The sequence below is a fragment of the Silene latifolia genome, chromosome 7 (genome assembly GCF_048544455.1).
Source record: "Silene latifolia isolate original U9 population chromosome 7, ASM4854445v1, whole genome shotgun sequence".
Classification (NCBI taxonomy): domain Eukaryota; kingdom Viridiplantae; phylum Streptophyta; class Magnoliopsida; order Caryophyllales; family Caryophyllaceae; genus Silene; species Silene latifolia.
In genome coordinates this window covers 5,384,602-5,455,621 of record NC_133532.1, presented here as the reverse complement: position 1 = coordinate 5,455,621, position 71,020 = coordinate 5,384,602, and the positions used below count along the sequence as shown (strand labels likewise).

The 71,020-nt window shown below is 35.5% G+C and overlaps 11 protein-coding genes, 2 long non-coding RNA genes and 1 other non-coding gene across 14 annotated transcripts in view; 11 read left to right on the top strand and 3 right to left on the bottom strand.

The window, feature by feature from the left end:
- LOC141590836 (RHOMBOID-like protein 1) overlaps positions 1-2,468 on the top strand; it is a 2,536-nt gene extending 68 nt beyond the window's left edge. Inside the window, exons 1-6 of the mRNA XM_074411376.1 lie at positions 1-321; positions 975-1,138; positions 1,219-1,382; positions 1,561-1,820; positions 1,909-2,035; positions 2,113-2,468. The exon at positions 1-321 is cut by the window's left edge and continues 68 nt beyond it. Of these exons, the coding sequence (XP_074267477.1) occupies positions 89-321; positions 975-1,138; positions 1,219-1,382; positions 1,561-1,820; positions 1,909-2,035; positions 2,113-2,235 (1,071 nt within the window). The 5' untranslated portion in view covers positions 1-88 and the 3' untranslated portion in view covers positions 2,236-2,468. The remainder of the gene's footprint in view (positions 322-974; positions 1,139-1,218; positions 1,383-1,560; positions 1,821-1,908; positions 2,036-2,112) is intronic.
- A 1,707-nt stretch (positions 2,469-4,175) lies between these two features.
- On the top strand, positions 4,176-6,056 carry LOC141593174 (putative xyloglucan galactosyltransferase GT11). Its single transcript, XM_074414126.1, has one exon. It carries the CDS (start codon positions 4,176-4,178, stop codon positions 5,871-5,873), a length of 1,698 nt encoding a protein of 565 aa, XP_074270227.1. The 3' UTR covers positions 5,874-6,056.
- Positions 6,057-6,909: 853 nt separating this feature from the next.
- Positions 6,910-9,011, top strand: LOC141590835 (putative xyloglucan galactosyltransferase GT12). Its single transcript, XM_074411375.1, has one exon. The coding sequence runs from the start codon at positions 7,054-7,056 to the stop codon at positions 8,809-8,811; it is 1,758 nt and encodes a 585-aa protein (XP_074267476.1). The 5' UTR covers positions 6,910-7,053; the 3' UTR covers positions 8,812-9,011.
- Positions 9,012-11,565: 2,554 nt separating this feature from the next.
- On the top strand, positions 11,566-12,651 carry LOC141593173 (putative xyloglucan galactosyltransferase GT11). Its single transcript, XM_074414125.1, has one exon. The coding sequence runs from the start codon at positions 11,566-11,568 to the stop codon at positions 12,649-12,651; it is 1,086 nt and encodes a 361-aa protein (XP_074270226.1).
- Positions 12,652-31,614: 18,963 nt separating this feature from the next.
- Positions 31,615-32,495, bottom strand: LOC141590834 (uncharacterized). The gene is made up of 2 exons (XR_012520511.1): positions 32,418-32,495; positions 31,615-32,328 (listed from the first exon to the last, which is right to left on the bottom strand). It is a non-coding gene; the product is annotated as an uncharacterized LOC141590834 (long non-coding RNA).
- Positions 32,496-39,158: 6,663 nt separating this feature from the next.
- On the top strand, positions 39,159-40,676 carry LOC141593172 (putative xyloglucan galactosyltransferase GT11). The gene has a single exon (XM_074414124.1). The coding sequence runs from the start codon at positions 39,159-39,161 to the stop codon at positions 40,674-40,676; it is 1,518 nt and encodes a 505-aa protein (XP_074270225.1).
- A 1,116-nt stretch (positions 40,677-41,792) lies between these two features.
- LOC141593171 (putative xyloglucan galactosyltransferase GT11) lies at positions 41,793-42,305 on the top strand. The gene has a single exon (XM_074414123.1). It carries the CDS (start codon positions 41,793-41,795, stop codon positions 42,303-42,305), a length of 513 nt encoding a protein of 170 aa, XP_074270224.1.
- A 2,674-nt stretch (positions 42,306-44,979) lies between these two features.
- Positions 44,980-46,182, top strand: LOC141593170 (putative xyloglucan galactosyltransferase GT11). The gene has a single exon (XM_074414122.1). The coding sequence runs from the start codon at positions 44,980-44,982 to the stop codon at positions 46,180-46,182; it is 1,203 nt and encodes a 400-aa protein (XP_074270223.1).
- A 3,949-nt stretch (positions 46,183-50,131) lies between these two features.
- LOC141593169 (putative xyloglucan galactosyltransferase GT11) lies at positions 50,132-51,466 on the top strand. The gene has a single exon (XM_074414120.1). The coding sequence runs from the start codon at positions 50,132-50,134 to the stop codon at positions 51,464-51,466; it is 1,335 nt and encodes a 444-aa protein (XP_074270221.1).
- A 2,750-nt stretch (positions 51,467-54,216) lies between these two features.
- LOC141590833 (putative xyloglucan galactosyltransferase GT11) lies at positions 54,217-56,104 on the top strand. The gene is made up of 2 exons (XM_074411373.1): positions 54,217-55,156; positions 55,344-56,104. Exons 1-2 carry the CDS (start codon positions 54,262-54,264, stop codon positions 55,985-55,987), a joined length of 1,539 nt encoding a protein of 512 aa, XP_074267474.1. The 5' UTR covers positions 54,217-54,261; the 3' UTR covers positions 55,988-56,104.
- Positions 56,105-56,308: 204 nt separating this feature from the next.
- Positions 56,309-56,380, top strand: TRNAG-UCC (transfer RNA glycine (anticodon UCC)). The gene has a single exon. It is a non-coding gene; the product is annotated as a tRNA-Gly (tRNA).
- Positions 56,381-56,932: 552 nt separating this feature from the next.
- LOC141591476 (uncharacterized) lies at positions 56,933-60,060 on the bottom strand. The gene is made up of 4 exons (XM_074411821.1): positions 59,504-60,060; positions 58,253-58,356; positions 57,410-57,539; positions 56,933-57,286 (listed from the first exon to the last, which is right to left on the bottom strand). The coding sequence occupies exons 1-4, from the start codon at positions 59,606-59,608 to the stop codon at positions 57,248-57,250; spliced, it is 378 nt and encodes a 125-aa protein (XP_074267922.1). The 5' UTR covers positions 59,609-60,060; the 3' UTR covers positions 56,933-57,247.
- Positions 60,061-61,473: 1,413 nt separating this feature from the next.
- LOC141590832 (uncharacterized) lies at positions 61,474-61,947 on the bottom strand. Its single transcript, XR_012520510.1, has 3 exons — positions 61,868-61,947; positions 61,603-61,760; positions 61,474-61,492 (listed from the first exon to the last, which is right to left on the bottom strand). It is a non-coding gene; the product is annotated as an uncharacterized LOC141590832 (long non-coding RNA).
- Positions 61,948-69,833: 7,886 nt separating this feature from the next.
- Positions 69,834-71,020, top strand: part of LOC141591475 (oxysterol-binding protein-related protein 3A-like) — a 7,095-nt gene continuing 5,908 nt past the window's right edge. Inside the window, exon 1 of the mRNA XM_074411820.1 lies at positions 69,834-70,131. Within this exon, the coding sequence (XP_074267921.1) occupies positions 70,031-70,131 (101 nt within the window). The 5' untranslated portion in view covers positions 69,834-70,030. The remainder of the gene's footprint in view (positions 70,132-71,020) is intronic.

The window sequence follows — 71,020 nt, the reverse complement described above, 5'->3', positions numbered from 1 at the left end:
CTCACTCACATTGTCATAAATCCCATGTTTTTTGATGGGTTACGTACTTTGATCGATAGTATTTGTGCATGAGACGGAGAGGACGCAGATGAGCGGCATTTCGACGTCGAGGACGACAAGGGGCATGGAAACGAGGCCGTTTAAGAAGTGGGTTCCATGGATAGTACCCATGATTGTTGTGGCTAATGTTGTTCTATTTGTTATAACAATGTACGTTAATGATTGTCCAAAGTATTCGTTTTCTTGTTTTCCTGAGTTTTTAGGAAGGTTTTCTTTTCAACCTCTTAAGGAAAATCCTCTCTTTGGGCCGTCATCCGCCACGTAAGTATCCCTTCTTTGTTTTTGGTATAAAATCGCGCAAATTTTTGTCTAAGATAACTTTTTACGTAATAATTGTTAGGTGAAAGGACGTGTTTTTACGTAATTTTAGTGTAAAATTGCGTTACATGAGTCTGATAGTTGGAATTGGGTATTGTGTATTAGTTTACTTTTATTATATTCTTTGCAATACTACGTATTAGTGTAAAACGGCCTTACATGATTCTGATAGTTGTAATTACATATTGTGTATTAGTTTACTTTTATTGTGTTGGGTGGAATTGAGTTTGGTTTGTTCAATTTTAGTATGGCTTAATATGCGAATTGCTTGATTTCGCGTTTTTTATTTTTTGAATTTTTATGTAAATTGGTGAAATGGTATGTCATTCTATTATTGTCCTTCTATGTAAGTAATGTTTTAAGTGGGCTAACTCTGAAACACGGAAAAAAGGAACATGCATCTGAACTGCTTGATTTCGCAGTTTTTTTAAGTAATTTTTATGTAAATTGGTGGAAATGGCATATCAATCTATGATTGTGCTTTATAGGATTGCAATGTAGGTAAAAGGCGATTACTTTATGATTTGTCGCATACTATTTGATCGCTTACACGAGATTTTTCAAATTAATCGACAATGCTGAACTTGTCTGTTCAGATTAGAAAAAATGGGGGCTCTGGAAATCAATATGGTGGTACACGAACATCAAGTATGGCGGTTGTTCTCTAGCATGTGGCTTCATGCCGGGGTAGTACATGTGCTTGCGAATATGATAAGCCTTGTATTTATAGGCCTTCGGTTAGAACAAGAATTTGGCTTTGGTACGCTTTTTTAAGTTTTTCTCACTTTACTTCTCGAGTTCACATCATGTCTTATGAGTTATAATGCTGTCGATTTTCAGTGAAGATTGGCTTGTTATATATAATCTCTGGTTTCGGCGCAAGCATACTGTCAGCTCTATTTCTTCAATCAACAATATCTGTCGGCGCTTCTGGTGCATTATTTGGACTACTAGGGGCCATGCTCTCTGAACTGCTTACTAACTGGACAATTTACGCCAACAAGGTAGTTATTTATTAATAGGAATAAATATAATAGTTGAGCCTCAACCATCACCTTAAGGTTTTGGTTGGGATGGTTCATCTATCATGGTATCAGAGCCGCCGTGACCAAGAGGTCACGGGTTCAAATCCTGGCAGCCTCCAGTTCTGGCGTTCTGACAATTTCAATTTTCGTTGTTCAGATTGCAGCATTGCTGACACTGGTACTGATAATCATTATAAATCTCGCGGTGGGAATTCTTCCTCATGTGGACAACTTTGCTCATATAGGCGGGTTCATTACCGGGTTTCTTCTTGGGTTTGTGCTTCTGATACGCCCTCAATTTGGATGGGTTAACCGAAAAGACTTTCTTCCTGGCAATGGTTCTCATTCCGTAAAACCTAAGCACAAGCCTTATCAGTATTTACTCTGGGTTGTTGCTGCTCTTCTCTTGACTGCTGGGTAAATTGAACACTCATAGACTGTCGTTACTGAAGCGGTCTCAGAAACAATACTGTTCTGAAACCGTCTGTTTGTATCTTCTGTACAGAATAACGGCTGGACTGGTGCTGGTTTTAAGAGGAGCTAGCGGAAATGAGTATTGTTCATGGTGCCATTACTTGACCTGTTTCCCTACTTCTAAATGGAGCTGCAAGCCTAAGCAAGTTTTCTGTGAGGTAATGTCCTCGTCCATCGTCTTTTAAATTGAGTTGTGATTTAAATTGCTGAATAGAGCGCGTTATAATTATTGCAGTCATCTGAGATAGGAAACAAGTTAAACTTAACATGCATCAACAATGGAAGAAGTCAGCTCTACCCGGTGATCAATGACGACTCTTACAGGGTTCAACAGCTTTGCTCCCAGCTTTGTACGTGAGCTACCGCCTTTTTCATACATTCTGAGATGCCAATGTGTATTGCTTTAGTTGCAGGCTGTACTGTGTTGCCTGTGTACATCATTCATCTCATTCTTAAAATGCAAACTTCTGTTTTTAAACTAGTTTAATCTTAGAATCAGTAATTTTTTAGAAAAAATTAGCCTCTCTTTACCTTTCTTCTCTGTATCTCATTCTTCATGTCTTGGCTGACAGTTTATTTGTAAATTTCTCTTTAATTTGCTATGCACTCGGGTCGGATTAGGTCATTTTAGGTTAAGCTTTGCTTTGCTTTGCTTTGACAGTGTTGTTAATTTGGGTCATCTGGTTATGAGTCAGCTCGTGATTATTTCACTTTTTTGTTAAAATCGTAGTCTACCTAAATTCAAACACGATTTCAAGTTAGTTATCAGGACTGAATTTCTTTTACTCGGAAAATGATCATTACAGTACTGGTGGTTTTGAATTAGGTCCTTTTGTGACGGGTCAAAAGATGAAAATAGAGATGGAAGTGGGTCCTGCCGGCTGTCGAGCCATGCCTCGTGCCGGCCCACCGTACTTGGAGGAGAAAATGGCACGGCCCACGCCCATGGCGTGCCCAAACAATTTCTTCCCTTTAGCCTTATTATTTCTTTGTATTTTCGGCGTGCTCAAGCGTGCCGTATTCAAGTTGGTCGTGCCATGCATGGGTTAGACACATTTTTTTTTTCTCAAATTCCAGCCCATAGCGTGCCGAACCGTGTTTGGTCGTGCCAATTCTGTGTCATGTTAAAATGGGCCATAAACTCTGCTGAAGTATGTCAGCTTAATGATCCGCGTGCCCACTTTCATCTCTAATTGAAAGCTTCTCAAGCCCATAAGAGGCCAAAACAAGCCTTTGGAATTGGATCCCAACTACCCGTCCATGTTGACTAGTAGTCAACCACTAGCAAGTTTGGCTTTAGCCCCAAAATCCTAGACTACCCATGTTCATCACATTTTCACATGTAGAGTTTAATGATTAAGCTTTTTTTGTTCTTCCAACATCTTAGCATGATACATGGCCCTACTTGTCTTATATTACCCTTAATCATATACTATTAATCTCTTATTTTAATGGTTTATTCCCACTTTAATTACACTTTAACCATTTGCTTAGGTCAAAAGATAAATGAAATGGAGGAGTAAAGTAGATGATTTACTTAATTACTCTCTCCGTCCCACTAGATAGTTTACTGTTGCTTTATACACGATTATTAAGGAAAGAAATGTAATGATCCTCACCTACACGGGTTGATTTATTTAGTAGCAAAAAAAAATGTAAATTATTGACTAAAACACCCAAAAAAAGGAAAATGTAAACTATTAATTTCTTTGTTTACTACTCCTTCCTATCCATCAGAACCATTCATGAAATCCCGTCTTCCTTATAAAAAAACCCTTGTAGTGCTCTTTATTTTTAAAAGAAAACTATAAATAAATACGCTTCATCTCGTTATGGAGTAGTTCTCTAGTAAAGATATTGATATACGACATTTAAGCCAATGTCGAAAATTCGTCTTTTTCAAAACTGTCCTTGTGACTCTCTTTAATCTCTATGTCAAAATAACTATTGAATAAATTTGTTTAAATGATGAAACTTGAAAGTTGACATGTTGAAAAGATATTTTAAACACCACTTGCAAACATTTTTATGATGTTATCCCTAATATGACCTGTACCAAAGTAAATAAAAAAAAAAAAACATGCTTATATGTTAGTTGAGGTCATGTTGTTTAAACTTTAGACCCTCATTGTTCTATGCTACTAGCAACACAACCCCTTTTTCAAAACTTGGTTAAAAACCGTCTCTCAGAAGACCTACTGTATAATTTATTCGTAGTTTTCTCAGCAAAAAAAGGTCTATGAATGTGCATTTCCTTGCCATTTCTTGCTCAGTTCATTATTTCTTATGAATGTAATGATGAATTCTTCAAGATTTGCACCAAAACATAGTTCTAATACTTCTAATCCAAAGTTACAAGACCCAAAAATGTCTACCAAGAAGGTTTCTTATGCAAATAAATATCTAGGATGCAATGAAATATCATTTCCTGCAGGAAAATATTGCAGTATATTCTGGTATGTCATCATACTTTTCTCTGTTCTTGGACTATTATTAGTCTATCTCAATCCTTCAATGTTTTTTCCCAATGATACAATTCTTACTTTAGATGTTTCGAATAATGTTCAAATGAGTCGAAACAATCTAGTCGTCAACGTGACAACGACAACCTCGAATGTAGAAAGTTTGGCTAAAAAACCTGCAGAAAAACCAGATGAATGTGCAGGAAAATACATTCATGTCCTGGATCTTCCTAGCCAGTTCAATAGCGATTTACTCGCACAATGTGGGGTTCTTAGCCCATGGACAGACATGTGTAAGCTTCTTATTAACTCAGGTCTTGGCCCTAGGCTAAGTTTTGCTGATGAGACCGTCTTTTCTGGGTCTGATTGGTTTTCGACAGACCAGTTTTCATTAGAAGTAATATTTCATAATAGAATGAAGCAATATAAATGCTTAACAAACGATTTATCCAAAGCGTCTGCTATATTTGTGCCGTATTATGCTGGTTTAGATGTTGGGAGGTATTTATGGAATTTAAATGCTACCCTGAGAGACGAGACTTCCGTTAATTTTGCCAAGTATATTAGAGAAAAACCCGAGTGGAAAAGATTTGGAGGTCGAGACCATTTTCTAATAGTTGGTAGAATAACTTGGGATTTTCGAAGGTTATCAGAAAATACTTCTCATTATAATGGTTGGGGAAACAAGCTATTGCAACTACCCGAGATTAAGAACATGACAAGCTTACTGCTCGAGTCAAGCCCTTCGAGCAAGTCCGAGATTTCCATACCTTACCCGACTTTTTTCCACCCTGCAAGCGGAAATGAAGTCCGTAACTTGCAGGGTAAAATGAGAAAGAAAAAGCGAACTTTCTTATTCTCATTTGCCGGGGCTCCAAGGCCTAACCTTAAAGAATCGATAAGGAATGTTATTATTAAGGAATGCCTTGCAGCGAAAGGAAACCGCTGCAAGTTTGTACATTGTAAACCAGAAGTAACAGACTGTAGTAAACCCGAGACTGTAATGAGATTGTTTCAAAGTTCGGATTTTTGTTTACAGCCTCCCGGGGATTCATACACTAGAAAATCGATATTTGACACGATCTTAGCTGGGTGTATACCGATTTTCTTACATCCTGCTTCGGCTTATGTTCAATATATATGGCATTTGCCTAAGGATTATTCGCGGTATTCTGTGTTTATTCCTATGGATGAATTGAAACAGGGAAATGTAAGCATTGAGAAGAGGCTGTTACAGATTCCGAGGAAGAAAGTCTTGGCTATGAGAGAAGAGGTGATTAAGTTAATCCCAAGTATTATTTACGCGAATCCTAATGATAAAGTCGACAACTTGGAAGATGCATTTGATGTAACAGTGAAAGGAGTTTTGAGTCGAGTCGAGAGGCTTAAAATGGAAATGCAGGGACTCCAGGGAGGAAAGATTGGATCGTCTGAGAGCGTTCCTGATGATCTCGCTTGGAAGTATAATTTTTTCGGGAATTTGGAAAATAATGAGTGGGATAAGTACTTTGGCGACTCATTTGGTATCCAGTAACGAAAAATTCTTAGGTACACGCTTAAATATAGTATCGTTCACCCTAACCAACGAGGAATGGTGTTATGTTATTGGTTAGGTTGTATGATGACATGGTATCGAGATGGAATACTGTATGTAATTTCAACTTGCAGTATAGTTTATATTTTTACTGCAACACTGTAAAAAAAGCAACAGCATCAAAGAAAGGTGAAATTTTTTCATTTTTTTCAATTTGAAGGCACTTTTTCTGTATTCAGAAAGGTTCGGGTCAGTTCAGTTCATCTACGGGTTAATTCAAGTCGTTCTGCACTACTTCTGCTTCTGCTTCAGAACATTTCAGATCGAGATTATTATTATTTTTTCAAATTATTTGTTCAGAAAACTCGGATCAAGTCTGGTTTAGGGGGTTTATGTAGCGCGGTATATTTAACTTACAGTTCAGATGATGCATAAAAAGATCCTGTTTTTTTTAACTAACAGTTCAACAACTCTGTGTTGTTCAATAGAAATAGCGGGATAAAGCAAAATGACTCACTCAACTGTCTGTACGAAGTAGTACTCAAAAAAATACATAAGAAATAATGTTTGTTTCTTAAAAGAATGGCTCTGTACATACATCTGAGTATCTGACCTCCTTCTTTGTCCATGAATACGAGTCCGTCCTCATGTTATTAATATAATGTTGTTGTCGTAGTCGTGGTCGTTGTCTCGTCTTACCATTCCTTCATGGACTTGGCAACCCATAAATTATTGCTTGCGATTACTTCCTTGTTTATACATAATTGATTGATTTATTCTGTCTCTTCATACACATATATTGATTTTTCTGTGTTTGAATAAGTAGTTGCGAATAATATTCTCTCATTTATATAAAAATTAATGAAACGTAACTCTCGTCTTCAAAATAATGCTTAAAAAAATTATTTCTTCTTCAATGAAAACGACATTTCGACCCTAGCTGTGACTTCTTATGATTATTTTTAATGTATAATACTCCGTATTTATTTTGAAGTTTCTTCTCGATTATTATAGTCCGAGCACATCTATTTAAGAATCTCTAGTATCAAATATTTACATGTATATATATAGACATTGTCAAATCATCATTTTTTCAGTCGATAAACGTCTATAAAATCGTCTTTCCCTCGATTATCATCAACTCTCGAGATTGGATTTCGTTGTCAAATCATCATTTTTCATGATGGTTTCTTCGAGATTTTCTCAAACTAGTCCGAACTCAAAACCGTCTAATAAATTTTATCAAATTGTCGGAAGCAATGAAAGACAAGGTCTTATCAATTATTGCTCTACACTGTCATGTTTTATCATCATAACATGTTCAATTCTCAGCCTATTTTTGGCATATCAAAATTCTTCCATGTTTTTTCCGAATAATAAAATTTTAACTCTCGATGTTGTAAGAAATGAACGAGTTATTACACCGTCTGTAGATATATCAGTCAACCCATTTGTCGAAAATTCAGTAGAAAAACCGTCAACAGATGATGCAGAAACCAGGTTTGCAGAAAAACCAGTTGAAAACCCGTCAACAGATGATGCAGAAACCAGGTTTGCAGAAAAACCAGTCAAAAAACCGTCAAAAGATGATGCAGCAGAAAAACCAGGCGAAAAATCATCAGAAGATGATGCAAAAACCAGGTTTGCAGGAAAACCAGCAGAAAAACCGTCAAAAGATGATGCAGAAACCAGGTTTGCAGGAAAACCAGACGAGTGTGCAGGAAAGTATATATACGTCCTTGATGTTCCAGGCGAATTCAATAGCGAATTGCTCAACAATTGTGAAAAACTCAACCCGTGGACTAATGCATGTAAGCTCCTCGAAAACTTTGGTTTAGGTCCTCGACTTAATTTTCCTGATGAGACCGTCTTTTCTGGGTCTAATTGGTTTAACACCGATCAATGGTCATTAGAAGTCATATTTCACGGTCGATTAAAGCAATATAAATGCTTAACAAATGATTATTCCAAGTCATCGGCTGTATACGTGCCTTACTACCCCGGCCTAGACGTAGGGAGGTACCTATGGATCGAAAATGTTACCCTAAGAGATGAAACGTCGACTAAATTGGTTAAATATATTAGTCAAAAACCCGAGTGGAAAAGATTTGGTGGACGAGATCATTTCTTAGTCGCTGGAAGAATGACATGGGATTTTAGCCGAGGTTCTGATACCATGTCTGAAGTTAACGCGTGGGGAAACAGATTACTCCATTTACCCGAGATCAAGAATATGACTACTTTGTTACTTGAGACGAGATACATGGTCAGATCCGAGCTTGCTATACCATACCCGACTTATTTCCACCCGTCAAGCGGGTTTGAAGTCTATAATTGGCAAGAGAAGATGAGACACAAGGAAAGGATTTACTTATTCTCGTTCGCAGGCGCTCCAAGGCCTAACGATAAGGAATCAATAAGGAATATTCTTATCGCGCAGTGCTTAGCTAGCACTGCGCGAGACAAGAATTATTGCAAGCATGTACATACAAATCCGGATGTTAAACCCGAGACTGTAATGGGTTTGTTTCAAAGTTCTGATTTTTGCTTACAGCCTCCAGGGGATTCATTAACTAGAAAATCAATATTCGACACGATTATAGCCGGGTGTATACCGGTTTTGTTTCATCCTGGTTCGGCTTATGGACAATATTTATGGCATTTGCCTAAGGATTATTCGAGTTATTCCGTGTTTATACCGATGGATGAGTTGATACAGGGGAATGTAAGCATTGAGAAGAGGTTGTTAATGATTCCAAAGGAGAAGATTAGGGCAATGAGAGAAGAGGTTATTAAGCTAATCCCGAGGATCGTTTACGCGAATCCTAATTCGAATGTCGAAAATTTGGAAGATGCATTTGAGGTTGCAGTGAAGGGTGTTTTGGAAAGAGTAGAGAAGATCAAAATGGAAATGGAGGGAGGGAAGAAGATTCAATAAGTCAAGACCGTCTTACGTTAAGACCTCTTATAAATTATAACCCTTGTTGCATTTTATCTTTATTTAAATTGGTTGTAAGTACGTCTTAAGTTAAGATGGTATTCAGGAAGAATTTGTGGGGAAGTTTACATCATCTAGGATTAATCCTCATCATGAGTGTGGGATATTACTATATAAGTATTCTTCTATTTCACTCGATTAGTTTCATTTGACTTTTTTTTATTAAAATGCTACTTGAGTTGCGTATATACAAAGCTTTAACTTGGTAAAGTCGCGAAGTGATTTTCATGACTGGATTAAACCCAGTAAAAATCATATTCGCCCTTGTAATATTTAAATTATTTATACATAAAATGTTCCTCTAGTCTTCCCTTCTCCCTAAATAAAACCTTTGTAGCTTCTTTTATTGTTTTCGTTTGTTTCATTACAATATTACACCGATTGGTTTGTATTGTAACGATAATGAAAATAAACATATAATATTCCCGTTATAGTTTAGCTATATATGTATAAGACGATCCCATTTGATATACAATGTACCTTAATTATAAGACCGATAATTTAAGTCAAAATCGACAACTTTTTCAATGATTTAATTACAAAACTTGCTCAATTTGTCTAAGGGCTTGTATTTGATGGTATTGTACTTATTTTTCTCCAAATTTGTTAAGAGAAAAATCAAAGTATTGACAATTTCAACTATTCATTTTGTTTCTTGTTTCTTTGAATGACTTGCTAACCATAAAATTAGGGTGGTGCTCATTCATGGACGGGTTTTACTCTTTTATGGACGTCAATGACCATTTTACCCCTTTTATTTCAATTCTCCCATTTTCAATTTTCTCTCTCTATATTCAATTCTCCTCTTGAATTCCATCACCTCCCTCTCTTCCAATTCATGTCAAATAGGTTTCTGTTTGAATAATTTAAAGTAAATCTTAGGCAAATTAATAGCAGGTAGATCGTCTAATACTCCGTATTCAATGATACCACACACCACAACATGCAAACATCAATTAACTGATAATAAATCAGACTAACTTTGTTCATATTGGGAACAATTAAAAGCAATAAAAATATCAAAGTGTATAATGATTTTGATAGTTGTCGAATACAACATGACGTTAGACTCCGACCGCGGACCTCAGTATGTCACAACCACCATCTCAACTGCCCCCTCTTGCCTATCACTGCAGCCGGCCGTCACATGACGTCAGACACCGACGCACATACTTTTTATTGAAAATAATTTATTCAAACCCTAATTTCATTAGTCTAAATTAATTGAATCTTCCTAATAAGATACGGATTATAGTATAGTTAACAACTTAATAAATTAGAATTATTATGTGATCCGACATGAGAATTAGCGTCCATAATTGAGTAATTTGATGATTTTGATAAATTTTTTGAGAGAGAGTTTGTCTATTTGGTTTTTGGGGGAAGGGTAAGATATGGAAAACTAATGACAAAAAGTACATAAGAAAGTAATGTTTGTCCATGAAAGAGCAACTACGTAAAATTATTGATTGTGATTAACAATGCAACTTTGATTATTCTTTTGTGTGACTCATCATTTCTCATTTCGCCGGCTACAAACTTACGTTTTCTATACTCTTCTTATATAAATCAATGAAAAAAATATTCTATGATAACAACATTGGCTCAAATATTGACTTCACTTCCATTTTGGGTATACGCAATTAGACCCGATGAACGGGTTAATCGGGTAGGGTCAATTTGGGCCGGCTCATTTTGAATGTGCGAGAACTAGGGTCTTATTGAGTCGAGATTGGGTCATTTTCAGGTATATTATAATCAAGTTATTATTTTAGTACAATGGTTAATATATAACAATAAACATTCCGATCGAGTCATAATGGATCGAGTCAATTCGGGTTCAGGTCAAACTCGGCTCTTCCATTCGGGGTGTTTGGTTTGCCAAGTCTTTATGACTATTTTTTCCATGAAAATTTTACTTATGCTAATAGTACACTCACATAGTTACATATATTGCATGTCGCGATTAATTTTCAAGCAGCGTTATCGCTATCCTTTATATTCCGTATGAAATATGCTCAATTATCCAATATTCTCATTAGTTTGATATACGATGACGTGGTACACAGCCATCGAGTGTACCTAAAAATTCCTTAAATTTCTATTTGTAGTCAATGTGCACATAGTTTATGAATTTTCAACCTTTTCTTTTCTATAAACGTCCATGAAATCATCTTTTTCTACTTACCAACTTCCTATATACTATCATTTTTCTTCCTCATAATACTACTATTCCAAATTCCAAAAATGCCCTTCAAAAAAGATTATCAATTAATACTACAAAACAATGAAAACCATGCTCATGTTGCAAAATATTATTCTAATATCTCATGGTTTTTCATCATAAATTGTTCTATTTTTACCTTCTTATTACTTATATTAATCCCTCCTTTATTTTTTCCTAATGAAATACCTCCAACTCTAGATGTTCTGCTCATCAAACCCGAATTCACCGAGGAATCGGACAAATGTGTCGGAAAATACATTTATATCCAAGAACTTCCTACACAATTCAATCGCAATTTCCTCGAAAATTGTACTACACTCAACATATTTACTAATGCATGTAGATTGCTTGAAAACTCGGGTCTCGGTCCTCGACTAAATACTTCAAACGAAACCGTGACCGTGTTCTCGGGTTCTAACTGGTTTGCAACTGATCAATTTTCATTAGAAGTCATATTCCATAACAGAATGAAACAATATAAATGCTTAACAAATGATTCTTCGAAAGCAAATGCAATATTTGTACCATTTTATTCGGGTTTAGACGTAGGAAGGTATCTTTGGGATCCGAATGCTACTCGTACGGACGAAACTTCCATGCAATTAACGGAGTACGTAAGTAAAAAACCCGAGTGGGAATTGTTGGGAGGACGAGATCATTTCTTAGTCGCTGGTAGAATTACTTGGGATTTCAGTCGAAAATTCGACAATTCAACTGATGGTAATTGGGGAAACCATCTACTTAATTTACCCGAGATCAAGAACATGACTAGTTTACTCCTTGAGTCAAACCCTACGAGTAAATCCGAGATTGCGATACCATATCCGACTTATTTCCACCCGTCAAGCGGAATTCAAGTCGAAAATTGGCAAGAAAAGATGAGGAAAAGCAAAAGGGAATATTTATTCTCATTTGCTGGTGCACCAAGGCCTAACATTAAGGAATCGATAAGAAATATTCTTATCGCGCAGTGTTTAGCTGCGCGAGGCAAGAATAATTGCAAGTACGTTCACACTAAACCCGATGTTAAACCCGAGACTGTAATGGGTTTATTACAAAAGTCGGATTTTTGCTTACAACCTCCAGGGGATTCGTTTACTAGAAAATCTGTTTTCGACACTATCTTAGCCGGGTGTATACCGGTTTTATTCCATCCAGGGTCGGCTTACGTTCAATATGTATGGCATTTGCCTAAGGATTATTCGAGTTATTCCGTGTTTATACCCATGGATGAATTGATACAGGGGAATGTAAGCATTGAGAAGATATTGTTAGATATTCCTAAGGAGAAAGTTAGGGAAATGAGAGAAGAGGTGATTAAGTTAATTCCGAGGATTGTTTACGCTAATACTGAATCGAAAGTCGACAGCTTTGAAGATGCATTTGATGTAGCTGTGAAGGGGGTTTTGAGTCGAGTCGATAGGGTTAAAATGGAAATGAAAGGTGGGATGAATGTAACAGCCGATAGGGTTATTGTTCCTGATGAACTTGCTTGGAAGTACAATTATTTTGGGAATTTGGATAACCATGATTGGGATAAGTACTTTGGTTAGTTTTATATGAGGGAAATAAAAGGTGGGATGAATCTTCACCATTTTCGTATGAATTGTATCTAGTTACACGTCCAAATATTATTGATTAATTGTAAAGTTACTACAAAGTAGTATTTGTCGGGAAAACCTCGTATTTCTCTCTTTATGTAATTACGGGAAAAATAAATAAAGTGATTAAATTAAATTGAGACAAAGACACAATAGAATTTTTGGTTACGCGGAAAAACCCAAATAAGTAAACAACCGCGAGACGAGTAGTCCAATTCTTCCACTATAATAATTGTAGTAGGATTACAAGTCGTCACCTTAATAAGGTGGATTTCTCTCACTATTAATAGTGGCTTTCTTCTGTCACAAAACTCTCACAATAATAATACTAATTATTGTGGATTAATAATATATGTTTTGTATTTGTGATTGATGAAATGAGCTCTCTAATCTCACGTATTTATAGGTGATCATAGAGAGAGTAACATATGCTTCCTTAAAAGCTTAAGATGAATGTTTCTCATACATTCATTCAAGAAGGCGTTTGTGTGCATTTGTATAATCAACGCATCTTACAAACTCATTCAATAGATGAGTTACATAGCATTGAAGCCATGAAACATCTTGAGATCACTTAATGTGGAAATTCCCTCAATAGAATAGAGAATAACCCAACAAATCTCCTCCTTCTCAACTTAATTGGGGAATATTAGCACACCAGAACCATCGCAACAATCATCGAATTTCTTAGTTGCAATGGCCTTGGTCATCATGTCCGACCAATTATCATCAGTGTGAACTTTATCAAGTTGAAGTTTCTTTTTTTCTAACACATCGCGAATCCAATGATATCGAACATCGATGTGTTTGGATCTTGAATGGTAGGCTGGATTTTTAGCTAAGTGAATAGCGCTTTGATTATCACAAAGTAGAATATATTTTTCTTGCTTTTGACCAAGTTTTAGCAAGAAATTTTTCAGCCATAACATTTCCTTACAAGCTTCGGCGGTTGCAATATACTCGGCCTCGGTAGTTGACAATGCAACACATTTTTGTAGTTTAGACTGCCAAGATCCCCCCCTGCAAAAGTAGTCAAATAACCCTATGTCGATTTTCTGGAGTCGACATCACCTGCCATGTCTGCATCACAATACTATGTTAGCAAAGGTTCGCCTTTTCCAAAACATAAGCATATATTGCTTGTTCCCCGGAGATATCTAAATATCAATTTCACAGCGGACTAATGTTCCTTTCCAGGATTAGATAAATGGCGACTAACTACTCCGGCTGCATAAGCAATGTCGGGTCTTGTACATATCATGGCATACATCAGACTGCCAACAGCGGAAGAATAAGGGACATTATGCATCTCGAGTCTTTCATTCTCACTAACTGGACTTTGCTTCTTACTGAGTTTGATATGTCCAGGAAGTGGCATACTAACCGGCTTGGCATTGTTCATCTTGAATTTCCCAAGGACTATCGCAATATATCTCTCTTGGGATAACCATAAAAGTTTCTTCTCTCGGTCACGAATAAATGTTATCCCAAGGATCTGTATCGCCAGTCCCAAATCTTTCATAGCAAATGATTTGCTTAGAGCTTTCTTGAGCGATGCAATTTTCTGCTTATCTTGCCCAACAATTAACATATCATCAACATATAACAATAGTATGATGAAATCACTACTTGCATACCTCTTCATGAAAACACAATGATCAGTCCGTGTTTTGTTAAAACTGTGCTCGGTCATAAAGAAATCAAATTTCTTATACCACTGACGTGGTGCTTGCTTTAAGCCATAGAGACTTTTGTTAAGACGGCATACGATATTTTCTTGATCTGACTCTTCGAATCCCTCGGGTTGCTCCATATAAATCTCCTCGTCAAGATCTCCATGTAAGAATGCAGTTTTCACATCGAGTTGCTCAATCTCCAAATCTAGACTAGCAGCTACACCCATTACAACTCGGATAGATGACATCTTCACAACGGGAAAATATTTTATCAAAATCAATCTCCTTTTTCTGATTGCAACCCTTAACAACAATTCGAGCTTTGTATCGAGGTTTTGGTTTGTTCTCTTCATTCTTGAGCTTGAACACCCATTTGCATCTAAATGCTCGTTTTCCTTTAGGCAACTCCACTAGATCATAAGTGTTATTCTCATGCAAGGATTGCTTTTCTTCTTGCATAGCTTTCTCCCATTCTTTTTTATGATCGTTGGTTAGTACTTATCGATAATTCTGAGGCTCCCCTGCATCAGCGATAAGTTCATACTCTTCTTCACTATATCTAGTGGATGGACGCCATTCTCTACTTCCACGACGTGGTTCAAGTTGAACTTGGGCATTTATTTTATCTGCTTCAAACTGTTCAACATTATGATCATGAAATTTGTTCTCTTTCTTCTCTCCCTACATCATCGGTACCCATTGAGGATGGTGAAAAATTATCACGAACAATAATATGAGGCTGAGATTTCTCAGACTCCTTGAGGTCTTCTATTGTTTGATCCTCGAAAAATACAATATCTCGGCTGCTCACGACCTTTCTTTTGGCTGGATCCCATAATCTATAGCCAAATTCATCTTTGGGTGAGCCAAGGTAAATACATTGCCTGGTTTTTGAATCAAGTTTGGCTCGCTCGTCCTTCGGAGTGTGGACGTATGCGCGACAACCAAATACCTTCAGGTGATCATAAGATATCTTCTTTCCCGACCATACTTTATTTGGAATGCCTCTATTTAAAGAGTTTGATGGCAAGAGATTGATAATATCAATATCAGTCTTCACAGGTTCTCCCCAATATGATTTTAGGAGTTTTGCGTGAGATAACATACATCAAACTCTTTCACAAATAGTCCAGTTCATTCTTTCAGCTATGCCATTTAGCTGAGGTGTCTTCGGAGGAGTATTTATGCCAAAAGACTTGCAATAATTTTCAAATGGACCACGATATTCACCACCATTATCAACACGGAGGCACTTTAACTTCTTACCCATATAACGTTCAACCATGGCATGAAATTCCTTAAAGGATTGGAGTACCTGGTCTTTGGTTTTCAACAAATATAACCAAATGTTTCTCGAATGATCATCAATAAAGGTGACGAAAATATGATGCACCTCCTTGAGATTTTTCAGTCATAGAGCAAACGTCAGTATGAACCAAATCAAGGAAATATTTTCTTCTAGATGGCGAACTGGATCTTTTAAATGAGACTCTATGCTGCTTTCCTGCTAAGCAGTACGTGTGTACATGGATCAAGAGATTTCCTTTCACCTTTGGTAGTAGGTCTTTTTTGTGAGAGAATTTGTAATCCTTTCTCACTCATATGTCCTAACCTTTTATGCCATAGTTCTAAGGAAGAATTATTATGAGCAATATTTGCCTCCCCCTTGAATAGGCGTCCATGGGTGAAATATAAGGTACCTTCTTTCTTTCCTCGAGCGACAATCATATTACCATTGGTGAGCTTCCACTTTCCATCACCAAAGTAATTCATATACCCAGCAACGTCAAGTCTACCAGCTGACATAAGATTAAGCCGCATATCGGGTACATGTCTCACATCCTTCAACATAAGCTTACAACCGATACTAGTCACCAGTTGAATATCTCCTAAGCCAACAATTTTGCCTGTGACTTGATTTCCCATTTTCACCGTACCGAAATCACCTTTCTTGTAGGATGAAAATAACCATTCATGTGGGGTGATGCGAAATGATGCACCTGAATCGACAATCCATAGGCTTTCATCAGAAGCTAAATTGGGATAATTGTCTTCTCCGATTATAAATATATCTGTTTCTTCCTCAATTGCGATTTCGCCGCTTGCCTCTTCTTTCTTCTTTGGGTCAATTTGATGTGGCTTGGCCGTACCATTTTTCTGGTCTCTCTTCAGATTTCGACATTCGGGTTTTCTATGACCCGGTTTACCACAAAAATAACAAGTGACGCTTGCTCTAGAACGAGATTTGGATCGTCCTCTCGACTTGTCACGCCCCTTGTTTCTAGAATTGTCACGATTTTCACTTTTGCCTCTATTTTCAACAACATTAACGTCAGAATGTGTTGAAATTCCACGCTCCTTTCTCCTTGCTTCTTCATTCAGAAGACTGTCAGCAACGACATCCATGGTGAGCTTACCTTCAAGGGATGAGTTACTGAGTGTAACAACTAAAGTGTCCCAACTCTCACGAAGAGAGCTTAAAAGCAATAGTGCTTGTAGCTCATCGTCAATCTTCATATCCACCTTGGTTAACTGGTTTACAAGACCCGTGAAATTGTTCAAGTGTTCAATCATGCCTTGACCATCTTTATAATCTAAATTCACCAATCGTCTTACGAGAGGAGCTTTATTTCTAGGAGTTTTCTTTTGAATCATAGATTCAAGTTTTGTCCATAATTCATGGGCATTAGTGAAAGTAGCCACATGCTGAAATAAACTTCGGTCGATATATTTACGTATCATAGCGACCGCTTTCCGATTAAGGAGATCCCAATCTTTATCTGATTTTCCTTCCGGCTTGTCTTCACTAATGATAGGCTCATACAAATCTTTACAATATAAATGATCCTCCATCATTGGTTTCCAATAAGAATAATTATTAGCCGTATTAAGTTCTTATAGTGGTTGGTGTACTCAGTTTTTAAAAAACTTACGTGCCTCATCTCTACGGTTTTCATATCAGTTGTTGCATGGTGGATAAAATGTCAAAGCAACTAACAAGTTCTCAATTCTAACTACTCCTATTACTTTATTCAAATGATACAACTACGGTAATTTTCCGTAAAAAAATGCATCTAAAATTTCCTTTGGAGTCAAAGACTCTCATTATTCTTTGGTTTTCGATTTGATGGAATATAGTAAAATGACTCACTAAACTGGTTACTCTTCTTTTTATCGTGAAGTGACAGTCATTCAATATAATAATCGACGAAATTTTCGTTCCAGTTCATGGAAAAGCCTATTTGTGTTCTTAGTTTAAAGTTATCACCATGAGTCAATAATAATAAGACAACAAACACTGTAGAAAAGCACCAGCATTGTATAGCTACACTGGTGGACTACTACTCTTTGCAGCTTTGCAGGAACTATTAAGTCAGCCTCTCAGTTTGCATTGCATTGCATTGCATTTCAGGAACATATTTGTCATAATAATTCGTCTTTCTCGACAACAATTATGTATATTTTAATCTCTCGATTTTAAATTTAGCTTATATTTCATATGAATTTTGAATCATGTTCCGCATATTTATTTATTCTCTCGATTTTAAATTTAGCTTAGATTTCGTATAAATTTTGAGCAGGTTTAACAAATTAATCTATCAAATTTAAATAAATGGCCCCTGATTAACGATATAGGAATATCTTAAACATAATATCTGCTAGGCTAGTGTATATTTCATTATATCCTTTCGGATATCTTCCCGCATAATATCGTGTATACTGTTAGCACATAATATCTGTATTTTCTTTTTATTAGTCATATAATCTAAGTTTTCATACTTATATTCTTTGTATAAATATGGTTTCCATATGTTTATAATACTTAAACATTTTACCAAACTGTGTTCTTATTATCCTTACATAAACTAGTATTAAAGTCTAATGTTATAACCAATCCGCGTTTTATATGGCAAAGAATCCGATTTTCGTTATCATAATTAGAAATAGACTTCTAAGTTAAACTTAATTGAAACCCGAGTAAATTTCCCAAAAAAAGTAAGTAAATTATTTTATAGACACTCAAATCTCATTCATAATGATGGCATGTAACATTTTACATTTCTTAACCTCCAAGGTTAACAAACCACGAGTCACTCACTAATAAGACAAATTATTAGGACATCTAAGATAGTATAATAACATCACCATTTGATACTGGTGCACTCCTTCTACTCTTTGCAACCATATGCAACCTCTTATTTTGCATTTCAGGAACATCTACTTGTTTTCCATAATTCTTCTTTCTCTCCAACAATTACGTATTTTTCAAACTCGTCTCTATTATATTTACTCGCCACAAAAAAAATAAAAACTTGACTGTTTTGCCACGATTTATGCCACGGGAATTTATAATTTGTGGCGAAAATTTACCTGACCATAGGAAAAATTTCATTCAATGGCTTCAAAAGTTTATGCCACTGGACAACGTTTCCCGTTGCCAAAATTCTCTTGCGCCACGAATTAGGTTACAACCATGGCTAATAATCATTCTCGCCACAAACAATGTCACACCCGTGGCAAAATATGTTTTGCCACAATTTTATTTCGTGGCTAAGATCTTTTTAAAATTGTGTGTTACTGCTTGTATAACATTTGCTTTAAGTTAACAAAATATCTCTATAACAGGGCAAAATTAAGGAGATTCGAGATATGAAATCACACACTACATTACTCCGCCTAAATAGTAAGTTATTTGAATTGCTCATTCGAGGATTCAAATGGGACAAACGATTAAGATCAGTGCCACTTTCGAGTGCTTGGACAGAATTTGCAGACTTGAAAAAAGGGAACGAGTGGCTACGCAAAATATGAGTTTTGGAAGAGAAATATTGCATTTCTATGATATTAAAGGCGTCCAAAACCCAGCTAGGAGGGTCGGAAGAAAGGGGAAGGATGAAGATGTGTTAGATGTCAACTTTGTTGTAGATATGAAAAGCGATCCCTTAATCATCACAGAGCAACCTATCCCCCTTCTCGATGATTTGCCTGAGTGTTACAGATTGATTTTCGAGGAAAGATCGAGAATTCATATACCATTTGAGCGGTAATGATTACCTCGTATCCGATTTCAGAGATGACATAGGGAGTTTGCTAGCATGCAATTTATCTCTACTAGGATACTATAGTCCTCAATCATTAGATCTGGAATATGGCACTCTGAAACAGTTAGGGATTGTACCTATAGAGCATTTTCCGACGGATATGGATGATAGACAACGTCACCCTGAAATCAATCTTTGGGACTAGAATTCCCACAAGGGGAAATGCTCCATAAGAGTTCTCTTTAACAACGAGTTCAATGCACTCAGGAAAAGTTATTATGAGTCAGAAGAAGAGTATATTGCATCCTTAAGCTATTGTGTGAAATGGGAAGCAGGGGGAGGGAAGAGCGGTTCTTTCTTTTCGAAAACCCTTGATGATAGTCTTATCATCAAGGAGTTATAGAGAGTTGAGGTGGATTGGTTCCTGGAGGAGTTTGGGCCAGCTTATTTCCAGCACATGAGTAACCAACCAACAAGTAGCCTTGCCAAGATATTTGGCATATATGAGGTAATTTCTGAACTTTTCATTCCTTCCCCTCTGGATTTGGATTGTTGCTTCTCTGTTTCTGGTTTTATCTTTATTTATCTTGGCACATAAAAAAATGAGTATGATGTATGTTTGGCTTGGGTAGGTTACTATCAAACCAAAGGATTCGAGAGATACAAAACAATGTGTGATGGTCATGCAAAATCTGAGTTTTGGAAAAGACATGTGGAGATTCTATGATATTAAAGGCGTCCAAAACCCAGCTAGGAAGGTCGAAAGAAAAGGGAAAGGTGAAGTTGTCTTAGACGTCAACTTTGTTGAAGACATGAAAATGGATCCCTTAATCATCAAAGATCATTCCTTGGAGATGTTAAGACAAGCAGTTGAAAAGGATACTACCTTTCTCATGGTAAGTCACCTACTAATCTGATTGATATTGATTCTTGCATTTTTTAGACTATCCCCAAGCAGTGGTCGCGCTAATTAGGTCGCGACCCGATTTTACTCTTAATCCCACCTTATTAACCTTGACCCATTTTTACCTCTCAAGCAGAAGGTTGCGACCTATGTCATCAAACCAATTATTTTTCACCTTCCAACCCTTTTTGTTTTGTTTATAACCAATGATAATGTGACACCTATTGGGTCACCAATTGACCTAATAAGGTCAAAGCAACCAAAGAGGTCACAAATTGACCTCTTTCACCAAAAGGTCACAAAGAGGTCACGTTAATCTCGTGCTTAATTGTTGATTAAGGCGACCCAACAAGGTCACGACCTCCCTCGTGACCTTGCTTGGGGATGGTAATATCAAGCTCATATTGATTCTTGCATTTTAATATCAAGCTTTAGTTGTAGTAATATTGAAATGTATATGCCTGTGTGTGTCAGGACATGAGTGTGATGGATTACTCGCTTTTGATGTGTGTTGACAAGAACAACAGAAAATTGTATTACGGAGTGATAGACTACGTCAGAAGATATACATGGGAAAAAAATTGGAGACCTGATGAGTTCCCATTTTTGGTTAATTTCACCACTCTTCTCTATGCATATTTCCCGACTATACTCGGTTTTTGACCCCTTTTAGCCCCATTTTGTATCTTTAGCCCCGTACTATGAACCATATGTTCCTCACTGCAGGTTTTGCAGAAGGAAGAGGGCTAAGGGAGCTAGCTATGGATTTTTAAAGGCATGCATAGAGAAGAAGAGTGAAGAGAAGAGAAGCAGGACTCCCGGCCGATCGGCCGGCAGCCGGTCCACCGGCTGAGAGTCCCACTATACTTGCATTGAAGATTGAAGAGCTGAAGGAAGACTCCAAGCCGGCCTGGCGGCAGCCGGTCAACCGGCTGGAAGTCCCTCTCTGGAGCCGGTCCAGAGCCGGCGGCCGGTCCACCGGCTCACCACACCTGACGATTTAATTTGCACCAAAAAGTTTCAGCGGGTTTTGCGCCGGTGGTCAGCCGGCGGCCGGTCGACTGGCTCGGACTCCTTTTCCCCGCATTTTGAACTTCCTTGTAATTTTTGACCTAAAGGATTATAAACTATAAATACCCATCCTTAATTCATTTACCACACACAACCCTAGATCTGAAAACTTTCCTTAATTATTGTAATCTTTCCTTAATCAAGCTTTAATCTTTCCATAATTATTATTAATTACTTAGTAAAATGAGTTAGTATTAGTAATTATCAATTGTTTACACTTGGTTTTTGGGGATTGTATTGAGAGATTTTGGAGGATTTCCTTCATTTATTCAATCAAAGCAATCATCTTTACTCTTGTTGGTACATCTCTTCTCTTATTTACTTGCTTAATCAATTGTTTACATTTTATTTTGCCTTTTATAATTGTTGAATCTTTACCATGTCTTCTCTTTTTGTTATTGGTTCTTCTCTATTTGTTTGTTTGAACAATTTTGATATGAGTGAATAGTAATCCTTCTAGGGTTTAGGGGGAGTCTAAATGGGATTATTGGGCATGATACTTTGATTATTTTGAGTCTTTGGTGAAATATTTGTCTTTCTTAGTATTGCATACAAGGTGTTTGATGAATTGTGTGAGTGAGAACTTGTGCTTTTTGTCTTAGTTGCTTAATTCCTCCATTAAATGAGAGTTTGTGGTGGTCTTGTTGCATGCTTAGGACTTGTTGCATGCTTAGGATGGTGTGTTGCTCAATGAGAGTTGGTAATCACCTTTAGGATAATCAAAAGATTGATTTGCATCCTAGGATAAATCCTCACCATTGACTCCTTTAATCGACTTGTTTGCCTCTTAAACCCATTTGGATAAACCCGAAAACCCTAGCCTTTAATCAATCGTATACATTTCCTCTTAATTGCTTGCATTAGTTTCGACTAGTAGTTTAAACCAACTCACTTCATCTCATCTTTGACTAGACTAGACTCCTATTTAGACTAAGTAGAAACCCCTCCATCCTTGTGGTTCGACCCCGATTTACGCACAAAATTGGGTTATATTTTGTTGATGGTAAGAGACTTGACCCTACCGACTAATCTTACTCATCAAGACCCATTTTAAGACAAATAAGAATGTGGTGATTATGGTGAGTCCGACAGTGGTTTCGCCTGCTGATTACAAGAAAGGAATGAAGGATTTCATAGAATCCCAATTTTATGCTTTTATTTGGTAGTTGGTATTATGATGAGTACTTGGTATGGTAGTATGGTCGTTGGTTCATACTTGATATTAGTTGGGATTTATTTGGTATTTTTGTTGTATTTGACATTTCATTTTCGAACACAAGTTTTAATTTCAGGATTTAACTTATTCGATTTCAGCCTCAAATAACGAGTATTTAGCCCTTTTTTAATGATTATCCGAGATTCGAATAATGCTGGTTTATCGCATACCGACAACCCCAAATACCCTCATTTTCTTCTCAAATTTTGCGTGATCGCTTGAAACTTCTGTGTGATTTTAGGACAATTTTGTTCCGTGACCCTCTAATCTCGAAAAACCATGTTTTATACACTTCAAATTTAGCCGTACGGGAGGCCGTATGGGACACCTTTTCTTTTTCTCTTGAGTTTTCTATCAGGTGTCCGAGGTTATTTCAGGATTTAACTTATTCGATTTCAGCCTCAAATAACGAGTATTAATCCCTTTTTCATGATTAACCGAGGTTCGACGAATGTTTGTTTATCACATACCGACATTCCCAAATGTTTTTCGTTTCTCCTAAAATTATGTGTGGCCGCTTTATCTGACCCGAGGAACTTTCTGGGTGATTTCCGGAGAATTTTGTTCCGAGACCCCGGAATATCGAAAAACTGAGTATTATACACTTTAAATTAAGCCGTTCTGGAGGTCGTACGGGATCCTGTTTATTTTTCTCCTTGTTTTTCTATCAGGTGTCCCAGGTCATTTAAGGATTTAACTTATTATTTTAGCCTCAAATAACGAGTAATAATAAATTTTTCATGATTATCCGACATTCGAAGATTGTTGGTTTATCGCATACCGGCAACCACAAAAATCATCCGTTTCATCTCAAATTTTTTATGGCCGCTTTATATGACCAGAGGAGTTTTCTATGTTATTTCCATAGAATTTTGTTCCGAGACCCTAAAACCCCGAGAAATCGTGTACTATACACTTCAAAGTGAGCCATTCGGGAGGTCGCACCAGCCCCTATTTATTTTCACCTTATTTTTGTATCAGGTGTCGAGGTCATTTCTGGATTGAACTTATTCGATTTCAGCCTCAAATATCGAGTACTAAACAATTTTCACGATTATCCAAGATTCGATAAATGTTGGTTTATCACATACTGCACCCCAAAATGGCCTATGTTTCTCCTCAAATTTTTTGTGGCCGCTTTATATGACCCGAGGAACTTTATGTGTGATTTTCATAAAATTTAGTTCCGAGAACTTAAAATCCCAAAAAATCGTGTACTATACATTTCAAATTGAGTCGTTCAGGAGGTCCTACCGGACCCTATTTCTTTTTCTCTTGGTTTTATATCAGGTATCCGAGGTCATCTCAAGATTTAACATATTCGATTTCAGCCTCAAATAACGAGTATTAATCCCTTTTTCACGATTATTCGAGGTTCAATGAATGATGGTTTATCGCATACCGACATCCCGAAAAGATCTTCGTTTCTTCTCAAATTTTGTGTGGCCGCTTTATCTTACCTGAGGAATTTCTTGGGTGATTTCAGGAGAGAATTTTGTTCTGAGACCCCAGAATCTCGAAAAACCGTGTATTATACACTTCAAATTATGCCGCTCGGGAGGTTGTACCGGATCCTGTTTTTTCTCTCCTTGTTTTTCTATCAGGTGTCCCAGGTCATTTAAGGATTTAAATTATTCGATTTTAGCCTCAAATAACGAGTATTAAATAATTTTCATGATTATCCGAGGTTCGACAATTTCTGGTTTATCGCACACCGACACCCACAAATGTCCTTAGTTTTCCTCAAATTTATTATGGCCGATTTCTATGACCGGAGGAACTTTCTGTGTTATTTCCGGAGAATTTTGTTCTAAGACCCTGAAATGCCGAAAAACCATGTATTATACACTTTTGAGCCGTTCGGGAGGTCGTACCGGCCTCTGTTTAATTTTCACCTTATTTTTCTATCAGGTGTCTGAGGTCTTTTCAAGATTTAACTTATTCGATTTCAGCCTCAAATACAGAGTAGTAATCAATTTTCACAAATATCTGAGATTCGATGAATGCTTGTTTATCCCATACTGCCCCCCCTCAATGGCCTCTGTTTTTCTCAAATTTTGTGTGGCCGCTTTATCTGACCCGAGGAACTTTATGTGTGATTTTCGAAAAATTTTGTTCCGAGACCTTAGAATCTCAAAAAACCGAGTATAATAACTTTCAAATTGATCTGTTCACTCGTTCGGGAGGTTATACCAGACCTATTTCTTTTTCTCTTGGTTTTTCTATCAGGTGTCCGAGGTCATCTCAGGATTTAACTTATTCGATTTTCAGCCTCAAAACGAGTATTAATCCTTTCTTCACGATTATCTGTGGTTCCATGGATGCTGGTTTATTGCAACTGACACACCCTGATGTCCTCCGTTTATCTTCAAATTTTGTGTGGCCGCATTATCTGACCCGAGGAACTTTCGTTGTGGTTTTCCGGAGAGTTTCGTTCTAAGACCCTATAAACCCAAAAAACCCTGTATTATAAACTTCAAATTAAGTCGTTCAGGAAGTCGTACCGGACCCTGTTTTTTTTTCTCCTGGTTTTTTATCAGGTGTCCGAGGACATTTCAGGATTTAACTTATTCGATTACAACCTCAAATAACGAGTATTAATCCATTTTTCACGATAATCCGAGGTTCGACGATTGCTGGTTTATCACATACCGGCACCCAAATGTCCTCCGTTTCTAGTCAGATTTTGTATGGCCGCTATATCTGACTCGAGGAACTTTCTGTCTTATTTCCAGAGAATTTTTTTCCAAGACCCTGAAATCCCGAAAAACCGTGTATTATAAATTTCAAATTGAGTCATTCGGAAGGTCGTACCGGAACCTGTTTCTTTTTCTCCTGGTTTTTCAATCAGGTGTCTGAGGTCATTACAATAATGAAGTTATCGATGTCAACCTCAAATAATAAGTATTAATCCTTTTTTCACGATTATCCGAGATTCCACGAACGCTCTGGTTTATCGCGTACCGACGCCCACAAATGTACTCCGTTTCTCCTCAAATTTTGTGTGGCCACTTTATCTGACCCGATGAACTTTATCTGTGATTTAAGAAGAATTTTGTTCCGTGACTCTGGAATCTCGAAAAACCGTGTATTATACACTTCAATTGAGCCGTTCGAGAGGCCGTACCAGACCCTGTTTCTTTTTCTCTTGGTTTTTCTATCAGGTGTCCGACGTCATTTAAGGATTTAACTTATTTGATTTCAGCCTCAATTAACGAGTATTTATTCCTTTTTCACGATTATCCAAGGTTCCAAGAATGCTGGTTTATTGCATACCGACACCCTCAAATATCCTTCGTTTTGTCCTCCAATTTTGTGTGACCTATTTATTTGATCTAAGAAACATTGTGTGTGATTTCCGGACAATTATGTTCCGAGACCCAGTAATCTCGAAAAACCGTGTATTATATACTTCAAATTGAGTCGTACGAGACCCTGTTTTTTTTCTCTTGGTTTTTCTATCAGTTGTCTGAGGTCATTTCAGAATTTAACTTATTCGATTTTAGTCTCAAATAACGAGTATTTATCCCTTTTTCACGAGTATCCAAGGTTCCAAGAATGCTGGTTTATTGCATACCGACACCTCTAAATATCCTCCGTTTCTCCTCCAATTTTGTGTGGCCGATTTATCTGACCCGAGAAACTTTCGGTGTGATTTTTGGACAATTTTGTTCCGAGACCCAGTAATCTCGAAAAAACGAGTATTATATACTTCAAATTGAGTCGTACGGGACCCTGTTTCTTTTTCTCTTGATTTTTTTATTAGTTCTCCGAGGTCATCTCAGGATTTAACTTATTCGATTTCAGCCTGAAATAACGAGTATTAATCCCTATTTCACGATTATCCGAGGTTCCACGAATGCTGGTTTATCGCGTACCGACAACCCCAAATGCCCTCCGTTTCTTCTCAAATTTTGTGTGGCTGCTTTATCTGACCCGAGGAACTTTCTCTTTAATTTCCGGAGAATTTTATTCCGTGACCCAGGAATCTTGAAAAACCGTGTATTATACACTTCAAATTGAGCCGTTCGGGAGGTCGTACCTGACCCTGTTTATTTTTCTCTTTGTTTTTCTATCAGGTGTCCGACGTCACTTTAGGATTTAACTTATTCGATTTCAGCCTCAAATAACGAGTATTTATCACTTTTTCACGATTATCCGAGGTTCCAAGAATGTTGGTTTATTGCATAGCGACACCTCCAAATATAATCCTTTTATCCTCAAATTTGGTGTGGCCGCTTTATCTGACCCGAGAAACATTCTGTGTGATTTCCCGACAATTTTGTTCCAAGACCCAGTAATCTCGAAAAACCGTGTATTATATACTTCAAATTGAGCCGTATGGGAGGTCGTACGGGACCCTGTTTCTTTTTCTCTTGGTTTTTCTATCAGGTGTCCGAGCTCATTTATGGATTTAACTTATTCGATTTCAGCCTCAAATAACGAGTATTAATCTCTTTTTCACGATTATACGAGGTTCCACGAATGCTGGTTTATTGCATGCCGACACCCTCAAATTTTGTGTGGCCGCTTTGTGTGACCAGGAGAACTTTCGATGTGGTTTCTAGCAAGTTTCACTCCAAGAACCTATAAACCCAAAAAACCGTGTATTATACACTTCAAATTAAGCCGTTCAGGAGGTCGTACCGGACCATGTTTCTTTTTTTCCCGGTTTTTCTATAACGTGTCCGAGGTAATTCATGGATTTAACATAATAGATTTCAGCGTCAAATAACGAGTATTAATCCATTTTTCACGATAATCCACGGTTCGACAAATGCTGGTTTGTCGCTTACCGACACCCCCAAATGTCCTTCGTTTTCCCTCAAATTTTGTGCCGCCGCTCTATCTGACCCGATGAACCTTGTATTATAAATTTCAAAGAGTCGTTCGGGAGGTCGTACACTCGTACCGGACCTTGTTTCTTTTTCTCCTAGTTTTTCTATTAGGTGTCCGAGGTCATTTAAGAATTTAAGTTATTCGATTTCAGCCTCAAATAACGAGTATTAATCCTTTTTTCAAAATAATCCGAGATTCCACGAATGCTGGTTTATCGCGTACCGACACCCCCAAATGTCCTCCGTTTCTCCTCAAATTTTGTGTGGCTGCTTTATCTGACACGAGGAACTTTCTTTGTGATTTCCGGAGAATTTCGTTTCGTGACCCTACAATCTCGAAAAACCGTGTATTATACACTTTAAATTGAGCCGTTCGGGAGGTCGTACAAGACCCTGTTTCTTTTTCTCTTGGTTTTCTATAAGATGTCTGAGGTCATTTTAGGATTTAACTTATTCGATTTCAACCTGAAATAACGAGTATTAATCACTTTTTCACGATTATCCGAGGTTCCACGAATGCTGGTTTATCGCGTATCGACACCCCCCAAATGTCCTCTGTTTCTCCTCAAATTTTGTGTGGCCGCTTTATCTGACCCATGCAACTTTCTCTGTGATTTTCGGAGAATTTCGTTCCAAGTCCCTGGATTCTCGAAAAACCGTGTATTATACAATTCAAATTGAGCCGTTCAGGAGGTCGTACCGGGCCCTGTTTATTTTTCTCATTGTTTTTATATCAGGTGTCCGAGGTCATTTCTGGATTTACCTTATTCGATTTCAGCCTCAAATAACGAGTATCAATCAATTTTTCATGATTATCCGAGATTAGATGATTGTTTGTTTATCGCATACTAGCACCCCCAAATGACCTCCATTTATCCTCAAATTTTGTGTGGCCGCTTTATCTGAGCCGAGAAACTTTATGTGTGATTTTCGGAGACTTTTGTTCCGAGATCTTGGAATCCCGAAAAACTGTGTATTATACATTTCAAATTGAGACGTTCGGGAGGTCGTACCGGACCCTATTTCATTTTATCTTGGTTTTTCTATTAGTGTCCGAGGTCATTTCAGGATTTAACTTATTCAATTTCAGCCTTAAATAACGAGTGTTAATCCATTTTTCACGATTATCCGAGGTTCCAAGGATGTTGGTTTATTTCATACAGACACACCCAAATGTCCTCCGTTTGTCCTCATATTTTGTGTGTCCGCTTTATCTAACTTGAGAAACTTTCGTTGTAGTTTCCGGAGAGTTTTGTTCCGAGACCCTATAAACCCAAAAAAAAACGGATATTATATACACTTCAAATTAAGCCGTTCGGGAGGTCGTACCTGACCCTGTTTTTTTTCTCCTGGTTTTTTATTAGGTGTCCGAGGACGTTTCAGGATTTAACTTATTCGATTACAGCTTCAATTAACGAGTACTAATCAATTTTTCACGATTATCTGAGGTTCGACGATTGCTGGTTTATTGCATATCGGCACCCCTAAATGTTCTTCGTTTCTCGTCAAATTTTGTATGACCGCTTTATCTGACCCAATGAACTTTCTGTCTTATTTCCGGAGAATTTTGTTCCGAAACCCTGAAATCCCGAAAAAATCGTGTATTATAAATTTCAAATTGAGTCGTTCATGAGGTCGTACCAGACCTTTTTTTTCTCCTGGTTTTTCTATCAGGTGTCCAAGGTCATTTTAGAATTTAACTTATTCGATTTCAACCTCAAATAATGAGTATGTATCCCTTCTTCACCATTATCCGAGGTTCCAAGAATGTTGTTTTATCGCATACCAACACCCCCAAATATCCTCCGTTTCTTCTCAAATTTTTTGTGGCCGCTTAATCTGACACGGGAAACTTTCTATGTGATTTCTGGACTATTTTTTCCTATACTCTGTTATCTCGAAAAACGTGTATTATACACGTCAAATTGAGCCGTACGGGAGGTCGTACGGGACCCTATTTCTTTTTGACTAAATTTAACTAAATTGTAGAATCTTCTATAAAACCATTTTGACTAAATTTAACAAAACATTTTACCAAGTTCTCACGTTCTATCCCGTGGTATAATACGTACTTACATAGTACTCCCTCCGTCCCGGTTAAATATTTGTGCGCTAGACCTGTGAAACGGGTCAAACAGGCGGGTTACGGGTTCAGTTATTTCGGTTTCGGGTAAAATACGGGTCGGGTCTATTTCGGATTTGAAAAATACGGGTTTATACGGGTTTTGGGTCGGGATTTAGGGTCAGATTGACGCCTTTTTTAAAAAAATCATTTTCTTCAATTTTACCTATAAACACATAATTATTCATAAATTTTTATTATTATCTAATTTAACATATGATATTAGTAAGATAAAACATTTTTGCTTAATATTTTTAATATCACACCGTTATACGAACGGGTCGATATGGGTTTTGGGTCGTGTTCGGGTAAAAAAACGGGTCGATCAACATCTCTGTTTTATCATTTTTTAAAACTTCTTTTAAATCGTAATTCCGACTACTTATACATTTTTTTCTCCTCTTGCTCGTCTTAGTCAACTTAACTGTCACCATCCTCGCCATCACCACCTTGAATTGTCATCATCATCATTACCCTCACTAACTCGCTAAGTACGGCAGTGAGACTCAAATAAGATGACAATGATGACGTGAAATGTGATCCGAGGTGATGAGGTGGCAATGCTGAAGCGGAGTGCGGTTACACGTAATACGATGAAAGTGACGGTGTGGGACACACTTCGAAGTGATAACGTGGTATGTGATCGAGGTGATCACGTGGCAGTGATGACATGGATTGTGGTTCGATGTAACACGGTGACAGTAATTGTGTGGCACACACTTCAAGGTGATGACATGGCATGTCACCTTAAATGATGACACGGCAGTGCTGACGTAAAATACATGCATTTTTTATTTAATAATTACTCCCTTTGTCTCGGATTATTTGTTGTTTTTTTTCATATTGGTGGGTTGTCTCAGTGAGTTGCTGTCCTTTCTATTTTAAGAATAAACTTGATGAACAATTTGATCATTCACACTCAATTTGTTCTATTTGTCATTTACTCATTTAGTAATTGACCCATTTTTTCTTTTCTTGGTCTTTGTCTCAAACCAAAGGAAAATAATTAACCGGGGCAGAAATAGTAATATTTACAACTTTCTAAAAGAAATTAATTCCGGAATGAACCAAACAAGCTCTCATAATGCTATAATTATACAAAGTCATCAAACATCAAAGCTTTAAAGATTTTGTACTATAAAATGGCCAATAAAGAAAATGACCCGGCCGGGCAAAGTAACTTGACTCGAAACAAACGTACTCAAACCAATAATATACTCGGTGTCGGACACATAGGGCTGTCAAAAGTTTGAGAGGTTCGGTTCAAAAAAAAAAAATTCCTTATATTCTATTTCGTACATAGAAAAATATATGTATTTTTTTTTTTTAGTATGACACTCTAACATAGTTTTTTTTGTCTAAACCATCCGGTAATCCGAACCACATTCGGCCGACTAATTCGGATTTCGGGGCGTGTCCAAGGATTACGGTATTTAAACCCCTCCCAATCGCAGTTGTGGGGGATCGATCCATGCACTCCTTACCAGAAGCCTTATTTGCCCCAACGTTACCATCACGTCAACCAACGATTGGTATGACACTCTAACATAGTAACATGGACATTTATTAGGTAACAAATTTGTCAATTTTTGTTAAAATTTCACTAGCTAAATCTGTAATCTTTTAAACTTGTTATTAAACAGTTTGCAGACTCAATATGTATAATAATACTCCATTATTCATCCCATACAAACACTATACATATCCGATCAAATAATCCGTTTGCAGACTCAATATGTATAATACTCCATTAGTCATTTTGAATCGGGTCACTTAGGAGTCGGGTTTTTCCGGGTCGAGTGTTCTCGGGTCGGGTCAATTCGGGTCAAGCAAGTTTCGGTCTGGGTCACCCTTATTGAGTTGGGTCATTCAGATCGGGTTAGCTTTGTCAGGTCTAATTTTGTTATCCGAATTGACCCGTACTTCACTTAATTGTGGGAAAATAATTAAATCGAGTTAAAATTTAGTATTAACTCAAAATAATTAATTTATTTTATTTATTCGGTTCATTAATAAATTTAGTATTAATTTGGCTTACAAATATGCTTGAAATAATGCTAAAATTGATACTCATATAATGTGTGTTCTTGCTGCTAAATTTACAAAAGGCACAAATCGGTCTTATAGGCTAATCATAAAGCGCCATAAATAAATACGATAGCTAACTTGCTAAACAGCTTCAGTTGAATTCTCGAGTGCCATTGCGCCCACAAAGCGATAACCATGCGAGAGTATCCACCAGAAGAACAGCTTTGGTCCATACAAGGAACATCTGAGGAAGGGGCACCAAGATAGCAAAAATATTATGACGAGTGTCCTTGTAGTAAAGTACCAGAATTTAAACTCGAGAATACGGTTAACAAAGGAGGTAAAGTCATGGGAGGATAATTTATGGGCGAAAAAAGCTTCAATACGAGACTGAGAATCAATGAGTCGACCATTAGGAGTCAGGCGCGTTGTGTGAAACCCGTCAGAAGCGTAGCTTACACAGAGCATCCCGGGAAACAGGTAACTGATAAGGCGATCCAAAAAAGAAAATCCGGCTAAGAAAGTAATGACGCAGTGGGCTTGATCAAAGTATAATATCCGAATCGCGTGAAGAAGAGCAATAACAGTTGTTATACTCCATCTAATCACTTGATTTGGCTCACCCCTTATCGAGTAATCTTCTGCTATTCTTCCTTTATCTTTTGGTTTCCGCTCCGCCTCTATCTGATACCATATCTTTACCAATCCAGACATGACTGCTAAACTGCTAAACTGCAATTACAATTACTCAATTTAATCCCAAGTAAACAATAATTAAATTAAAAAAAAAAAAATATTGCTGTTTGAGGATAGAAACTGACCTTGTCGTCCGAGAAAGAAAGGCAACTGGGAGTATGTTTTGACAGGCAGTTTGAGTTGCTTTGTTTTTTTGGTTCCCCTAAGATTAAAATAATCCAATGCCTTTTATAAGCATAAGCAAGCCCCTTCATTCGTTCCTCCTAAGTCCTATCTCAGTCTCACCCATTTATCGGATAACCGATTTGCATTCGAATTCGGAATCAGATTCGGATTCGGATTCGGATTTGGAATACTCTATCATATTCATAATAAACTTTCATATTTCCTTTTTTCATTTATATACAACTAGTTTTAAACCCGTGCAAAGCAAAATTGTACGGGTATGTATTTGGGCCAGTATTAATATTCTTGGATGAATGTTCACAATTAGTAATGTCGTATTATAAAATTTTTCAAACAACAAATGAAAAAAGGATAAAGATAAATATTGAAAATATTGAATATATGTATTTAAATATTAATAAAAAAATAAAGCAGGAGTACAGTTCGTAATGTCAGATAGCGGTTCTCGGGGAGTTGACATTGATTGTTGCGTATTTTCTGTAATCACCAAGTTTCTTTTTGGTATCGGAACACCTATATTCGTCAAGCATAAAGGCAGAGACGGATTATGTCACGTTATGTTTTAATGTACTTTTTGAAATCGTAAACTACATGGACCGTATGTAAACAAATCCTGAACAAACATTTCAGGCCATACAGTATGGAAATAAAGTTAAAATTTTAGAGATTTATGAGAAATAAAAATTTAAAAAAAATAAAAAAAAAATGGACACAGTATGGAATTTCATAGATATAATAAGAAGTCTTACGTGACTACAACTCTACAAGGCACATATAGAAAAACAGATTAATATTATGATATACGGAGTACTCCGTATATATTAGACCCAATGGCCCTAATTTATATATACTCCCTATGTACTTCATGTCCTCCTAAAATCTCCAAATCAATCAAGTTCTCCAACATCAAAACCCTAATAATGGCAAAATTGGCACCCAATTGCTAGGGTTCACTGCTCAAATTAAAGTACTTCTTCTCCTTCTTCTTTTAGTTGTGCGTTTTTTTTTATTGAATTGACATTTATTTAGGTTTTTTATTTGTTATTTATAATTATTTTGCTGAATTTTTCAAATTCTAATACCGTATATATAATTGTTCATTGATTCATCAACGTTTTAAGCATAAGTTATCTTCTGATATTATTGCGAGTTGAATTGTTGATTATAAGCCATCATGAAGCGGGTTTTGTGTAAAAAGTTAGTCTTGTTTAAGACAGTTTTACATAAAATTATTGAAACTAGATAAATTGATATTTTTGCGTTACTAGTTTGCTCCCATTGAAACTTGTCGCCTCCGATCCATAACGTCAAATTCTGGTTCTGCCATTAATATCTGTTTTATTTTGCTTTTTTGTAGTATTTTGACGGATAATTTCTTGAAGTTACAATAATGCGGGTAAAAATCCATGACAACCCCGACCAAAGACGACCAACATCCATTTTTCACGTTAAATTCTTCTTAAAACACGTTGATCGCCGGGATAAGAACACTTCATCATATCCCATCGACCCTAACAATGAAGAATTATCGTGGAAAGCGATTGCGCGGGCCTTGGGGTATTGCCTATCCCTTTCGAACGATACGATCCAAAAAGTGATTAAGAAGGTTCAATCCTACATTTACTGGCATCGACGACCGACATGGCTAGTCGTGTTTGTTAATAATGTCGTAGTGACCCAAGAATTATTATTATTTTGGTATCGTATGCATGGTCACGCGCTCTATATGGTGAAGACTATAAAAGAATTGTCCTTAAAAAGGATAACCTTTGAAAAATACATGAATCTCAAGAGTATAACCTTTAAAGAATACATGAATATCAAGGATAAGGATAAGGATAAGGATAAGGATAAGGATAAGGATAAGGATAAGGATAAGGATAAGGATAAGGATAAGGATGATGATGACGAGTATTGTTGTTCAATTTGCCTAGAGAATTTCGGGGAGGAGCAAAAGACCGGTATTGGTAAGGTGACGTGTAACATGTTTTCGATTTGCTTAGAGTATTTCTCTAAGCAGAAGGACGCAACGTTAATGTGCACGCCTTGCAACCACGTCTTTCATGAACATTGTATTCTTAAGTGGTCGCGGGTTTCTTCAAATTGTCCGGTTTGCAGGCATGGTGATTAACCACGTCTTTCATGATCACTGTTTTGCAGCTTATTGACGCAATTCGGGTGTTCGCGTTGCTTATTGATGATATTGTTGATTTTAGTTTAAAGTTTCAGTCTGTTATTTAGTTATATGTAAGTCGTATTAATAATTGCGTAGCTCCACGTATTCAAGGCTAAGTCATATGGGAGAATGGTTTACCACCTTCTGTGAATGTTACTTAATTTGTTAATCCAAAGTCAAATTGTCCGGTTTGCAGGGATGGTGGACGACGGCGGGTTCAAGATTGGTTGTGATTAGCTAATGTGAAAAATCCGTCGTCCTTTATATTGTTAATCAAATAAGCTAGCTGATATAAAATGCTACGCAAGATAGCATATGCGAAAAAAAAACTAGATTAGTTGTACCGTTATTATTTATTAACATTATAGCATCCTTTTCCTTGGATTCACTTCCTGTGAAACTGATTCCACAGCTTGAAACATTCAAACTGAAATCGACATGAATCCTCCGATCATCAATGAATGTGTTGTCCATCTGAAAAAAATGGGGTTTTCTATGTGATATCCTTGTGTTTTTTCGAATTTTATGTGGCTACCCCTAAATTTGACCAAACAAACCCTTATAATACTATATATATAATTAACCCTAATTATTATACAAAGTCATCAATTAAGTTTGACCAAACAAACCCTTATAATACTATAGTTATTATACAATGTCATCAAAGCTTTGAAGATTTGTACTATAAAATGGCCAATAAAGAAAATGACCCGGTCGGGCAAAGTAACTTGACTCGAAACGAACGTACTCAAACCAATAATATACTCGAAACGATCCAGTAAAAGCACATTTCGAAGTGTCGGCCACATAGGGCCGTCAAAAGTTTGAGAGGTCCGGTTCCAAAAAAAAGTGTTAAGAGTTTTTTTTTTTTTTTTTGGTGTAAATCGGAGTGTCCACCGTCGACAACAGTGTATAATCCCCTCGCCGCGCGTGCTCTCATGAAGAGGTAAACGGTTGGCCAAAGAGTTTGCTTCATTCCCATGGGTAGGGATCAGACCCCTGCACTCTAACATGGACATTTAGGTAACAAATTTTTCAATTTTTATTAAAATTTCACAAGCGAAATCTGTAACCTTTTAAACTTGTTATTAAACAGTTCGCAAACTCAATATGTATGTATATATACTCCATTATTCATCCTAAACAAACATTATACATATCCGATCAAATAATCTGTTTACAAGGTCCACTCTCGATGAGAGATTATAAGCTCGATGGTGGGAGTATATGATTCCACATTACAACATGCATACCACTAATCCATCACTACTAGCTAGTTACCATCATAAACACATCACTAATTAATATTTCAATTCTAATAGAGAAAGTTTGAAAAAGATTAGATCACCTATTAAAATGCACAAATTTTCATTTATAACTAACGCTTTTGTCACAAGCTTGTGATCTCTTACAAAATGCAAGTGGAAGAGCAAATAGGGAAGCAAGTGGGAGAGAGTTTGTGACTGTCACAAGAAAGACTTATTGATTAAAATGTAGTATAAGTCCTTCTAAGTTTAACTATCTCTTTCTATAAAATTTAAGTCTAATCCACTATTCTTGAATTATTTAAATTTGTAAGACCATTCTAATTTCCTTTGTTTATTACTTGTAACAAAAGATCGTTTCTCCCAAATTTTAGTGTAGAAGGGCTTAAAATGACTTTTAAACCTCATAAAATAAAAATTAACAGTAAACCAGGCACATAAGCTATATCATAAGGTCATTATACACTTTAAAATAGACTTATTTGAGAATTTGTAGAACAAGTGTGTTATGACTTACGAGTGATAAGAGTATATATATTTTCACAAATACTATTATACAAGCTGTTGTACAAGATCATTGTACAACCATAACAACTCTAAGCGAGCTTATGCATGTGTATTTTTTCCGAGCTTTTATAATTTTTGATTTATATTTAAATTTTTTGATGTCAAAATAAAATCTAGATGAGTTTATATATACCCTATTCGTGAATTTCATTATAATTTTTTTAAAATTAATACTTTTATAATGGAGCTCAAATTCTTTCAAATAAAGCTTGTAATGTATAAGTTTAACCTCAATAATACATTATAAAGCTCAGATTCTTTTCTATACAATCAACACAACTGATTGTATAGTCTACTTACTGGTACACAAGATCTCTATTTTGGAAAGGATACATTATATTGTGTTTTGATGTTTTCTTTATTTTTTGAAAACTTTTTTGGGACTCTACTCGTTGTAGGTCTCCGGATTTTAACCCCTTATTGCTAATAAAAAAAAGTCTACTTACTGACACATTTTCATCTGACGTTATGACCATCGTTTTTTCATTCGCAAAAGTCATAAATTGAACTCCCGACCACTTGTTTAAGAGATGAGAACCCTTACCAGTCACACCAACCCACTTTAGTACCATCTTATGTATTTTATTCCTTGACAACAGAAGTTAATTAGCTTAAGTGGTAAGAGCGCTCTTACCCTAGAGAGGTTAAATTTTCGCCCACAACATAGTGTGTTCATTTAAAAAAAAAAATTACGACTTTGTTTATCCAAAGTCAATTTACAAGCACGTTCATTCTATAAACATCCATGAAAGCATCCTCGTAGATTTGGTATATACGAGTGAAAAATTGTAGAATCTTCTCAAACCATTTTGACTAAATTTAACAAAACAACATTTTACCAAGTCCTAAACAATTCGTGCGCACGTTCTATCTCGTGGTATAATACGTACTTACTTAGTAATAAACTCCTAGAATCATCATTAGTGGTTCTCCAAGTCAAGTATATGATTTAAAATCTAAATTGACTTAATCAAGCTCAATTTGCACCAAATTAACCCAATTTGAAATCACTCAAACCGTCACTAAATTGATCTAGAGCGCCCGAAATGACTAATTATAAATCACGCTTAATATTATAGTATATAAAACGATATTTATTTGATCACCACCTTTTAACAAATGACCGAAAAAACCTCAACCTCGAGTTATCTATGTCAGAGAATGACCAGGGTTAAAGTGACTCCACTCACATTGGTCGTACTAAAATAACCAAATAATCATACTCAAAATAACCCAATGAAAACATATTTGAAATAATCGAACTTAAAATATTTAACACACTCAAATAACCCAATTTAAACCAACTTTATTCTTATCCGATCGATCAAATAATCCGTTTACCACATCTACTTTCAATGATATATCCAATTTGACTCCACATTACGACATTCATCCCACTCATGTTTCACTAGTGAGTAGTTACAATCATAAACACATCACTAATTAATATATCCTCTCTCTCTATAAAAGTCTACTCGAATTATTTTAAATTTATTTTATTTGTAAGACCATTCTAGTTTTCTTTGTTTATTACTTATGAATGTTTCTAAATTATTAATCTTATATAAAGCCCCAATGAGCATCACATCACTTAAGTCAACTATTAGTTTTTCAGTTGGAAAATAACTTTCACATCTAATATAAAATATCAAAATTATTTGGAAAACCCTAATTAAAGTCTCCATGTAGATCCACCAATCCGTACATAATTGCATCTTTTATCTTGGTATATCATCCGATATAGTCTGAATTCGTACTGAATAGGACCACTAGGACGTTAGAGCTCTTTCTCGTAAGTTTTAACACCGCTTGCATTCACAGAGCTTGAACTCGAACTCTATATCTCTGATTAAACTAGAACAACCTCCTACATAATTGCATCTTAATCTTAAAGTTTGGTTAAATCAACATATAACAGTCTTATACGAAATAATAGCTTATATGCCTTATAAAAAGAACAATAGATTTGAGTCATATAAACTAATATTACGCAAATAAATGTACGTTTTAAAATTGTCTTATTTAAGAATTTTTGTAACTATAGTATCATTGTATACATTATGTCGGGGGTCGTATGATAACACCAAATATGAAACATACATTATAAGAAATGTTTTGAGTGACAAAGTACATTCTGGGGTGACGTTATGAGTTTATAACTGTCCTATATGTTTTAGAGAAAAAGGATAGTACATCGAATGTAGTACATCATACTTAATAACTTTTTGAGTTTTTGTGTATTTTTTTTTCGAGTACTGTAGAGTTTATAAATTACATTTTAGTTTTATAATGTTAAAAATCAAATTTTTTTGAGCTTATATGTAATTTTTTTGAGTTATAATTTAATTTTTTGAGATGAAAGTTTAAATACATAAACTCAAAAACTTTAAATTAAAACTCAAAATTTTTAGATTAAAATTCAAAAACTTTATCTTAATGCTCAAAAATTATACCATTTGATGTATTACATCAGAGGTATAATCCACTTACTATATATTTTATTACTTTGTCTATCCAAAGTCAATTTATCCAAGCATGTTCTTTCTATAAACATCCATGAATTTGCATCTTCCTAGATTCACCAACAACATTCCTCCTTACATGTCTTCCTAACACTAATTCCTACTACATTATCACCAAACCACATTCCTAATCCTAATCTTAATTCAAAAATGCCCTCCAAGAAAGTTTATCAATTACTAGAAAGCAATAATGAAAAACAAGATAATATTATTAGAAATTATTTATCTAATATATCCTTATTTATCTTCATAACATGTTGTATTCTAAGCCTATTTCTACTCACATTAATTCCTTCCTTCATTTTTCCAAATGATAATAGATGTATAATCCCTAATATCGCGATAAGTGAGGAAAACCATTGTGAAGGCAAGTACATTTATGTCTTGGATCTTCCAAGCAAATACAATCAAGATTTCCTCGAAAATTGTAGCATTCTAAACCCGTTCTTCAATGAATGTAAGGTTCTTACAAACTCGGGTCTTGGTCCTAAACTAACTTTCTCCAATGAGACCGTCTTCTCGGGTGATAATTGGTTTGAAACAGATCAATTTTCATTAGAAGTTATAATTCATAATAGAATAAAGCAATATAAATGCTTAACAAATGATTCTTCCCATGCAAATGCCATATTTGTACCTTTCTACTCTGGCCTAGATGTAGGAAGGTACTTATGGAGTTCAAATATTACCCTACGAGACGAGACGTCCATGGATTTAGCCAAGTACCTTGTACAAAAACCCGAGTGGAAAAGATTTGGAGGTCGAGATCATTTCCTAATTGCCGGTAGAATAACATGGGATTTCGGTAGAAGATCAGATAATACATCAACTCCTGAAGGATGGGGAAATCATCTTCTCGACCTCCCAGAGTTTCGGAACATGACTACTTTATTGCTCGAGGCAAGCCCTACGAGCAAATCCGAAATGGGTATACCATACCCGACTTATTTCCACCCTTCAAGTGGAAATGAAGTCGTAAATTGGCAAGAAAAAATGAGGGAGAAACCGCGGCCTCATTTATATTCCTTTGCTGGTGCACCAAGGCCTTACATGAAAGACTCCCTAAGGAATGTCATTATCGACCAATGCCTCGCTTCCAGAGCGAGGCATTGCGAATTTTTACATGTTAATTTAAGTGTTACCCCCGAAAATATAATGAATTTATTCCAAAAGTCGGATTTTTGCTTACAACCTCCAGGGGATTCATATACTAGAAAATCAACATTCGACACAATCTTAGCCGGGTGTATACCGGTTTTATTTCATCCAGGTTCGGCTTATGTCCATTATATATGGCATTTACCTAAGGATTATTCGCGGTATTCCGTGTTTATTCCAATGGATGAGGTCATGGAAGGGAAGGTGTCAATTGAGAAGATATTGTTAAAAATTCCAAAGGAGAAGATTAGGGCAATGAGAGAAGAGGTGATTAAGCTAATTCCGAGGATTGTTTACGCTAATCCGAATTCAGACGTAGACGATTTGGAAGATGCATTTGATGTGTTGGTACAGGGTGTTTTGAGCAGAGTAGAGAAGCTTAAAAGGGAAATAAATGAAGGTAAGAATGCAACAAGTGAAAGTGTTGTTCCTGATACACTTGCTTGGAAATACAAGTTTTTTGGAGATTTGGAGAATAAAGATTGGGATAAATACTTTGGTTTTTTGTAACATGTCCAAACTCCGTCGTATCCGTTTTAAGGTTAAAACAGGTCAGGTAGTATTAGGTCATATAGATAGATGAGACAAGTTTATTGTCATTCTTTAGGCATTTGACTTTCTGTCTCATCTATCTATCTATATGACATGTTTCATATTTAAGGCAGATATATCCGTCTTAAACAAGAATTTGTGAAACTCCAAAGGGCTTTCACAAATTTGTCTCGGTTCTCGATCAGCTTGACGATTAGTAGAGGCTAAAGTTTTTAATTTATTTTTAAGTCATTCGCTAAAGTTTTTAATTTATTTTTCGGCTTGTATTATTTCTTTTACCGGGTTGCAATTGATTCTTTATTATAGACGACGAAGCCCAAATTTATTTTATTATTTGTAATTTTATTGTTGATTAGTTGAATGATGAATATTTCAATGGTGAAAGTTTATTTCTCTTAATGAGTCAAAAATGAAGATTGGTGACTCAATTGTAAAGTTTGAATAGATTGTTTCATGAATGTGATCTATGTGTCTATGTTACAAGAATGCTCTTTTTCTTTAGCTATTTTTACATACTTTATTACTTTCCATGGTAAAATATACGGAATACATGAATACTAAAATCGCATTCATGTCAGTCGACTTCAGATCATTTTCGAATTAAGACTTTGTTATTGTTATTGTCGTCATGCTTCCTTTGTGTTAGTTAACAAAGGCGCACCATCGATCCATACAAATATAAGCAGAGAATTAAACATGCAACATATAGTCCACGACTCCTCGGTCTTTACCCGTAGGGCCGTATGTAAACACCTCATTCATCGACTCTTGTGCTTGTAAAGCGGTTTTTTTTTCTTCTGTAAGGCCGTTTTACACAAAATTTGTATAAAAAAAAATATTCGTTTTACAATTTTTTTATGTAAGGACGGCTTACCTAAGAATTTGTATTACGAAGTACCCGTGTATTATAATAGTCTCTTATTTTGAATGGTATTTGACAATGACTCAAGCAATTTGGAAATGTAGTTAATCCCAACAAAAACGATATCACTGTGTATACAATAAGAAATTTAAACTACGAAAAATACAAAATTGATAGGTGTCTTGAATCTTGATGTTACCCCCGAAAATATAATGAATTTATTCCAAAAGTCGGATTTTTGCTTACAACCTCCAGGGGATTCATATACTAGAAAATCAACATTCGACACAATCCTAGCCGGGTGTATACCGGTTTTATTTCATCCTGGTTCGGCTTATGTCCATTATATATGGCATTTACCTAAGGATTATTCGCGGTATTCCGTGTTTATTCCTATGGATGAGGTAATGGAAGGGAAGGTGTCAATTGAGAAGATATTGTTAAAAATTCCTAAGGAGAAGATTAGGGCAATGAGAGAAGAGGTAATTAAGCTTATTCCGAGGATTGTTTACGCTAATCCGAATTCGGACGTAGACGATTTGGAAGATGCATTTGATGTGTTGGTGCAGGGTGTTTTGAGCAGAGTAGAGAAGCTTAAAAGGGAAATAAATGAAGGTAAGAATGCAACAAGTGAAAGTGTTGTTCCTGATACACTTGCTTGGAAATACAAGTTTTTTGGAGATTTGGAGAATAAAGATTGGGATAAATACTTTGGTTTTTGGTAACGGAAAATGTCTAAATTCCGTCATATCCATCTTTAGGTTAAAACAGGTCAAGTTTATTGTCCTTCTCTAGGCATTTGACTTTTTTCTCACTTATCTATTGAACATTTTTATATTTAAAGGCGGATATAGCGATCTTAAACAAGAATTTGTGAAACTCCAAAGGGCTTTCACAAATTTGTCTCGGTTCTCGATCAGTGGTGTAGCTTGGAGATTAGTAGAGGCTATTAACCGCGTAAGAAAAAAAAATTTAGTTAAATTTTTGAGTCATCCGCTAAGGTTTTTAATTTAATTTTTGGCTTGTATTATTTCTTTTACCGGGTTGCAATTGATTCTTTATTCACAAATTCTCATTGAAGACATGACATATCCGTCACAAGCTGAAGACGGATACCATTTTACCTCACAATGTACCCACTTTTTCTCTCTCTGCAACACTATTCATGTGGTCCCCTTTCTCCACTAACCCATTTTGTTACCATTTTATCTCACAAAATATCCGTCACAAATGGTAACCCGTCACAAGCAAGACCAATTGTTCTTTATTATAGACGACGAAGCCCAAATTTATTTAATTATTTGTAATTTTATTGTTGATTAGTTGAATGATGAATTTTTCAATGGTGAAAGTTTATTTCTCTTAATGAGTCAAAGGTGAAGATTGGTGACTCAATTGTAAAGTTTGAATAGATTGTTTCATGAACTTGATCTAAGTTTCTATGTTACAAGAATGCTCTTTTTCTTTAGCTATTTTCACATACTTTATTTATTACTGTCCACGGTAAAATTACGGATTACATGTACTAAAATTGCATTCATGTCAGTTCACTTCAGATCATTTTCGAATTAAGACTTTGTTATTGTTATTGTCGTCATGTTTCCTTTGTGTTAGTTAACAAAGGCGCACCATCGATCCATACAAATATAAGCAGAGAATTAAACATGCAACATATAGTCCACGACTCCTCGGTCTTTACCCGTAGGGCCGTATGTAAACACCTCATTCATCGACTCTTGTGCTTGTAAAGCGTTTTTTTTTTTTTTTTTTTTTGTAAGACCGTTTTACACAAAAATTGTGTAAAAAAAAATATTCGTTTTACAATTTTTTTTGGTAAGGGCGGCTTACCTAAGAATTTGTATTACGAAGTACCCGTGTATTATAATAGTCTCTTATTTTGAATGGTATTTGACAATGACTCAAGCAATTTGGAAATGTATTTAATCCCAACAAAAACGATATCACTGTATACAAAATAAGAAATTTAAACTACGAAAGATACAAAATTTATAGGTGTCTTGAATCTTGATGTTACAACTTATTATACAAGTTACAATATTTATTTATTATTATTATTAATATTATTTGATTTTTCTTTGTTTGAAAAGTTGTTATCTTGCCAGTTGCCCTTGACGTATTCTCATTCATTAAACAAAACAAAAAAATTATTGTTCAAAAATTGAGAAAACTATACTTGTTTGTTATGATGATGACATTTCTCCAAACACTTATTATGGTGCAAGTCGGTCGTACATAAGAATTCGTGTTTATATTAAACGGATATTTTATGGTGCATTGATATGGAATTGTTTAGATAATACGGATGTAAAACCGCCTTATAAAAATTATTGTCCCCTAAAACTCGGTTTGCTTATGATTTTATTGAAATATTAAATAATGTATGTATATCGATTAGTACTATTTCGATTAAAATGAATTGTTTACATGATTAATATTTTATGAAGCCTTAAATGCCTTATATTATGCTTCGTGCACGTTACATCTTAGAAACACCATACGTGGTCCGTCAGAGACATGTTCTTTAGAGTGTCATCTCTAATATTTAGAATATTTTATTTTAGAAGTCACATATTCAAATAAAAAAATATTCAACAAAAATGGCTATTGCACTAAATTCCATCAAATTTCAAAACAATATTTTGGCCCATAGAAAATATTTTTTAAATATTATTTTAACCATAAGGGCATGGCCGCGTTTCTACTTATCTTCATATCTCGCTATGTATTAACTATTAACAGAGCCATTGTGACACTCGGATAATGTAATTAATACATGTATGGTGATGTATCCATATAGATATAACTAGCTTTATTGATAAAGTTATAAGTACAGCAAAGTGATAACTTGCGTTCGAATCTCGTCAGTATCAAATCAATCATTCTAGAGTCAAAATCAATATCTTTCCAAGGTCAACATCCATGATTTTTCAATTTATTATAAAACATTAGAGAACTTGTCACACTATATCATTAAGTCATCATAACATTCCAACTTATCATTTCTTGCACATAATATACAAATCCCAAACCCAAAAAATGCCCTCCAAAAAACTCTATCAAATCAAAGCAAACAATGAAAAACAACAATCTAGTATTATTGGATACTATTGTTCTAATATATCTTGGTCCATAATCATAATTTGTTCAATAATTAGTGTATTTTTACTCTTATTAATTCCTTCCAAATATTTCCAAAATAATGATAGAAGTTTAACTCCAAATTTTGTTATTAATAAAACAATAGTAACTCCTATTGTTACTTCATTTGAAGAGAAAATAGATTTATGTGAAGGAAAATATGTTTATGTACAAGATCTTCCTAGCAAGTTTAATTCCGATTTACTCGAAACTTGCGAAATCCTTAACCCGTTTGTCGACATGTGTACGGCCCTTAAAAACTCGGGTCTAGGTCCGTGGCTTAATCTTACTGATGAGACCGTCTTTGCCGGTTCTAATTGGTATGGAACCGATCAATGGTCGATAGAAGTCATATTTTATAATCGAATGAAGCAATATAAATGCTTAACAAATAATTCGTCTAAGGCGAATGCTATATTTGTACCGTACTACTCCGGCTTAGACGTAAGCCGGTATTTATGGAATTCAAACACAACGTTAAGAGACGAGACGTCCGTTGATTTGGTCAAATATATTAGTGAAAAACCCGAGTGGAAATTATTTGGAGGTCGCGATCATTTCTTAATAGCCGGAAGAATGACATGGGATTTTAGTCGATGGGATAACACGTCCGGGTGGGGAAATAAATTACTTCAATTACCCGAAATCAAGAATATGACTAGCTTATTGCTTGAGACGAGCCCTACGAGTAAATCCGAGATTGGTATACCATACCCGACTTATTTCCACCCGGTAAGTGGAAATGAAGTCGAAAAATGGCAAGAAAAGATGCGAAACAAAACAAGGGATTTTATATTCTCTTTTGCTGGAGCACCCAGACCTAACGATAAGGAATCGATAAGGAATATTCTTATCGACCAGTGTCTCGGTTCAAAACCGAATAATTGCAAATTTTTACATGTTCATACGGGTATTACCCCCGAAAATATAATGAATTTATTCCAAAAATCGGATTTTTGTTTACAACCTCCAGGGGATTCATTTACTAGAAAATCAACTTTCGATACTATATTAGCCGGGTGCATACCGGTTTTTTTTCATCCCGGTTCAGCTTATCTTCATTACACGTGGCATTTACCTAGGGATTATTCGAGTTATTCGGTTTTAATTCCTATATATGAATTACAACAAGGGAATGTTTCGATTGAAGAGACGTTGCTCGCGATTCCAAAGGAGAAAGTGATGGCTATGAGAGAAGAGGTTATTAAGTTAATTCCTAAGGTTGTTTACGCGAATCCTAATTCTAAAGTCGATGATAATTTGGAAGACGCATTTGAACTCGCGGTCAAGGGTGTTTTAAGTCGAGTCGAGAGGCTCAAAAAGGAACTAGAAGGAGGGGAAAATGCAACATCTGAAAGTGCAATTCCTGATTTACTTGCTTGGAAGTACAAATTTTTCGGAAATTTGGAAAATCACGAGTGGGATAAATACTTCGGTTACTAGTACTAGATCGTCTGTCTCATTTGGTGTGTCGTTATATTACTGATATTAAAATACGTCCTGGCGATTTATTATTCCGAAAGGTGACGTATCAGAAAGAAACACATATTTTGATTTATGTCGGCCTAAATCCCGTGCTAGCGCACTTTTAATTTTTTTTTATTAGTATTATTGTTGATTTAATTTGTTGAATAATAATACATATTTCTATTGTGAAATATTCTTTGCTCAATTGTGAGAATTATTGGACTAACTAGTCAACTTTGGTTTAGAATACTTCCAAGCTTATTTATTAGGCTGTTGGTGGATTGGTACAATCAAATTATATCAATAATATATACTTTGTCCGTTCAAGTGAATTGTTTATGTTTATTTTATTATTTTTTCCTCACAAGTGAATTGTTTATGTTTACTTTATTATTTTTTCCTCACGACGAGTGACACATGGACGTAAAAAGCACGACATAGTCGAGCCACCAAGCCAACCTGCCGACTTCAAGCTTCAAATTTTGTCAAGCTGGGCATAGGAGGCATGTCTCGACTCTCGAGTCTCAACCCATTTGTACCATTAATGTATACGTCATTGTCTCACATGTAAGACCGCCATATAACATTTGTCTAATCTAGCTATAATGTAAACCAAGGCAACCATATGCAAACTATGAAGTACTACATTTAATTTTATTCTAAACAATACAATATTGCTTGACATTGAACCTCCAACTTTGATTCGATATATTATCAAAGTATTTAAGTTCAAGTAGATTCAACTATGTTGCCATTTTTTTATGGGAAAATGCACATGGTGTTCTTGAGGTTTGCCCTTTTGCACGATATACCCAAAATTTTGATCCGAAAAACTTTAAGAGGTCATAACTCGTGTTTAAGAAATCGAAATGTGACGAGGTTTTTTTTCAAATCGATCGTCTTTTCGAGAACTACGATTTGAAAAAAAAAATTCAAGTTTGGAATTCGTTACCAAGAGATATGGTTACTCAAAGTTTGTTCGGTAAAAAAAACTTTGACATACTAAAACTCCTAGCCACGGGATCCAAATACGACAATTTTTTTTCCAAATCGTAGTTCCCGAAAAGACGATCGATATGAAAAAAAAAACCGTCACATTCCGATCTCTTAAACACGAGTTATGACCTCTTAAAGTTTTCCGGATCAAAATTTTGGGTATATCGTGCATAATGGCAAACCTCAAGGGCACCATATCACAAATTGAGCCTTAAGTATTTAAATATCACAAATTCTTGTTTGTGACGGCACATATCCGTCACTCTTGAGTGACGGATACCATTTTACCTCACAAAGTACCCACTTTTTCTCTCTCTGCAACACTATTCATGTGGTCCTCTTTCTCCACTAACCCATTTTGTTACCATTTTATCTCACAAAATATCCGCCACAAATGGTAACCCGTCACAAGGGAGACCAATTATTTAAATATTGCAAGTTTTAATCATAAAAAGAATCATGAATGCATAGGTCGGCTAGAAAAACCGATCACAGCAAGCGGCACGTGGGTATAAAATGGACCAAGCCAGCCTACATGTTGAGTGTACCCGGCCAAATACGCTTAATTGTAAAGTTTTTTTGCATGCATATCCATAAAAGAAATTACAGTTTGTTGGTATGAGTAGCTTTTAATACCTTTATTAAGTACTACTCATTTAAGGGGGCGTTTGATTAGAGAAAGGAAATTGAAAAGGTAAGGGACTAAAACTTAACTAGTTGTTTGGTTACATCAAGAAAATGAAATGTGGTGGATTGTGGTTTATTTTGGTGTGCGGGTGGTGGTTTAGGTGGGGTGGTTGTGGTGGTGGTGATGGTGGTGGTTGTGGTGGTGGCGTCGTGGTGGTTGTGGCGGTGGTTTATGTAGGGTGGCTATGGTGTTGGTTTTGGTGGTGGTGGTGGCGTCTTGATGGTGACTGGTGTGGTGGGAGTCACAAGTGTGATAGTAGGTAAATAAGGTAGTTGAAGGGTAATAAGGCTCTGTTTGGTAAAACTAACTGAAAAGGTAGCTGAAAGCTGAGAAGGTAGCTGAAAACTGAAAAGCTAACTGAAACTTGAAAAAGTAACTGATAAGGTAGCTGGAAATTAGGAACTGATAAGGTAGCTGATTATATAAAAAAAGTGTTTGGCAAACTAACTGAAAAAGTAACTGATTTTGATGAAATGACCTAAAAGGATATGATAATTATTTAATAATATAAATTCAAGGGGTAAAAATGGAAAATCAAAACAAATCAGGTACCAGAAATCTCAAATGCTACTCTAGGTAGCATTTCATTTCAGGTAGCTTATTTGGTTAAATAAGCTACTTGCCAAACGCTTAAAAAAAATAAGGTACCTGAAATTTTGGTCAAATAAGCTACTTTGACCAAATCAGGTACCTGAAATGCCTTGCCAAACGGAGCCCACTAAGGGTAATGAAATCTCATATCTTGGGGGGTGAGGGTAAGGAATTAGATGGATTGAGGGGTAAGGAAGGAAATTTATTGTCAAACAAACACCAATAAAGAAAATTAATAACTTTGTTTCTGTTTCCCTTTCTTGTAGACCTCCAACCAAACGCCCAAAAATTCATAAATCAATAGACCTCTTCAATTATCGTGTGGTGTTACGGCAACTATACGTGAACAGTGAACTACGAAGTATCACATCCCCTACTACTAAGAGAATAAAATTCTCTTAGTTTTCCCTCCAAAATGCATTTGTCTTAATAAGGAAACAATTAAAACTTTCTTTTAATGAACTACTATATATTTATTAAAATATAATTTTATTATAATTATAATTATACTCTAATCTTTTAATTAAATTCAAAATTATAATTTTTTTCATTATAATTAAATAAAATTGGTATTAAATTATAAACTATAAGTGCTAAATTTTTCATAATGCAATAATTATTACTTAAGAAGGTAACTTAACACATCCCCTTCTACGACCTCTCAATTTTTCCCGCTGAAGTGAAATATTTTATATTGGTCCTCACTCCTCACACTATATCATACAAGTATTAATTATATACCATAAATAGGAGATGCTATTACTAATTTTTAATTTGTAAACACACATTAATGAGATATTTTGATTTACAATACATGTGGGTCGTGGGATCGCATTAATAATGAGGATGATATGAGAAAAATATTCTCCACAATTTTTTTCATAGTTCTATTTTCCTTTTTTTTTTTTGCTACAAAGGTATTCTACAAGTTGACTATCTCATTTTGCAAATTCTCTAATTTTATTGTATAATTAAGTCATTACGTGAGGTTATTCTTCCGGTAAATGTAATTGTATAATAATATTATTTTTAATAATTAAGTAATAATTTATATAATTAGTTTCAGTTAAATAGCAATCTTATTTGGTGTGAAAACTATCAAATTTTCTCTCTTATACTGTTTACCAAGCTATAATGTGTAACGTCTTTGTAGATTATTATCTAAAAAACCGCGCATTTGCGCAGGTTCTAAACTAGTTTAATCAAATTTCAATCAATACAATGGTGTCTAATTACCAAGAAACTCCAACTTTGATTCAATACAACTATTGTGAATTACTTTAAATTTAAGTAAATTCAACTATATTCCCATTTCTTATTAAATTGCAATTAGTGCATGCCCACGTCCTGAAGACTGCTTGAATTGGTCTTAACACCTTTGATCAACAACTTTTCCAACTTAATATTTCTTCATGCTAATGTCATTAACACAAAACCATAATCCTAATCTCAAATTCTCAATCCAAAAACACAAAAATGCCCTTCAAAAAATTATATCAATTACTCGAAAACAATGAAAAAACAAAAAAATTATCGATTAGTCGAAACTACTGTTCTATCATATCCTGCTTTGTAATACTAACATGTTCAATTCTAACATTAATTCCTTCAATTTTTTTCCCAAGTTTTCGATGTTTGACTCCAGATGTTATGATCAATGCCAATAATGGAACACTAGACGGGTGCGAAGGAAGGTATATTTACGTCGTTGATCTTCCTACCCAATTCAATACTGATTTAGTCGAAAATTGCAGCGTTCTCAACCCGTTTACTGATGAATGTAAGATACTTTCTAACTCCGGTCTTGGTCGTAGACTAAGTTTCTCTGATGATACCGTCTTTTCTGCTTCTAATTGGTTTGAAACGGATCAATTTTCGTTAGAACTTATATTTCATAATCGAATGAAGCAATATCGATGCTTGACCGATGATTACTCTAAATCGTCAGCTGTATTTCTACCTTTTTACCCTAGTTTAGACTTAAGGAGGAATTTATTTAGTTTAAACGCGACTTTAAGAGACGAGGTTTCAATTAATTTGGCTAGGTATATTAGTAAAAAACCCGAGTGGAAATTGTTTGGAGGTCGAGATCATTTTCTAATAGCCGGGAGGACGACATGGGATTTTAGTCGAAAAACAGAGAATACCTCTGCATCAAATGGATGGGGAAACAAACTTCTCGATCTACCCGAGATCAAGAACATGACTACTTTGTTGCTCGAGTCAAACCCCACGAGTAAATCCGAGATTGGTATACCATACCCGACTTTTTTCCACCCGGTAAGTGGAAATGAAGTCGAGAATTGGCAAGAAAAAATGAGGACCAAGGAGCGGCCTTATTTATTCTCATTTGTGGGGGCCCCAAGGCCCAACATGACGGGGTCCATAAGAAATGTGTTAATAAAGCAATGTCTCGCTTCAGAAGCGAGACATTGCGAGTTTTTACATGTTAAGGAAGGTGTAACCGCCGAGAATATAATGGAATTGTTTCAAAGTTCCGATTTTTGTTTACAACCTCCAGGGGATTCGTTGAGTCGAAAATCAACGTTTGATTCGATGTTAGCCGGGTGCATACCCGTGTTTTTTCACCCGGGTTCCGCTTATGTCCATTATATATGGCATTTGCCTAAGAATTATTCGAGTTATTCCGTGTTTATTCCGATGAATAAGTTGAAACAAGGTAAGGTGTACATTGAGCAAGTGTTGCTAGAAATTCCAAAGGAGAAGATTAAGGCAATGAGAGACGAGGTGATTAAGCTAATCCCGAGCATTGTTTACGCGAATCCTAACGCGAATGTCGATAATTTGGAAGATGCATTTGAAGTAGCAATTAAGGGAGTTTTGAAAAGAGTAGAGAGGGTTAAAAGGGACATAGAGGAAGGGAAGATTGGATCATTTGAAAATGTTCCTAATTTCTTTGCTTGGAAGTATAATTTTTTTGGGAATTTGGATAATCATGAGTGGGATAAGTACTTTGTTTTCTAGTAGTAATTGTTTTTTAGCGATTTAATTGATTCAGTTAGTCTTGTATAAGATTGTTATATATATATACAATATGTCATTCAGGTAATTATGAAATTCTTTGTAAGTAATATAACATGAAAATCGTGTGAAAATTGAGTATGAGGATTTTTCATAAAATGAAATTGTTGATGTGATTTAAATTGAGATTCTCTCATGATTTTACCAGCTAAAATTGTTCAAAATAAGTATTCATAAAAGTCAACTCTTGATCTAGTCGTGTTGTGGTTGCATTAAACAATACCCTTGTTTGATTTAGCTCTTATTTTGTCTTACACAAATTTCAATAAATTAAGTTGCACCGGCAAATAATTGATACTCGTATTATTTCTTATTATATACTTTCTACGATAATGAACATCTTATGTTTCAAATTAGTCCGTATTATAAACAAATTTTGGTATGTATTATCCGATTTAGTTCTAAATAGCTCAATTAGTTATAGTTTTTTAAGTCTCGAGTAGCGTGATTAGCTAGGGCATCCGAAGTTACCAATAAGACCATATAAGAGATAAAACTCTTCTATCACTTCGTGCTTGCAACAATGTTGTGCCACAATTTTTTATTTAAGATAGATATATCAATTTTAAACAATAATAAAATATGATAAATAAATGGATGAGATAAAAAATAAAATATTGACAAGTCAAATAGATAGGCCTATGATATTAGAGAGGTTAGTGCATTTGTTTTTAGAAACAAAAAGTGAAAAAACTAATTAGTCCCGCCGTTTTAATAAAATATTTACATATTATTTATACATACAGTAAAAACCAAGGTAGAAAGTATGAAATTTGCTTTTATTTATTATTATTAAAAGATAATGAGAATAGTTAGCTCAAATGGTAAGAGCACTCTTATCTCAAATGGTAAGAGCCTTTTTTCCGCTAAATCTGTTGCATTAAATAATTAGACGATTGTTTTTTATTAAAATAACTGTTAATATAAATTTTTAATGTATTTTGAAGATAAACTGATTATTCCTGTTTATGAATTTTTATTGATTAGCCTTTAACAACATAAAATACGGTGAGTTCGGTCCGGACCTAAATTAACAGGTCTTGGGCCGAACCGGACCGAAACCTAGAAAAATTTGCACCGAGAACCGGACATAAAAGTATTCGGTCTAGACCAAATGGTCTGGTACAGTCCAACCCATTTTTCCCGATTCGGACCCAAAGTTGATCGATCACCTCTAGTTTCAATCTATATTTTCTTCCCTTTTTTTGCACGCACAAGAAATAAGAAAGTTAATTTGGACCAAGTAAAACACAATACCTCACATGACATTGAATTTGAGCCACCCAAATCTTCCCAAAAAAAAGAAATTAGGAAAGAAACCCAAATAAGGAAATAGGGAAGAAAATATAATTAAGAGGGAGTAATTATTAGTTGTGAAATCGTAGTCGGTTAAGGCGGTGTGCAGGGGGATTAGGTTTCCAAGCAGGGAAAACTCTTAGGGTAGGAATCTAACATTTGATGTTGATGAAAAGGGGAGAGGGAGAAGACTTAGAGTAAGGTGTCCAGGGGGCTGTTCATTTAAGATGTATGGAAGTTGGGATAATACAAGAGTTGTCTTTATTGTCAAATCTATGGATCATGAACATATATGCCATAGACAGAGCCGGTCCTTAACATATTGAGGCTCTGGGCAAAACTGTAAAACAGGGACCCGATTCTTTAATAAAAATTGTGCAAGTAATTCATGTGTCATTGTCCAATACAATTTAATAAATGAATCAACATAACATCAACACAAAAACTTTTGAAGAACACTAATTTTTTTTTTCTAATTTTAAAAATGAGGTTGATTATTAAAGAGCCCTAAAAAATTTAGAAGAATAAATGATTTTGGATTTGGAGAATTAAAGAAAAGCTACGGAGTATTTTATAATTCAACCCTTTTATTGTCAAAAAAACGCAAAAGATCGATTTTTTTTCAAATTTTAGATATAGCTCCATTAGACGAGTCCATTGAATATATAATTTGTAAAAATTAAATCTCAACAATATGGGTAATATTTTGTTTAAATTCAATGACCCGCTAAAATATGAGTAAAGGACTCAATCGATGGGTCATGGGCCTACCGCTGCAGTGAATTCTTTTTTTCTTAAAAAAAAAGAGTCGTGAAGAATAGAACACAAGACCTCCTATTAATTGGTAAGATGCATAACCACTAAACTGGCACAAGGAGAAAAAAATGAAGAAAAAATGAAGATGATGTTCTGGGCTTGTGCTTAGAGATCACTATTAACAATTGACTGAAACACCCAAAAAAGAAAGTGTAAACTATTAACCGGGATCACTCGAAATGGAGGGAGTATATTTTAATTTAGGAAAAGTTGTTACCTTGATTTTCATATGATTAGCAAATAGTCATCAGTTACATATTCACATATTACAAACTTCCTTATAAAACAAGATTAGCTAAAATAAGAAAGAAAATCAAGGGATTTTTTTCTCTCTAGATTATACTAAACAATATGGAGTATTAGGAAAGAATTCTCACAATTTTTTAAAAAATTCCATTTATAATTTTATTTCTTTCTTTTTTTATGCATGGTTAATCCACTTCCAAAGTTATTCCTTCACTAAAATACAAAAAATTCTCTTTTTAATATAAAATCAAATCTCCATTTCTTGCAATGCACTTCCCCATGATTCCTTTTCATCATTTCTTTTACATTACTATGAACAAATCCTTATTTTTACACCAAACTTTCTAGACTTTTAATGTACAAAAAAAATAAAAATAAAAATGTCTTTTAAGAAATTTAATCATCAAGTACCTCATAACGAGAAATCATCTGGTGCAAACTCATGTTCCATATCCTGGTTTGTTCTTTTTACTCTTGTTTTTAGCTTGTCGTTTGTTTATATCGACTCCTTGGTTTATAAAGTGCCCAAAATCGCGACTATTGTCAATTACAAAGTCGATAACAATGTCACTATTTGTACAAATGTTCCGAAAAATAATGTAGAAAATTCCGATGAATGCGAAGGAAAATACATTTATGTACAAGAGCTTCCGAGGCAATTCAACGACGATTTGCTCGAAAATTGTCGGACGCTTAATAAATGGATTGACATGTGTAAGTATCTTACAAACTCGGGTCTTGGACCGCGACTAAATAATGATTCGGGTGAATCGGGTAATTCTTGGTTTGCTACAAACCAATTTTCACTAGAAGTCATATTTCATAACAGAATGAAGCAATATAAATGCTTAACAAAAGATTCGTCGAAAGCGAATGCCATATATGTGCCCTTCTATGCAGGGCTAGACGCAGGACGGTACTTATGGAACAACGATGTTTTAACTAGAGACGCCTCGTCAATTGAATTAGCCAAGTACTTAAGGGAAAAACCCGAGTGGGCGACAATGTATGGTCGCGATCATTTCATAGTTGCCGGAAGAATATCATGGGATTTTAGAAGAGACTCGGAAAAAAAGACCGATTGGGGTAATTGTCTTTTTATGCTTCCGGAGGTTAAAAACATGACTAGCTTATTAATCGAGTCTAGCCCGTGGAATAACACGGATTTTGCGATACCATACCCGACTTATTTTCACCCAGCAAGCGACATTGAAGTGTATAAATGGCAAGAAAGGATGCGAAAACAAAAACGAACATACTTGTTTTCGTTTGCAGGTGCACAAATACTATCCTACACAAAACTGTTGAGTTATTTTACAAGTTATTGAGCTATTTTACGAAGTTATTGAGTTTAATAATTATTCTGTTAAGTTCAATAACTTTGTATCATAGCTCGATAATTTTGTTAATACAGTTCGGCAACTTTGTAACAACCAGTTGAATAATACATTAACTGCTGCAGGTGCTCCAAGGCCGCAACAAAAGGATTCAATCAGAAACGAGATAATTAATCAATGCTTAGGATCGAAAGCTAAGTATTGTAAGCTCGTAAATTGTAATCAAGACTCGAGAAATTGTCGAAAGCCAAAGAATGTAATGAGATTATTTCAAAGTTCAGTGTTTTGCTTACAACCACCAGGGGATTCATATACTAGAAGATCAGCATTCGACTCGATTCTAGCCGGGTGTATACCGGTTTTCTTCCACCCGGGTTCGGCTTACGTACAATATATGTGGCATTTGCCTAAGAATTACTCGAAATATTCCGTGTTTATACCAATGGAAGAAGTAAAGAAGGGGAATTTCAGCATTGAAAAGAGGTTGCTAAAAATTCCTAAGAAAGTTATTAAGGCTATGAGACAAGAGGTAATTAGACTAATTCCGAGGGTGGTTTACGCGAATCCTAACTCGAGGTTAACGAAGATTGAAGACGCTTTCGATGTGTCGGTGAAGGAAGTTTTGAAGAGGATAGAGAAGATTAGGGTGGAGATTAAGGAAGGGAAGAATTTGACAAGTGAGAGCTTCCCTCAAGAGTATAGTTGGAAGTATAATTTTTTTGGAGGATTAGATAATTATATATGGGATAAGTATTTTTCGAGAACGTAACGAGTTTAGTCGGTCTTCTGTAAGATGGTCTCGTAAGTCGTAATAGCTTAGTTTCCGATAAATATATGTTTACACAAGTACATTTATTAAATATTTCGTAAGTAATTGGGATGAAATAACTATTTTTCTGCTTTTGTTAAGTTGGGTAGTTTGATAATATTGTCTGTCATATTTATCTCTTCAAACAATTCATTTATCTTGTTCATATGTCACACAATTTTGCTAACTCAAAAAAAAACATACAAAACCATATACTCCAATCAACAAAGACATTTTATTAATTTAGTATAATTATTTTAATCTAAATATGATTAACAAATTGCGTCTGTAGTCCAACGGTTAGGATAATTGCCTTCCAAGCAATAGACCCGGGTTCGACTCCCGGCAGACGCATTTTTTTAATATAACTTCATTCAAACTTTCGCGTTAAAGACCTTTTTTTTTTTTTTTTTTTTTTTTAAATCTTCAACTGAAAATTATACTTTGATTGCATGATAAACAGCTTTTTGGAGATGTATTATGTATGCCGCTAAATTAGACTATTTCGAATGTCGTGCAAAAATCTCTCGCATGATGGGTTCATGACCATACCTAACTTATAGGAGCATCGACGACTGTGATTTTGAGCATTCCGCAAATGAATATATAAAGTAGTACATTTTCAAACTCATAATCGGAGACAGCCTATAGAATTCGAGGTTCTCTGTCTACAAATATATTGACCGAACGAACAAATACCTACTAAAAGCGTTGTATAATCAGATTTCATCATCGTATAGAAGCGCCTTCTTCTAGGTGAATTTCGGGCAAATTAATGTCACCTTAAGTATTGCCAAGTTCCTGTCAGGGACCGAGGACTTAATAGCAAAGTGTCGTTATTCATTGCATTTAACTGATCAGCAATCACGATGACAGTAATGCAGATAGTAGCCATGGAAAAGTGATGCTACTTCGAAATAACTAAATAATGTGATTAACATCTGTAATACGTTTATTGTGGAATTGATCTCAAATGTCGGTACTCAGTACTGTTACATGAGCAAACTCTTTCCGGGATTACACAAAAAGATGCAGGCTGAACTTAATCCGACAACTAAAAGATCATGAATAGCAGCTACAAACTAAACAAATACAGTAGTCTCGACGAAACCATCTAACAGTTCATTGGATTTATGGCAAACCGGAAGCAGGAAACATTTGATAGCCGCTTACCAAATCGGTCTCACTATCAGCGAAGAAGATGACGTCCCTAACTAGCCATCAAAAGTGTGCCAAGCTGTAAACTAGAATCCATGCAAGCTGTGATAAGAATTGATAAAAACAGGGTTTTAGTCAACAGTTCAACACATCAATCAGGACTCAAGAGTCAAGACCCTTGTGCGAAATCAATGAAATATGATGCTCGAGAAACAAAAGGTATACCAAAAATAATGTGATGGAAGCAAAAAGCCCTTCCTGGAGAAGAGTTCCATGACCTCCGAAGTCTTCTTCGTCGACTTTGAGTATCAATGCATAATAAGCATACACAATGGCTGTTGAAAGTCCCAAGTAACTGTAAACACAATGCAGAAAACGACAAACAACCAATCATTAATCTGTCACAGGACTATAAATACTTAGGGGAGTTAGGGCTCTTTCTGGTTCTGATATATCTCACAAAGTTAGCCACCTCCACAGAGGTGACGCTTTACTTTCATATGGGACTAAGGGTGTAAGTTTTCACCAACACCCCTTCATCGCCCCATAACAAAACATCGCTTCCTCCTTTTATCCTTTATTCAATATCCATTACCCATGTAAATTTACGTTAAACCCAAGCAAGCCCTTAATGTAAAATCATGTGAATGCATCATGACTAATGCGCGTCTATTTGCCACGATAAGATGTTTACTAACCAAATGAAACTACGGACTCAAGGCTTCAAGTCATGGCGCCACACTCGACCAAACAGCCAATCGCATATCATAAACTAGCTATAAATTATAATCACTCTATAAGGACTAAGGAGCCATAAGAATAAGAATGAATGCACTTCTATTTGTAAGTCCAAACCTTGCAGTATGCTCAATTGCACATCCTTAGAATCGTCTCAAATACACAAAGAAATGATTAACATGGTGCAACATTAACTTATAAGCATCATGACAGTTAATAATTCCGAGTGAATATCATTTCGAGGCAACAAAATAGAGTGATAATCTATCGAGGAGACTGAAAGGATGAAAAACCTTCTTATGAAACAAAAAAAGGATAAAAAAAACTTACAAAATGAGCCAGAAACCTCCAACCAAGGGAATTGCACCCCAAATCAATCCGCAGACAAGCGCCACCAATTGTCGCATCCAATGTAGAACATCTCCTAGTTGATCCTAAACCCAAACAATAAAACAAATCTCATTCCCATGTGAATTATGTACAAGTCAAAGTAAATTTACTCTCTCTTTCCACATCCACAAATACTTTTTAACATATTTCAGCATCAAACGAGGTTTTCGATGATTGAATTCAATTCATGTAAACTATCAATGTACAAAGTAATTGACTGAACTTCAACCAAAAGCTTAGCGCCTTACACCATGAAACTGTTACTATGTGAGGTAACCATCTCAACCAAAAGAAACAAAAGTTTACATTGATGGTCGAAGCTCAATCAATGATCTTATAACTTAATATAAACATTTGGCACCCAAAAATAACATGCCAATTTTTTAAAAGAATGAAGCAATGGCTGCATTACCTAACCATCATAACAATAAGTTAGTCTCCCTTAAGACGGATCAACACAAATTCTCATTATAGACGGGAGATATCCGTCTATAGTTATAGACGGGTCAAATATCCACCCACTGCAAACATAAGACAAGCAACAAGTTGCATGGTGGGGCCCAAAAATGTCACCACTTTAACCATATTTGACCCATCTTTCACTTTAGATGGATATAACCGTCTATAGTGAGACTAATTGGACGGATCAATTAACACCCATATTTGTTATTGCCCATCATAGATAATTCCACAAGTAACATGGATCACCAATTATAGTAACTAAAGTCAACAATTTTCAGGTGATTCAATCTCCATAATCTGATTCAATAACTAAACCCAATTTCCACAATTTCTACAATTCCATAAGAACAACAACAATTCAGCCTTAGTCCCCACATGAATTTGGGTCGGATAACATGAACCATCATTCGAATCTGTTTAGGCTTGAATCCAGCAAGATTAGGAATTTTTAACTACCCAATTGATAATTACAATCACTAATCACTAAAATTGAACAAATTATGAACTTTCAAATTAAAGTTTGGCTAATTTCTACAATTACACAATAACCCAATTGATAATTACATTCATTAATCACTAAAATTGAACAATATAATGAACTTTCAAATAAAAAGTTGGATAATTTCTACAATTACACAATAACCCAATTGATAATTACATACACTTATCACTAAAATTGAACAGATTATGAACTTTTAAATCAAAAAAAAGTTGGAAAAATCGATTCACCTTATCCCATGAAGCATCAGAATCAAACAATTTATTCAATTTAAAAGGAACAGAGTGACCAATTTCATGCTGTTGTTGTTGCAATTTCTTGGATTTCTTAACCATTATTTCCAAAATTTAACAAATTAATAATAAAGTAACAATTTTTAATGGGTTTTTTATGTGGGTAATTATAAAGATTGAATCTTTTTTAGGGTTTTGTGTGAATAATTGTGAAGTAGGTGGTGGGTTAAGTGTTGGATCTGAAAAAGGTAAAGTGATTGATAATTGTTTAATTAATTTAAGGATGATGGAATTAGTGATTTAATTAATTTGATTATTAGGGTTTTGTTGTTTGATTAGGGTAATTAGATTAGATTAGGAATAGAATTTGGAAGATTGGGAAGCACATGATGAGATCAGGGTTTTGTGAATTGTGATCTGTAAATGTGAGTGTAGAACTGTATTTGTTCTGGATTTTTGGAGTGTGTTGATCTTATGGAGTCATAATCATACTATAATAATTCAATTTAAATCGACATTGAAAAAAAAATACTCAAATTTAAATGAATCGGATTATTATCACTAAATTAAAGACTGAATAGATCTGATCTAAATCAAAAGGTAACCATTTTGTTAACTTATCGTTATATGAGCTCCATCGGTTATTTGTAATTCAAGGTTATACTTGAAATAGCTATCACTACAAAAAGAATTAAAACAGGACGATTTTGGGATGAAATCGATCGCCAAAATCGATTTTAGCGTGAAATCAATCGCTTAAACGTCGGCCGGACCTTAATCGCCTTTTTTAGCTTTGGCGACTAAAGTAAATCGCCAAATTTAGCGGCCGACAAATCGATCATAAATACCAAAAATGGCGATCGAAAGGGTAATCGCCAATTTGGCGGATCGATATAAGTAGTCGCCAAAATGGCGGATCGAAATGCGATCGCCAAATCTTTGATTGATCGCCATTTTTGGGTGACGTAGCAATTTGATGAGGCAATTTGGCGATCGATTTAGATTTGGCGACTATAAATCGATCGCCAATTTGGCGACTACCTTAATATCGTCGCCAAATTGGCGTGACTTCATGATCGCCAAATCGATGAATCGATCGCCAAAGCTCTTGTAAGTTTTGGTGGATTTTTTCGTTTTCATTCTTTAGCCAAAAATTTACAACTCGCATACAAACCGATGTTCCACAACACCATACATCCCATTTCAACACACACAACACCATACATTTCAACCCAACACCTCCCAATTTCTCAAACTTCATTTCATATATTGAAAATGAAAGTTTTACAAGCTAAACTATTCTAAATGTTCAAGTCTAAATGTTCAAGTCTTACAAGTTTACATGCTAAAATCATCTTACTTGGAAGCCAACACCGGCTCCACTCCCCCATGTGGACCATGCGGATCATTTGGATCGTAGTTGGATCTAGGTCCGGGGTTACAACCTTGCCACCAATCCTCAAACATTTCCATTCTTTCCTTCATTTTCCTAATTCTTCATCACGTTTGGCAAGTTCTTCATCACGTTTGGCATCACGTTCATCACGCTCTCTTATTTGACTTTGAAGTTGACTAATAATTCCTGGTTGATACGTGTTCTTTGGGAATTGTTGAAGTCGATCTCTACGCGTTTTCTCATAGAAAGCCGGTGTTGAACTTAGGTACCATACACATTCCCTTTCTTGAAGCCATCCACCAACTTATACCATATGTCATTATCCAGGAGTTTCGGATTGGCGGCTTTTTCTTGTTCAAATGCTTCCTACAATATTAAACAAATGGTTGTAAGTTAATATGGTAACCACCTTATATACGACATTTTAAAAGAGAGTAAATTAACAAAAATTAAGTGTTACGGAAACTTACATATAATTGCTTGTCTTTTGGCTTAGTCCAAATTCTAACCCCTTTGTGGTCAACCCTGGAATGCGTGTCCGAAACTGATTTAAATACCGACGCAATCGGCCGTGACTTCTTCTTTCCTCTCTCGAATGAAAAAAAAAAAACATACATGTTAGAAAATCAACAAAAAATGTAACATAAAATAAACATGTTGCATTGAAAAAAAAAAAGTGTGAAATAATAGACAAACTTACCCCCAACATACGATTCCAGAACGATCGTGAACCCGCGAAATGAGTAGGCTCGTTCACGGCGTCTTCCTTTCCTCCTCTTTTGTTGAGGGATGCTTGCTTAGACTTCTTCTGAAAAGCGGGAGTTTTGGTATGCTTTATTAAGCCTTCATACTTGTCACCTGCAATTACACATATGAAATCATAACTAATAAGTTACCGATATTATTTATAATATAAGAGAGTATATACTAATTAATACAAATAACAAAACAAGTTAATTAAATACCTTTCATGTGCTCTGGTTCCTTTGGGCGCCTAACTACCTTCCAAATCACGTCCCGATATCGTCGAGTACCGACTTCCTCGTACTGACGATACGGACATTCCGTTCTTGAGACGGTGACCAAGCATATGATTGCTACAAAAAAAAAGCGACAAAATTTCATATTAGTATTTATAAAAGTATAACCTTGGTTATTAAAACAAAGAATTACGGAAAATATGTACCCGAAAGTTATTGAACCACGCATCTCTTTGTGCTTGAGAAGCTTGTGTCCACGATGTAGGAATTGGACCCACGAAATTAGTCTTCGTGCTTTTCGTGACACCTCGTATCACGCAATCGTCCATAAACCTGCATTTATTTTGAACATGTAAAATTACAAACAATTATTATTTTAAAAAAAAAAAATACAAAAAAAACAAAATAGTAGACTAATAAAGAATAAACCTTACCATAATCCCGCCGGCTCAAGAATCATCTTATGATCCGAAGTGTACCGTATCGGCACCCGTGGCTCGTCGGTAGCGTCGGTCTCTCTCACCGTCACCGTCACCGTCATGCATCGGATCCTCCCGCTGCCTCCTCCTCCAGCTCCGGACGCGTACTCTGTCCTCCTCCTGAGCCGCCTCCACGCTTCCTACCTCGACCTGCTCCAGCCATCTGCAGTAATACAAATAAAAATTAACACAAATAATGATAAATGAAAATTATACAGACTTCTAAATTTTAATAATTTACTCTTGAGCAATACAAAATTATACCAATTTAATCATCTTCATCTTCAAACCCCTCGTCCTCATCCTCATCCTCTTCCTCATCGTCATCATCATCATCATAATCATCTTCATCTCCAAACCCCTCGTCCTTCCTCCTTTTCTCCTCCTCCCTTCTCCTCCTCACCTCATCTTCCCCCCTCCTCTCCTCCTCTTCTTCCCTTCTCTCCTCCTCCTCCTCCGCCTCATCATCATCCCCAGAGTCTCTCTTCCACATCATAAAATTCTTCCTCTTCCATGTCTTCACCATCTTTATTCTCATGCTCATAGTTGATTTCATCGGGTGGAGACAAAAGCGTTTCATTTGAAACGTTTTCTTCTTGGAAAAAAGTTGTATCAACTTGTGACCGTGCCTTCGTCTTAAAGATTGCACACCACGCATTTTGATTTCTATCATTTGTTGTGCTTGGATAAGTAGCAAAATACACTTGATGAGCCTGATGTGCAAGTATAAATGGATCATACTTAGAGTATGTTCTAGTACGATTCACTTCTACAAGCTTGTATTGTTCATGTACTCTCATTCCATCCACAGAATTATCCTTCCAGTCAACCTTGAATAAGACAGTTTTATAAGCTCGGTCACGTCCACTATAACTAATTTCAAAGATATCTTCAACTATACCATAGTATTCGTTGTCATCAAGAGAAGAAATAGTAACCCCCAATTGCACCTAGCCTTACCTTTACCGTGGTTGAATGTTTGAAAATTAAACCCATTAACCGAGTATCGATTCCACGTTCTTACCATTTTTGAAGGACCAAAAGCCAAACTTCTTATCAAATCATCTTGAATATTCAACTCAATTACATGTTTCGGAAACCATGATGGAAATTGGTCCTCATGTTTGTCCCAAACATCATCCTTACTTATATTAGGATTCCTCTGAATGAAATCATTAACAAATTGTGTTTCGTATGGCTCCAAGAGGTCACAATTAGATAGCACGTAAAGGTGGGCACGATTATACTCTTTATCATCCAAATATCGTGTTTGCCCCTTTGATGAACACCCTTCATCATCTTGAGTTTGAAAAAATTCGGGTAAACTTCCGTCTACTTCATCCGGTTTCTCAACATTCAAGTTTTTTGCTTTGGTTTCTATATGTTTTTCAAAGTAAAGAGAACAAAAGTTTGCAATCTCTTCCGTTAAATAAGCATTGCATATAGAACCTTCCACCCTAGCTTTATTACCAATTTTTTTCTTCAAATGATTAAGAAACCTATAAAAGTTAATGATGAGTTTTATTAATAATAAAGTTAACATATAATAAATAGATTAGTTATTATTATTAATTTTAATTTAAAAGTAGCTAGATTATCTTAATTACCTTTCAAATGGATACATCCACCTATATTGGACGGGTCCCCCAACTTTGGCTTCATATGGCAAATGAACCGGTAGATGCTCCATGGAGTTAAAAAATGCAGGAGGAAAGATCATTTCAAGCTTACACAATATCTGTGGTATTTGCTCTTCCAGACGAATCATGTCATCAACACATATTGAAGAGGCACATAAATCTCGGAAGAATTGACTAATCTCAACAACTGCATTCCAAACGTTTGTCGGCACGAGGTGTTTCAAAGCAACGGGTAATAATCGCTCCATGAATACATGACAATCATGACTTTTCAAGCCTTGCAACTTGACTTCTTAAGATCAACACATCGACTAAAAAATCGATGCATACCCATCAGAAACTTCAAATTTTGTAACCACTCACACAATACTTTTCTCTTAGCTTTGTCGAGAGTGAAAATGGATTTTGGCTTAGACCCGTCGCCGCGAATGTGTAATTTGGGACGATGACAAAATTTCTGCAAATCTTTTCTAGAAGCAATGCTATCACATTTTTCACCTTCTACATCCATGATCATGTCAATTAGTTGCTCAAAGAAATTCTTTTCTATGTGCATTACATCCAAATTATGTCTTATCAACATTGTCTTCCAATAAGGAAGGTCCCAAAGAATGCTTCTTTTAAACCAACCGTTTTTTTGCTTTTTCAATTCTTTAAATTCTTCCTCGGTACCATCAATAGGGGATGGTAAATCACATACCGTCTTCCATATCTCATCCCCAGGCACTCGTTTCGGAGGGGCATCAAGCACCTCTTTACCTTTTGTGAAAGCTTTCTTGTTCTTCCTATGTGGATTTCCCTCTCGTAAGAAGCATCTATGACAATCAAACCAGCTTATTTTCTTGCTATTGGGAAGCCAAAATGCTTTACTTTCCTCCATGCAACAAGGACATGCTTTTTGTCCTTGTGTAGTCCACCCAGATAGCATACCATAGGCGGGAAAATCATTTATTGTCCACAAAAGGGAAGCTTTAAGTTGAAAATTTTGTTTTTTAGACACATCATAAGTTTCCACCCCAACTTCCCACAAATACTTCAACTCCTCCACCAATGGTTGTAAATAAACATCCAAATTACGTTTCGGGCTTTTTGGTCCGGGAACAATAAGTGACAAGAAGATAAATGGTCTTTTCATACATAACCAAGGTGGTAAGTTGTATGGTGTGACCATAACGGGCCAACAAGAATACTTCCTCCCAAAATTACCGAAAGGATCAAATCCATCCGTACACAAGCCAAGTCGTACATTGCGGGGTTCCTTGGCAAAATCGGGATACATCGATCAAATCGTTTCCATTCTTCCCCATCACTAGGATGACTCATCTTCCCCGGAGCACGTGGGTTTTCTTTGTGCCATCTCATTTGTTCGGCAATGTTTTTGGTGGCATAGATTCTTTGAAGTCTTGGTGCGAGAGGAAAGTAAAACAATTGGTTACATGCTATTGGTTTCTTACTCTTTTTGGCCCTCTTACTACCGTTGCCTTTTTTCAACACCAAAACTGTATCTCCTTCACTTGTCTCATATCTATCCGCCCCACAACCTTTACATTTGTCAAGCAAAGCATCATCTTTCCAAAATAGCATACATCCTTCAGGACATGCATCAATCTTTTCATGCGGTAACTGAAGACCTTTAACTACTTTTTTGGTAGTATAGAAACTTCGGGTCATGATATTATCATCGGGGAAAGATTCCTCAAGGAACGAGGCAATGCCATCAACAACAACAAATGGCATATTGAACTCACATTTCAAGGTAATTAGCCTAGAAGCGGCTTGTAACAATGTCATTCTGCTTCCTTCATACAAGGGTTTTTCTGAGGCTTTTAACATGTCAAGAAAGGCTTTTGCTTGTGGGTGTGGCGGTTGTTCTTCAGAAATAGTTGTATGGTCATCACTATTAAAAATAGTGGAATCCATAGCATCAACAACCATCTCTCTATATGGGTTCTCATCATTTTGTATTTGTTGGGTGTGAGTTTGTTCATGAATTGGAGAATATGCTTCTCCATGTGAAATCCAATTGTAATAATTTGGCTTAAACCCGTTTATAATGAGATGTTCTTCTACTACAATGTCAAGCTGGTATTTCAGGTTTTTGCATTTGGCACAAGGGCACCTAAGTTTTTTGTCTACCAAGTCATATTCATCTTGTTGTTTAGCAAATTCAATAAACTCGCTAACACCCTTTATAAATCTAGCGGTAGGACGTCTTTTCTTATTGGAATGGTCTAATCTTCCTTCATACATCCATGAACGTTCCAATCTCTTCATTTTAATCTAAAGAAGACCCCAAAGAAATTTAAACATTTTTAAAAAATAACAATAATATTAAATACAAAATTTAAACATTATACTCCACATTATACAATAAACATATGAAAACAATATATAAATATTGTCAATAAGTAATCCATCTTTGAATGGGGTCCTTATCACTCCAACCTAAACAGTCGATCAATGTACGTTTCAAGTCACTAGCAAACACACTTGTAATTTATTAATGAGGAAAAATTCGCGACAATTCCCTTCCGTTCTCCAAATACACATATACATGTATTCGGAGAACATTAAAGGGATCGCCACCAAACTCATTCCTCATTAATAAATCACAAGTACGTGTTTACTACCTAAATGACTTGAACGTACAAAGACGATCCCAAAATGGGGACTATTCAAGAATTACTCCTAATGAGTAATTCTTGAACAGGTACTAAGTCAACATCAAATCAAACAACAACACAATCAAGTACTAAATTAATTAAGTCAATCAATAGCCCAATTCAACCACATAGTAAAGGCTTCTATCCTAAAGTCCGTAACATAATTTGAACTAAAATTAGTAAATTTAAAAAGTAACTGGTAAGAAGAGGTTACCTAATCAAGTAAAAGCAAAAATGAAAAGAAAACAAGAAGAACAACAGCTCGCGTACGGTGGTGCCTAGCAACATGGGACAACCCTGAAAAGAGAAACGAAAAACAAAAATAACAAGGTTATTCTACCTCAATTCATCAATAACATGAATTATCAAACTAAATTTATCAAAATCAAGTCCTAAAGAAGGTTCTACTTAGCTAATAGATAATTTCTCTTAATCCAAAAGACGGTTCCACTTAGCTAATTCCATTAATGCAAAGGACGGTTTCACTTAGCTTAACATTAATAATAATAAGGCGGTTTAATTAGTAATAATAATAATAATAATAATAATAATAATAATAATAATAATAATAATAACAATAATAATAATAATACTAATACTAATAATAATACTAATACTAATAATAATAACAATAATAATAATAATACTAATACTAATAATAATACTAATACTAATAATAATAACAATAATAATAATAATACTAATACTAATAATAATACTAATACTAAACCCTTCCCCCACCGCCACCACCCACGGCCACCCTTCCCCCACCGCCACCCTTCCCCCACGCCACCCTTCCCCCCCCACTACCGACCAAACCCCACCCATAACCCTAAACCTAAACACAAACCCCCTTAATCATTCCCTTTTAATTCAAACACAAATTAAACTAAATCTAACTACAAATTAATCTAACATACTAACTACAAATAAATCTAACAAACTAACCACAAATTAATCAAACTAACTACAAATTAATCTAACAAATTAAACAAATTAAACTGAAATTAAACAAAAAAAAAACTAACCTAATTAAAGAGAGTGATGGAGGCAATGAGAACGGTGGTCACGGTGGTGGAAGTGGTGGAAGTGGTGGTGTGGTTGTGTGGTTGTTGTCGTCGCCTTTCGCCCGCTGCTTCCTCTCTCTTTTTTTTTTTTTTTTTTTGTTTCGAAAGAGTAAAGCAGGAGAGAGGACTGACCGTTTTCTATAAAAAAAATTGGCGACTGAAGAGCCATTTGGCGACTGCATTTCAGTCGCCAAATTTGGCGACTGCACATATATCCGTCGCCAAATTTTAATACTCGGTCGCCAAATTGATTCCCTTTTTAAAAATTGACAGCCTGGTTTCTACTTACAAAATTGGCATCGATTGTCAATTTGGCGATCGAGTTCGATCGCCAAATTGGCGACTATATCTAATTGATCGCCAAATTGAAAGTTTGATCGCCAAGTTTGATTCCTTTTTGAAAAAGTCGGTCGCCATATTGGCGACTAATTTTGATCGCCAATTTAAAAATCGGTCGCCAATTTGGCGACTACTTATTTCGATCGCCAAATTTGATTACTTTGTTTGATTTTCTTGTAGTGTATTATGTCGTTAATGAAATATATTTCTACATCTCTATGAGTTTTTGACTCTTTTTTCACGTTTGACTTGGTAATTGTCAACTTGAATCTTGTATATTGTCTGCAAAAAAAAACCATTTAAAGTACGTAGTTGAGCCGAACCTTGGGTGAATAGAACAACAATTTAAACCGATAAAAACAAAGTCAAATTTTGGCTCTTCAAGCTGAATTTCTCATTTGCCCACCAAAGCAAAGTTAGCGCTTAAAGCCCGTAAGGGTGGAGTCTAGTGGTTAAAACTTGGCTGAAATTTCCAGAAGACTCAGGTTCAAGCCTCCCAAGAGCAAAAACGTGTGGAGTATTCTTGGCCTTAGTCCATGCCTAATACACTTCGAACCTGTCACCCTCGGATGGCTTATCTGGTATACGCACCAAAGGTAGCGATTGCGGGTTTCCTCGTCACCAAAAAAAAAGTTAGCCCTTAAAACTCAAGTGATACGAACAAAAATATAAGGCAAGAAGGGCAAAGTCAAACTAAATGGGCTATGTCATCTAAATCAAATGGGCCCTATCAAATCGGCCCTTTGTTAGATTTGGTAAATGAGTCTATCAGATCGGGTTGGGGTCAGGTCATTCAACTGAACCAACCTCATAATCCGAACAAAATATTTATTGTTGTATTCTGATCAATATCCCTAAGAGCAAGTCCAATGGTGTAGCTTAGGGACTTACTTGCAATTTCTTAAAATTGCAAGTTAGTTGCTACTAGGGCAGAGCAAAAAATCCGATTATCCAAACTAATCCGATATCCGATCCGTATCCGATCCGAATGTTTGGATATCCGATCCGAAAGTTAAGTTTGGTTTGGATATCTGATCCGAAATGTTTGGTTTTGGTTTGGATATGGATATTAGAATTAAAACATTTGGATATCCGATCCGATCCGAAACTATAGTTTTCTAGTATAATTTCGAGAAAATAAAATTTTCTTTAATACAACAACTTAATTAATGTTTAAAATATTAGAGAAATATCTAGGTGGTACTTAAATTTTATGTCGAGAACATTGGAATAAGAATACTAAAGAAAATCATCATGTAAGACTATGAATATAATCGTGTTTCAAACTTAATTTTAAAGTAAATTCAAAAGTATGGATATCCGCATCCGATCCGATTATTTTGGATACCCGAACATTGGATATCCGAAACATTTGGTTTGGATATTGGATATCTAATTTAAGGATTTTTAATATGGATATCCGATCCGAACTAGCACTTTGGATCAAATACCCGATCCGTACTCTGCCCTAGTTGCTACACCATTGGAAATGTCCAACTAGATTAGCTTGCCTTAAACAGCAAGCGTACTGCAATGAGTAAAATGCGTACTGCGAAAATCAACACCCCAAAATTATTGCTTAAAATGTGATGTGGATTTGTCAAGCTATAAGGTAAATTGCTTACCATTGTACTTGTAAGTAAGCTAATAATAACATATTCGAAAATAACCCGATCAAACCTGACTTATCCCAAACCCAAATCGGTCGACCCGTTTGACACGAATGATGAATCTAATGACAGACAGAAGGCGAACAAAGTACTAGAACATCAAGCTGTCAATATTTACTTTTCCGTTACAAATAAACATCAAGTGGAAGCAACAAAAATAACGACGAACGAAACCGCCTTCTCAATTTCAATCATTTGAATTTTCTCCATCTTAATTTCTAGGGTTTCCGATTCTCTATATCATCTTCAATTATTCTCCCCCAATTTTCACTCAATTTTCACAATTCAAGATGCCGAGCCCTAAGAAACGATTAGATAACAAAGGATTCTTCGCTTCTGTATCTGATGGTTTCTCTATGTTCAGTAATGCAATGCATAGATCTGTCAACGGGTATAATTTCTCCTTTTCCTTTCGTATTCATCGAAATCGTTGTCGATTTGTTCAATTATTAGCTGAAGTGCTGGAATTTTGAATGGATTTGAGCTTAATTATTTATCGCTGTAGCCTAATTTGTCGTGCTGGAATTCAGTTTTACTGATTTGTCGCTGTAATTTTCTGCCTGTTGTTTGATCATATGGAGCTAGTTACGTTTTACTCGAATTCCACAGAAATCGGTTGTCGATTTTTTTAACTTTAATTTGCATTTTTTGTTGATTGATCTTAGCTGAATGCTGTAATTTTCTCGTAATTACAGATTTTTAATGAATTTGAGCTTAAGTATTGATCTCTGTAGTCGTATTTGTCGCTTAATTGCTGTTGTAGGAAAATTTTAATGTCAATTGATTAGCATGCTTTGTCAAATCATACTATTTGAAGTGTTAGAGATTAAGATTTGTTCAAGTTTGATTTGCATTTTTACGGATTTTGGATGAATTTGGGCCTAATCATCCATTGACGGTTTCAGGAAATTTTTAATGGCGATTAGTTTGCATGTTTTTTGTCAAATCATATTAGTTGAAGTCCTGGAGATTGAGATTTGTTTAAGTTTGATTTGCATTTTTTTAATCATCTTAGTTATATGCTGAATTCGTTGTTAATTACTGATTTTTGATGAATTTCAGTTTAGTTATCCTTCACTGTTACCTTATTTGTCGCGTAGATAAATTTTTGTGTTTGTAGGAATTTTTTAATGTCGTTCAATTTAATGTTTTGTCACATCATACTTGTTTTAATGCTGATGTTGCAAGTTTTTTTCCGGCTTAAATTAGCATCACTGTAGTTAGATAGTTTAAGAGTTGGCGCTTTATTATGAATAATGAAAGTATAAGGTTACATTATT

Bases quoted from the DNA above. Each gene is read 5' to 3' on its own strand.
- LOC141593173 (XM_074414125.1), top strand. From the start codon at position 11,566: ATGAAACAATATAAATGCTTAACAAATGATTCTTCGAAAGCAAATGCA.
- LOC141593171 (XM_074414123.1), top strand. From the start codon at position 41,793: ATGAATTTATTCCAAAAGTCGGATTTTTGCTTACAACCTCCAGGGGAT.
- LOC141590833 (XM_074411373.1), top strand. From the start codon at position 54,262: ATGTCTTTTAAGAAATTTAATCATCAAGTACCTCATAACGAGAAATCA. The intron at 55,157-55,343 runs GTGCACAAATAC...TAACTGCTGCAG, and splicing joins ATACTTGTTTTCGTTTGCAG to GTGCTCCAAGGCCGCAACAA.
- LOC141593169 (XM_074414120.1), top strand. From the start codon at position 50,132: ATGATCAATGCCAATAATGGAACACTAGACGGGTGCGAAGGAAGGTAT.
- LOC141593172 (XM_074414124.1), top strand. From the start codon at position 39,159: ATGCCCTCCAAGAAAGTTTATCAATTACTAGAAAGCAATAATGAAAAA.
- LOC141591476 (XM_074411821.1), bottom strand. From the start codon at position 59,608: ATGGTTAAGAAATCCAAGAAATTGCAACAACAACAGCATGAAATTGGT. The intron at 58,357-59,503 runs GTGAATCGATTT...GTTTGGGTTTAG, and splicing joins CTGATGCTTCATGGGATAAG to GATCAACTAGGAGATGTTCT. The intron at 57,540-58,252 runs GTAAGTTTTTTT...TTGTGTTTACAG, and splicing joins GGAGGTTTCTGGCTCATTTT to TTACTTGGGACTTTCAACAG.
- LOC141593170 (XM_074414122.1), top strand. From the start codon at position 44,980: ATGTGTACGGCCCTTAAAAACTCGGGTCTAGGTCCGTGGCTTAATCTT.
- LOC141590835 (XM_074411375.1), top strand. From the start codon at position 7,054: ATGATGGTTTCTTCGAGATTTTCTCAAACTAGTCCGAACTCAAAACCG.
- LOC141593174 (XM_074414126.1), top strand. From the start codon at position 4,176: ATGAATTCTTCAAGATTTGCACCAAAACATAGTTCTAATACTTCTAAT.